A 72089-nucleotide genomic window follows, 5' to 3' on the forward strand; every position below is an offset into this window, starting at 1 on the left:
TTTCTTGGGAAAGCTTTATAGAATGGGCTTACTTTATGAAATGTGGAACTCTTCATATTTTATGTTTTTGTCAGCTTCAGTACATTGTGCATTTTGTATTCATTCCACACAATTTTTTTGGTAAGGTATTCATAATATTTAGTATGATTTCATGCTGATAAATCTGTAAGACTATAATATAAGATATGAAATTTGTATCACTGGAGTCACAGGGAGATGACCAATGTGTGATGCCCAAAGAGTGTTTGAAGGAAGACTGACTCTTTTCCAAATTTGGACAAAGTCTTAAACATAAAAATTCAAGAACCTGTTCCTACCCAAACAAAGATAAATTTACAGAAATTTATGCAACAAAAGAGAAATTACATCCCACACGTAGGAGAAAATACGTTGACAGTGGATTGCTCATTAGCAATCAGGTAGACCAAGCAGAACTGGCCCAAGATATTCTGACAGCTGAAAGTAAAGTTAACCTGGAATGCATATCCAGTAAACATATTATTATAAAATGAAGATTCTATCATGACTTTTTTTCTTTTTCTTTTTTGTTTTTTAGATGGATCTTGCTCTGTCACCCAGGCTTGAGGGCAGTGGTATGACCACAGCTTACTGCAGCCTCTGCCTCCCAGGTTCATGTGATCCTCACACCTCAGCCTCCTGAGTAGCTGGGATTACTGACATGCACTCACACACCTGGCTAATTTTTTGTATTTTTGGCAGAGACAGGGTTCAGTCATGTTGCCCAGGCTGGTCTCAAATTCCTGAGCTCAGAGGATCTGCCTGCCTTGGCCTCCCAAAGTTCTGGAATTACATGCATGAGACACTGTGCCAGCCATGACATTCTTAGAGGGAGGTAAATCAAGATAATTTAATGCTAGCTGATTTACCGTAAAACAAAGGCTAAAAGAACTGCTTGAGCTGGAATAGAAATGATAATGGGAGAAATCTTGGACAATCAGAAAAAAGCAAACAATAGAATGAGTAAAAATATGGGTAAATGCAAAAGACTTTTTCAGTTTTTTAAATTAATTTGATAGGGAAAAAAATTACAAAATTTTTAGATGTGATTTTTGATGCAGGTAGAGAAAATAAAATATATATATTATAAATGCAAGAGTGGAAAGAGATACAAAGGAGTTAAAGCTTCTACATTTTAGTCAAGTTGGTAAAATGTCAGCACCAATAGACTGTAAGTTATGTTAACAGATAGATAATTCACAAAACTATCCAATGAGATACACCAAAAAATGACTGGTTAAAAAATGGAATTCTAAACAATTCTTTTTTTTTTTTTTTTTTTTTTGAGACAGAGTTTCGCTCTTGTTATCCAGGCTGGAGTGCAATGGCGCGATCTTGGCTCACCGCAACCTCTGCCTCCTGGGTTCAGGCAATTCTCCTGCCTCAGCCTCCTGAGTAGCTGGGATTACAGGCACGCACCACCATGCCCAGCTAATTTTTTTGTATTTTTAGTAGAGACGGGGTTTCACCATGTTGACCAAGATGGTCTCGATCTCTTGACCTTGTGATCCACCCGCCTCGGCCTCCCAAAGTGCTGGGATTACAGGCTTGAGCCACCGCACCCGGCCTCTAAACAATTCTTAAGGAACACATCAGAAAACAGGGAAAAAAAAAAAAACAAAGGAAACAAAAAAGAAGACAGAAAGCAGATGACAGTTATAAGAGCTCACATATTAATAATTTCATTAGAGGTAAATTATCTAAAAAGACAGATGTCAGAGTGAAAAATAATGACTCATCCATATGCTACCTATAAGAAACTTGCTGCAGATATTACAAGAGTGGAAGGTTGAAATAGAAGAAGGTTGAAATAGAAGAATGGAAAATATAAACCATGAAAATATTTGTCAAAGCAAAAATGGCTATAATATCAGATACGATAAAATCCACAGAGCAAAGAATATTCTGAGAGACAAACAGAAACACTATATAATGCTAAAGGTGATAATTCAGAAAGAAGACATAGCAACTCTAAATGTGTGTGCACCAAACCACCAAGTTACAAACAAGTAGAGCAAACATGGTCAGAACCAAAAGGAAAAACAGGCAAATACACAGTCTTTGAGAATTCACAAACCATCTCTGAAAAATTTATAAAACAACTGTACAAAAACTCAGCAACATAAGGAAGCCCAACAAAACTACCCACCAAAAAGATCGAATAGACATTTACAGACCACCACACCAGACAGCAGAATACACACTTTTTAATTGTCCATGGAATATTCAACAACATAGATCATATCCCAGACCATAAAAGGAATCTCAACAAATGTGAAAGAATTGAAATCATACAGACTGTGTTCCCTGAAAGCGATGGAGTTGAACCAGATCAATAACATGAAGAAAATCAGTAGAACTCCAAACACATGATAAATTAATAACATACTTTTAAATTACCCATGGATCAAAAAAGATGTCGTAAGGAAAATAAAAAAGGTATTCAATTAAGTGAAAATGAAAATGCAACATATCAAAATACTTGGCACAGAGCTAAAGCAGTGCTGTGAAGAACTATTTATAGTGCAAAATGTATACACTGAAAAAGGTAAAAGATCAAAAACAAATAATCTCAGTTCCCACCCCAAGAATCTAGAAAAGAAGTGCAAAATAACCCAAAGCAAGAAGGAGTTTAAAAAAAAAAATGGCAGAACTCGGTGGATTATGCCTATAATTTCAGGAGTTTTGGAGACCAAGGCCAGCGGATCACCTGAGATCAGGAGATCAATACCAGCTTGACCAATATGGAGAAACTACTTCTCTACTAAAAATACAAAATTAGTTAGGCAACTTCATATGCAACCAAAAGAGAGCCTGCATAACCGAGACAATCCTAAGCAAGAAGAACAAAGCTGGAGGCATCACACTACCTGATTTCAAATTATACTACAAGGCTACAGTAATCAAAACAGCATGGTACTGGTACCAAAATAGAGATATTGACCAATGGAACAGAACAGAGGCCCTGGAGGAAAAGCCACACATCTACAACCATCTGATCGTTGACAAACCTGACAAAAACAGGCAACGGGGAAAGGATTCCCTGTTTAATAAATGGTGTTGAGAAAACTGGATAGCAGTGTGCAAAAAGCAGAAACTGGAATCCTTCCTGATACCTTATGTTAAAATTAACTCCAGATGGATTAAAGATTTAAACTTAAGACCTGACTCCAGAAGAACCATAGAAGAAAACCTAGGCAAAGCCATTTAGGACATAGGCATAGGCAAAGACTTCATGACTAAAACACCAAAAGCATTGGCAACAAAAGCCAAAACAGACAAATGGGACCTAATTAAACTCCAGAACTTCTGTACAGCAAAAGAAGCAATCATTAGAGTCAACTGGCAACCAACAGAATGGGAAAAAATGTTTGCAATCTACCCATCTGTCAAAGGGCTAATATCCAGAATCTACAAAGAACTAAAACAAATTTACAAGAAAAAAAACAAGCAAGTCCATTCAAAAGTGGGCAAAGGACATGAACAGACACTTTTCAAAAGAAGACATATGTGAGGCCAACAAACATATGAAACAGTGCTCATCATTACTGATTATTAGAGAAATCCAATCAAAATCACATTGAGATACCACCTCATGCCAGTTGGAATGGTGATCATTAAAAAATCTGGAGACAACAGATGCTGGAGAGGATGTGGAGAAATAGGAACAATTTTACACTATTGGTGGGAGTGTAGACTAGTTCATTGTGGAAAACAGTGTGGCACATCCTCAAGGACCTAGAAATAGAAATTCCATTTGACCCAGCAATCCCATTACTGGGTATATACCCAAAGGATTACAAATCATTCTATTATAAAGACACATGCACATGTATGTTCATAGCAGCACTGTTTACAGTAGCAAAGACCTGCAACCAACCCAAATGCCCATTGGCGATAGACTGGAGAAGGAAAATGTGACACATATACACCATGGAATACTATATGGCCATAAAAAATGATGAATTTGTGTCCTTTGTGGGGACATGGATGAATCTGGAAACCATAATCATCAGCAAATTTACAGAAGGACATAAAACCAAACAGTGCATGTTCTTACCCACAGGCAGGTGATGGACAATGAGAACATATGGACACAGGCAGGGGAGCATCACATACTGGGGTCTGTTCAGGGGGTCCAAGGGAGGGACAGAGGGAGTAGGTAGGGAGGTCGGGGAGGGAGAACATGGGGAGGAAAGTCAGATGTAGGTGACTGGAGAATTGAGGCAGCAAATCACATTGCCATGTTTGTACCTATCCAACAATCCTGCATGATCTACACATGTACCCCATAACCTAAAGTGCAATAAATAAATAAATAAATAAATAAAAATAAAAAATTAGCCAGATGTGGTGGCACATTCCTGTAATCGCAGCTAGAGGCTGAGGCAGGAAAATCAGTAGAACCGGGGAGGCAAAAGTTGTGGTGAACAGAGATTGCGCCATTGCACTCCAGCCTGGGCAACAACTGCAAAACTCCATTTCAAAAAAAAAAGGAAAGACAGAAAATGAGTGAAAGAAAGAATTTCTCCTTTGAAAAGATTAATAAAACTGACAAATTTCTAGAAAAAATAAAAGGGAAAAAGGGGAAAAACATTAATATTGGAGTTGAAACATGTTATATCACTATAGATCCTTCTATATGAACAATACACCAAAAACACTTAGGTGAAATAAAAAACAAACCCTTAAAAAGTACACATTATTACAACTAATTCGATATGAAATAGATAAATTGAAGAGCTCTATAATTATGAAAGGAATTGAACTTTAAAGACTGCTGAAGGACAAATCTCTAGGCCAAAATAGTTTCACAGGAGTAATATACCAAACATTTCAAGAGAATTAACACCAGTCTGTAAAATTTCCTCCAGAAAATAGAAGAGAAAGGAATACAATCCAATTTACTTTATGAGGCCAGCATTTTCTAAAATCAAAAGCATACAGTAACAGTACAGCAAAAGAAAATTAAAAACCAATATACTTGCATGACTATAGATGCAAAACTCCCTAACAAAATGTTAGCAAATAAACATCAGCCATACTGAAAAAATAAGTAAACTATGCCAAGTGGCATTTATTCTAGGGATGCAAGTCTGGTTTAATGTTTGAAATCAATCAATGTCATTCATCATATTAGCAAGCCAAAGAAGAACCATCACATGATTCTATCAATTGATGTAGAAAAGGTCTTTGATATAATTCAACATTCATTTATGATTTTAAAAACCCTCAAAATAATAGGATAGAGGAGGATCTTCTCAACTTGATAAATAATTTCAACAAAAATGTTGTGAATAAATGGCTAAATGATACTTAATGGTGAAAGACTGAATGCTTTTCCTCTTCTGTTTAGCTAATGAGAATATTCACAAGAATTTCACAGAATTCAAGATCAACCAAAAAATCAATTTTATTTGAATACACAGTAATAAAGAAATCAGAACATATTAAAAATACACCATGAATTATCTTCATTCAAAAAACCCCATAAGTACACAGAACATGTACACAATCCATATGCTGAAATGCTGACAGAGAAATTAAAAATCTCAAGAAATGAAGAGATTTATTGTGTTCATCGACTAGAAAACTAATTACAGTTAAGATGTCAATTCTCCCCAATATGATATCCAAGTTTAACACAATTTCTTGCTAAATTCAAGCAAGATTTGTAATCGTTGTAAGCAAAGTTATTCTAAAATGTATACGAAGAAGCAAGGGAATGAGTGTAAGTAAAACAAACTTTATAGGGAAAAAGAGATGAAGAAATAACTGTAACCAAATTTCAGACTTTTTATAGCTGTGGTAATTAACACTGATTGACACTAGTGTAGGGATAGACATAGATTAATGGACCAGTATAGAGAACCCAGAAATACACCTGTGACAACTCATTTTGACAAAGATGCAAAATAATTCAATGGAGGTAAGATCATCTGGTCTTTCAATGAATGGTTTAGTAAAAGTGGAAATCCACAGGAAAAACACAACCAAGCAAAAACAAAAAAGAAGCAAAAATAAAAATAAAAATGAAGAAGAAGAGGAAGAAGAAGTAAGGAAGAAACTTAAATTCTCACACCTTAAGAAAACATTTAAACCCAATTAAATCATGTCTACATGTAAATGCCCTCTTTTTCTCCCCTCTAAAAAAGACCTGCATCCATTGGCCCTGTTCAGGGAACAGCACCTTCCACACCCCTTGAGGAGATTGGAGGCCGCCCAAGGGACGGTTCTTGGATTAGACCTCCGGTCAGTGAACATCTATGTGTCTGGGTGGCCACGTCCCCTTGACCAATCACCCTGATGGAGGGGTGCCTCCAGGAGGGAAGGAAAGTGGTTGATTATGATTGTCTTCATAATATGCAAGTTCTCACTTCCTGCTTAGAGCCTCAGCCTTCCTGGTCTTTTATTCTGTTTCCCTGGAGTATAACAGGAAGTTGCATGCTGCCTTCTGACTTTTATCCTGTATGGCTCTGGCTTTCTTGCTGTCCAAAGAGACCTGGAGCAGCAGAGTTGCTGAGATGCCATGGAGTGCCAATTTGGTCACTGGCAGTCTGGGCAAGTTGCCCCTTTCTGGGTTTGTGGCAACGGAGGGGCGGCCAAGAGGCACAGACCGAGTCCCCAGGTGGCTGCAGGCAGCTCCAGCTTGGTGCTGAGAATCCACCCTACCATGGTCCTGTGTCTTAGCAACTGTGCCCAGGAAGGGGCCTGCTGCTTGCTGTGCTATTGCTTTTCCTATTTCTGCCCCTTCCCGGCCACTCATCACAAGTGTCAGCTAACAAGCAATTCCTTGTCTTCCCTGCCCCCCTGGGGAAAGAGCTAAGAAACAGTCCAAGTGCACCACAACCTTACTGGCCTGAGGTGGGCAGAAAGGTGTGGAGCAGCCTGGAGTGCAGTGCCCTAAAGGAGGAGCCTGCTAATAATGGGTGCTCTCCCATAGCCGTATGTTGAAGGCTAACTAGAGTTTTACCAGCTGCTCATTTTCAAAAGATAGACACAGCAGCAAAGAATGTTTGTTTTGCCTTTTTACCAAATGCTCAGAAGCACTGTGACTGGGAACCTTCGAAGCAAACCCTGTGCTGCATGTCTGCTCGTCCCCTCAGCCCCTCTGCTTGGGGTGGTAAAAATAAGAAAAAGCCCAGTGTATTTTCATCACCTTACCTAACAGGGTTAGCTCCAGGCATAAGTGGCCTGGAGGATCAGGGGAGTGGCCTTCTCCCAGCCTGTTACTCTCTTGCCTGCTGCCTCCATGCTTATACGTGCACCTTACCACTCAGTCTCTCCCTAGCCTCTTGCTGCCACCTGTGGTCTTTGCTCCTTCCTTCCTCTCAGGCTAAGGGCAGCAACAGGTGGCAGACTGTTAGAAGGGAGGCTGCCTCAGGAGCCCAAAGCAGGTGGGAAGAAACCGGCCCTGCTTTCCTGGGCTCACTGCTAGGGCATTCCAGCTAGAGGCTGATCTAGAAGAATTGCCAGCCACAAAGGACGTTTTTTTTTTAATCGCATTTAAAGTTTTGTTTCTGTGTGTGTGTGTGTGTGTGTGTGTGTGTGTGTGTCTGTGTGTGTGTGTGTATGTGTGTGTGTGTGTGCTTAAGCAAACTCAATGCAGGTTTAATGTCCTGGTAACTTGCAGTCACATTCTAATGAATTTCAAGGGCCAGTATATGGTGAAAATCACTTAACATATCTGTCCCTTGCATGCCTTAGTTTAGCAGCTAGGCTTTATCTTTTGCCATTTCTGTATTTTATGTCCTATGTACCTGTCTCATTACCCCTGTCAACACATACAAAAGATTGCAGACTTAATAGCTTCTCTTCTCATAGAAGGACGCCGGCATTGCATTCAGTTGTCAGGATGTGACCTTGCTACTCTTTTACCACCTTTAAGCAAGGAACAATTTCATACTCTTTTAGACTGTGCTCTTGATCGGCAAGTCGTAGCGGCTGACTTTATTGGTAATATTAGCTTCCATTTCCCAGCCTCTAAGGTCCTGAATGTTTTACAAACTGTGCCTGTTAAATTTGTATCTATGTTGCCTCAGAGCCCTTGTTTCATGCCCCTTCTTTCTTCACAGATGGTTCAAGTGAAACAGCTATAGTGTGGAAAGATGCCATGCAAGACTGGCAGCACAAAATTAAAGAACATCTCAAAACTATGCAACAGGTGGAGTTAGGTGCCCGAATACTGGCCTTAGAAACCTTTCCTCACCAAGACATAAATATGGTGATTCTGCTTATGCTGTGTATCGTATTACTAATTTAGATCTTGCACATGTGAAGGGCAGTACTCGTGAACCCCTACTGACTTTATTTCTCACAGAGCTAGAGCTCCTCTGTGCCTGTCATCACCCTCTTTACGTCACACATGTTTTCTCTCATTCTGGGATACCTGGTCCCTTGTCAGAAGGGAACTCTCAAGCCAGTGCTCTAGTACGACCACAAATGTGGTTTGCAGACTTTTCTACATTTTTGTGAGCTCAAGCTGATTATACCTTTTTTCATAGAATACCTGCATTTTTAAACAACAGTTTCCTTGGACACTCGCTCAAGCTCACATAATTATTAAAACTTGTCCTAATTGCTAATGACATTCTCTCTCCCTTTTTTGTTAGGACTTGGTGCCAACCCATGAGATCTAATAACTAATTGTGTGTGGCAAACTAACATTACTCAGCATCCACCTTTTGGACATTCCGAATTTCTCCATGTTACCGTGGACACATACAGGTCTGATACATGCCACCCCCTGGACTGGAGAAAAAACTAAAGATGCAATTGCTCATTTGTTTAGGCCTTCTACAAGCTATAAAAACTGATAATGGACCTTGCTATCTTAGCACTCGATTTGCATATGCATTACAACTTTGGCACATACAACATAAAACTGGCATCCCCTATAACTTATCTTAAAAAACAAAAAGGGAGGAGTATGGGGTTCTCTCCTGGAGAACAGATAGCAAAGGTTTTATTTACTCTATTTACTCTCAACTTTACTTCTCAATTGGAGAAGATGGCCAGATGGCAACTGATCATAGGATGTTGCCAGCTGAGGTCACGAAAAGAAAGGTGTTAATTCAAGACATTTGTACCGGGAATTGGGAGGGACCTTATGAGGCATTATCATGGAGCTGAGGTGCAGTTTGTGTTTCACAAACTACAGGATTAGAGTGGGTCCCCATAAAGTGAGTGAAGCCATATTATGAGTTGGAGACCACTGAACACTCCCCTCCTGATGATGCAAGACCAGTTGGAGAATCAACCAACAATGAAGGTGATGACTTGGAAGGCACCTGACATTACCCGGGGACAGCTAAAGAAATCGGATCAATAGTCAACTCTCCATCTTGCAGCCGTGGTATCCTCCGAAACGGCAGAGAATCAGTTTCTTATGTATCTGGCAGTAAGTGGGGAAGCTTTCAAGAAAGAAAGACAGACGTGGATGTTGGAGTGACTGGTAATTCTTGTCCTCTGCCAAGTGGGATCAGCTCAAGAACATGTTTCTTGGAGTCATATTCTGAATCTCCTTGTTTTTGATGTTATTACATGGTGGGATGCTGACCTGCCTTTGTGGTCTAATGATACTTCTTGGACAGGAGGTAGATGGATGCCCTTGTCTTACCCCAACTGAACAATTTGAATGGATTAAAGTCAATGACTCCTTGACTTTATTGTCTAGCAATCCCCCTCTGCTTTTTCACAGTAGCACATGATAAATGTATTACTCTTGTTCCTCAGGAGTATCTTTACTATCAGCACAAAGGGATGCCAAGCTCACAGACTTGACCTTTATGTCTGCTGTTACCATTAATCTTACTGAGGTCTCTAATGAAACTATAAAAGTGCCTGATCTTCCTATACGCTATCGAAGAAGGAACTGGCAAAATATGTTTGAGGCCGCCCAGTGGCCGCCATGCAGACAGGCTGTACCAGGTCAAGGATCTCTCTTTGATAATAGCACCTTACTGGATTAAGGTCTCCATAATAATTTTTTTTTTTTTGTGAGATGAAGTCTCACTCTGTCACACAGGCTGGAGTGCAGTGGGGTGATATCTGCTCACTGCAACCTCCGAATTCTGGGTTCAAGTAATTATCATGCCTCAGCCTCCCAAGTAGCTAGAATTACAGGCATCTACCACCAGGCCCCGCTAACATTTTTATTTAGTAGAGACGGGGTTTCACCATGTTGGCCTGGCTGGTCTCAAACTCCTGACCTCAGGTGATCCACCCACATAGGCCTCCCAAAGTGCTGGGATTACAGGCATGAGCCACCGTGCCCAACCCAGTCCCATTGGTAGTCTTGTGTCTGCAAACAGGACTATTGGATTTGGGAATCCTTCAAATAGTTCTATCACTTGGTCAGGGTATGGGCTTTCAGGACCAATGTTACAATTAAAAGGGAAACAAGCTTTAAGCCCTGCTCATTCCCTGATTTGGAGACTAGGACTTCCCTTTTTCAAAGGGTTCTTTCACATGGTGAGTTCATTACTAGTAACAGTGGCAACCACACCATCTCCTTGCACAACAATGTTACTGATACAGTCCCGACTTGTACTACACACCCTTATATACTTCTGTTTGGGCAAGGTGTTCCTAACATAGAGCAAAATAAATCTTTTTATATTATTAATGTCGCTTCCAGTAGTAGGTGTGCTACATACGTGTTTCATCAACATTTTACACAGTTAAATATAACCTATGTCATAATCTTAAAATGGCATGCAGAATGGTGGCTCCCTGTAAGTTTAACCAGAGCTGGGAAGGGGATTCCACCCTGCATTTATTTTGGAAAGCAGTGTCTCATACAGAAAAAAAAAAAAATCTGGGTACTTTAATTGTCTGTTTTGTCTCAGCTATTATTATACTAGCAACTGCTGCTACTGCAGCTGTCTCTCTAACAGAATCTATTCATACAGCCTCAGTGGTGAACCACATGGTATACAATGTAACCCATGAATTTAAAAAATGGGGAAAGATTGATAAGACTATTTTGTCTCAATCTGGAGACACTTGAAGCTGCCATTGAATGGCTGGGGATCAGCAGCAGGCATTCATTACCCATCAAAATTTACATTGTGATTGGCAATATAAATCCATCTGTGTCACAGCTCTGCCATACAATAGCACCCACTACGCTTGGGAAAGAGTGCAGGCACACCTGCAGGATTATAACAAGCACCCGTCTTCTCACATTTCTGCTCTTGAGTGCAAGTTAAAGCAACGACTAACAACTCGGTCGCAGCAATTACAAACAAATACCCGTCAGCAATTACAAGAAGGCTTTCAGTGGTTAAACCCAAACACCTGGTTGTCAGGGTTAAACACACGCATTGGGGTGATGGCCACTATACTTACTCTTTTTTGTGTCTGTTTGCTAGGCATCTGCAGATGGCTCTGTGCTGCCACCCGATGCATCGATGACCAGAGAAGAACAACAGAAGTTACCATGCACTGGATAACCAGGATGCTCCAAGAATTAAAGAAGGGGCAGATGGGGGTGCACAGCAACATATTCAAGCATGTACAGGCATTTGGGGTTGAGGTAAATGGACAAATACTGAGGCTCTCTGTGTGTGTCATTTGTGCAGAGACTCTAACTCCTTGACCCTGAAAACAGGGTAAGGAATTGAATGTGTGACAAGGAGTGTTGAAAACAACCTCCTGTGAATGTGGTCCGAGTGCTTTACAAGGCCATATGTGCCTTATGACAGGACCACAGAGAGCCACCAGGTGGATGTCTTTTGTTTATCTAAATTATAGTTTAAATAAGCTCTCTCAATAAATATTCAGTGGATGAATCTTGGGGCAGCACTCTCTCAGAAGAGTTGCTCCCCGACACACTCAGCTGGAATTGTCTGAGTACTTCAGGCTCACATTCACTGAAGCTATAACCTGCAATAGAGATTGGTGGAGAAGAAATTAGTGGCTGTCAGTTTTCAGGATGATGGTGTGCAGGGAGTAGGGTGGGACTCTGAAGGGCAGCATGAGGGGAGATCTCTGTGAGATGGAATAGCTCTCCACTGGATTGCTTGGTGGTTATATAAATCTGCAAATATGATAAGACACAGGCATAGAACTATGGACACATATCATACCAGAGTCAGTCTCCTGGTTTTGATACTATGCTAGAGCTACTTAAGATATAAGCATTTAGAAAAACTGGGTAGAAAAAGGGACACATATGTTCTCTGTGCTGTATTTCCAATTTTCTGTGAATCTATAAGAATTTCCAAGTAAAAAGTTTTCAAAAAGCTTTTTTTTTTCTGGCAGAAATCCAAAATGCTCCAAAAAGCAAATGTTGGCAAGAATGTAGAACACCAGGGACAATGATGCATTGCTGGTGGGAACGCAAAACAGTACAGCCACTGTGGAAGACACTCGGGCTGCGTCTCACAAAGCTACGCATTCTCTTACCATACAATCCAGCAATGAGACCGCTGAGTATTTATCCAAATGAGTGGAAAACTTATGTCCACACAAATACCTGTACATGGAAGTTTATAGCAGTTTTAATAGTAACTGTCAAAAATTGGAAGCCCCCAAGATGTCCTCAATAGGTCAGTGGATAAAGAAATTGTGATAGATTTATATCCATGGATAATATTTAACAGAAAAGAGAAATAAGCTTTCAAGCTATAAAAACACATGAAGGAAATCTATATGCATATTGCTAAGTAGAAGAAGCCAGTCAGAAAAAGCGCTATACTGTATAATTGCAATTATATGACACTGTGGAAAAGGCAAAAATACAGAGAGTAAATAGAGCAGGACTTCAGGAGGAGGAGGGATGAATGAAGAGGTTGAGCCTCAGGCATAGTTAGGGAAACTACTTTGTATGATGTTTTGTTACTGAAACACCATGGACTTGTCTAGCTCCTGCCCTGGCCACACAGAAAGCCAATCACTGAGATGCCAAGTATCGCCAAGGAAGAAGGGTTTAATCTCTAATCAGCCACTGCATCTGAGTAGATGAGAGATCAGTCTCAAATCCATCTCTCTGACTGATTAAAATCAGGGGTTTATGTAGCAAAGAAGAAATGTTACCATGTATGGAAAAACAAGAGCTCTGAACAATAGGGAAACGATCATAATGCATGATGGGAACTGGCATCTCATGTTCTGGATGAGATGATCTGGTGAGTTCAAGATCTATGATAATTTTTGAGAGACCTGAGTATCCTTTCTTGAGGAAGGAACTCAGTTAGAATAAATGTAAAATTCAAGCTTTGAGAGCAAGAGCAAAAGGGTCAATTTCTACGTTTATCCAAATAACTATCCATGAAATAATTGGGTTGGTTTCATTTTAAAGCTGGATACCTAATATTATGCTTTTCTCAGAACCCATAGAACTGTGTAATAGAGTGAGCCCTAATATAACTAAGAACCTCAGTTAACAGTAAGTATCAGTATTGTTTCATTAATTATAACAAGTGTGATACACTTGTTACAGAATGTTAATAATAGGAGAAACTGAGCAGAGAGCTGTTTTCAGAAAGTAGGTATATAGGAACTCCTTAACTTTCTCTGAAATTTTTTTGTACACTGAAAACTGCTTTAGAAATGGTCTTGTTACTCGGCAGGATATGGATTTACTTTGGCTTTTCATTTGCTACTTACCTGAGTTTTAGTGTATTCTCCATTTTTCATCATTTATTTTATATTAAAATTGGAGTTATGTTAACAAAGACTCTATTTGCAATATTCTCAAGAGTCTGCTTTCTCTAAAGCATGAGTAAATAAACTTCTTACTTATTTGTAAGTCTTACAAGGTTATGCCTTCTTGGTTTGTGCTTGTTTTATTTTGCTTTTCTTAAATTTTTATCACTAGGCCTTAGACATTTTGAGGAAGACAATTCCCCAAGCAATCACGGGCTGAAATGAAGTTATAAAGTTACACTTTTATGCAAACATCTGATTGGCTGCAAAACACAATCAGAGGTTCTTTCAATTTCCCATGTGCCACACAGAAAAGGTGGGGGTTCAAAAAAGGAGTAGTTTATGGTTCTATTGTTACTTAGGAATAAAAAGTTAGGGATTTCCTTTCAATTTCGTTCTATTCAGAAGACAGCCTGAAATAGCCTTAGTTTCCCCGCCTCCAGACCCTATTCTCCTGCCTCATCTGGAAGGCACCTGGCTTTTTCTTACAAAGCTGAACGTAGTCTGCCATAAGATTCAGCAATTATGATCCTATTTGCTTGAATGAGTGGAAAACTTATGTTCACACAAATGAGTATACATGAATGTTTATAGCAGCTTTATTCGTAATTGCCAAAAATTCAAAAAAAAAAACAAGATATCCCTCAGTAAGTGAGTGGATAAATAAATTGTGGTATATCCACATGATGGGTTGCTGTTATTCAACATTAAAAAGAAATAAGCAGTGTTTATAGAGAGAGACAGTACATTCTGAAAGAGGAGACATAGTGGACTGCTTAAAGAAGGAGCCAGCAGCAGCCAGTGCTGAAGGACTCTCTTTATGAGACTCTCAATGATTATTCATGAAGGGGCATGAGGGGGTGTCACTTGCAAGGATGTTCCAGGAGGACTCTCTGCATGTGCAATCTCTGTGGTTATACATGCTGCTACGCATATCGCATGTCTCAGTATTTAAAATCTCCACCTAGAGATGTGTTTTTTACCATTATAATAATAAGCAAAAGGCTATTCTACAGCAAGTTATTGGAGGAGTGCACAATTTCATCAGTGAAGAAAGTCCTTGCCATGGCTGTTTCTGGGTAGGGACTGACAAGTCCTCTCCAGGGCCTGAAGAGCCCAACCACAGGCCAGAGGCAGCCAGTGTAGCCATTGTCCTTTCTGCTATCAGTGGCAGTGACTCCAAGACTTCTTCTCCCAGGGACTCCTATGTCTGCTCATTTCTGGCTATCTTCTTACTCTAACCATCCCAGAGCCTATGTGGTATATTTTACATTCAGACAATTGAGTATGAAGGGATCACATAAATCCTCCAGCTCCCCTCACTGCAAATAACCCACTCAAACACCAGAAAATTCACCCAAGAATCATCATCAAATAACCAGCTAAAACACCAAAAAATTCACCAAAGAAACATCAGAATAGTGTAGTATATTGAGAAAAATTACAATTTGAAGAAACTTGAAACAATAAACACATGGAAACTGTCCTCACAGAATGTTCAGAAAATTTCATAGAGAATGAAAGTTATGCCATATATTCCAGAAGCATTGCATGGTGATAATAAAATGGTGGAAACAAGTTTTGAAAGTGCTCCCTCAAACCTCATTTCTATATGTTTTTGACAAGAGATAACTTTGCTTTGCCATGTACAATCGTAGTACAATTCAAGATGAGATTTGGGTTACAGAATCATTGGGATGTCCCATTTCTTGCCAGAATCCTGTGGCTGGTAATGCTTTTGCCTGAGTTTTGTCTGGGCCAGCTGGGCTCATTCTACCCACTTGCCTGGCAGGCTGTACTTGACTCACACTAGAGGCCTGAATCCCACACCTCCCAAGGGTGAGTCAGGTGGTGAGAGATGTGTGAGCAAGTGAGTGTGGGGTCCAGCCACTGTGCACAGCCAGGCATGAGACAGAGTTGGGCAGTTCTAGGCACCAGCATGAGGGCCAGCTCCCTGTGAGGCTGCAGCTGGCCCAGGCGCACCACAAGCAGCTTCCACAGCTGGCACTGGGGAATGTGGTGCCACCAAGAAGCTTGGAGACCCCAGGAATCACCGGCCCCAAAAAGGGAGTCACAACCCTGGCTCAGTGAGCACCCAGGTATGAGCACTCTGAAGAGCTACAGCTCTTCTCTCCTTCCCTTTGTCCACAACATGGCGAGCAAGGAGCAGGATTCAGCCTTGTTTGTGTTACAGCTCTTTAGCCTCACCATTCAGCAGATCCCTAGTTCTTCTCCTGTGTTCAGAAAGAATGAGGTATGCAGACAAGTGGAGGGTGAGGAAGACAAAGAGGAATTTTTTTTAAGCAATAGAACACATCAGAGACCTGTACTGGGGCACCTCCTCTCCATAGCCAGGTTGTCCCGAAACCTCTTAAGCTCTCAGCAGAGAGGGAAGCTCCTTTCTGCAGCTGATAGTCCTGTCCTCTCCTCAGTTCTCACAGAGAGGAGACCCTGGTGAGGGCAGCCCCACTCTGCAGCTGAGAAGAGACCCTAGGGTAGGCAACTCCTCTCTGCAGCAGGTCATCCCTCATCTCCCTGTCCTCTCTCTCTCTGCTCCCTTTATCCTCTGCACAAGTCTGCCTGAGTTCAGAGCCCTTATCGACCTCAGAGGGAAGGAAATGCGCACAGCCATGGGGCAGGCCCAGAAAAGGCCCAAGGTGCCACTCCTGTCAGCAGGACTGGCAGCCCAGCCCACAGCCTTCAGGCCCCGCTGGCCAAAAGGAGGGGCTTCACCAGTGACCTGCCCTCTTCTGCCCAAGAGGCTGTCTGCCTCCCACTGCCGACCATGGCACCCAGACTGCTCATGCCAAGGGGCACCTGTAGGCCATCAGCAGTTGCCCTCAGCTCATCTTTCCTCTGCTTCCTTGTGCCTGAGGTGGCAGGAGGCTGGTGTGTCAATGCTGCCCTGACTGTCCACACACCCGGCCAGGCTGTGACAGCACCAGGGCTTGGCCCCAGCTCCACTCTGACATCAGAGTGTGTGCATGGGGACTGGGAGCCAGGAGATGCCCCTTAGAGGGAACATCCCCAGGCCTGCGGGAACAGGGGGCCTTGTTGTCCTTGAGGGTATGGGGTGCAGAGAGGCCTGGATCCTGCCGCAAGCAAGGCGGGGCTGCCACCAGATGCATGGAGCCTGCAGGTAGCCCCTATCACACCTTCTTGCAGCCTGGGATGGGCACATCCCCTCGCTGGACCCAGAGTGGCACGTGGGGCAAGGCTGATGTCTCTGCAAGTTCTTCCCCTAGCACTCAGGGGTACCTGGGGCTTCCCCTTGACTGGAACAGGTTGGGGAGGCATGTTCATGTTTATTGCAGCAGAGTGAGAATCCTGCCCCTGAAAACACTAAGGCAGACAAGGAATGAGTGCCTAAAAATACTAAAATACTGGAAAGAACTGTGGGTGAGTGTGGATCATGCAGAATTTTATATGTATAGTTTTACTTGGATGTCCATTCTGAATCTTAGATGTTATGTTTATATTAGCATAAAGCTAATAATTACATAACTGTAGAATTATAAGTTTAGTGTTATATGATTACATCAATTATATAATTCATAATTTTTCCATAGGGTTCTCTTTCTGGAACTTTCTGTAAAGTATTTGTTAGCAAAGGCTTCTTATAACTTTCCTTATGATAAGTAAGAGAAGCATAAGGGTAAAGGGTCATAGCCTATATCAAATGAGGAAATCATAATGGAAACCAGGAATGGGAGATTCCACCATCTTCACATGAAATATTACTTATTTTAAAACAGAGTTGTTCAGTTAACAGCTGACTTTGAGTCCTTGATCGATCTCTCAGACCCCTGAATACTTTGGTTGCACAGTTGTATCACATTGTTAGGGTAAGTGCTATACAAAGACACCTTCAGACTCTCCATTGCACATAAGTGGCTCCTGCAAGTTCTTTTTCTGTGTGTGTTCTGGAGGTGCCTAAATTTGGGGACAGCATCAGGAGACACACTTGCAAAACCTTTTTCCTCAAATGAAATTATTAACTAACTTTCCATTTCCTTTAACTTACTAAAGACATCCCTACCTGGAAACAGGTACAGATTACACTCTCTAATCAACAGTGGTCATTCTGTCATAGCATCAGATACCCGGGGCTGCTGCTCCTTGAGGTATCCACAGACTCACAGCATTTTCCAGTACTGAAAGATCTGAAAGATCACAGGGCCTTCATTTCAACTGTGAGACATGAAGCAATTTTCCCAAATCTACAGCATTAAGATACAGTGCAATCAGGACCAGATTAAAGATCTCTGGATTTACAGCCATGTTCCCTCCATCTCCTTTACTCCTAAACACATTCACTCCTGCAATTACTTCTGTTGTCAAGTGGGAAATGAATACCCTTACAAGGCTCAAACTTGCAAACACATCACTGACCAGCACAGAGCTGGCTCACAATAGGGACCCAATTAAAGTGTTTTACATGAGACTGGATCAAACCTTTCAAGTACTAAATTAAAACAATCCTTTAAAGAAGGAAACTGTTTCAGAAGAGGACCTTCATACTGCATCTCTGACCAGCAGCTGATGACGCTATTGAACTCAGATGCTGATTGGGTCCCCAAAATGAGATTACCCAATCCAGGAACAAAGAAATGAGTACCTTACTCCCTATTTGGGGGATGTGAGTTGAGGGAAGTCATAGGTCTCCCTGAATGAGACTTGCTTGCTTCTCTGGCACCTGGTTCTCTCCTGCTGTCCAGCATGGTGTGTCTGAGTCTCCCTGGAGGTTCCTGCGTGGCAGCGCTGACAGTGATACTGATGGCGCTGAGCTCCCCACTGGTTTTGGCTGGGGACTCCCGACGTAAGTGCACATTGTGGGTACTGAGCTACTATGAGGTGCGTAAAATAGGAAGCTAAATTTGTTACTGTGACCAGACCATGTCCCTGAAGAAATTGCGACCTTTTCTTCAGGGATTGTCCATCTCCATCTTTGTCACAGGGATACCAAATTATTTCCACCACAAAAAGGAGCTTGACTACTTGCCCTCTCCATGAGACTTGTGTAATGGGCCACAATACAGCCCATTTCTTTTCAAATCTCCAACAATAAAATCTTGCATTGCATTTCATCAGCGTCCATAGAAAATTTAGAAATAAGGATGCTAAAATAATTTCCGATACGGCACTTTTGCTTATTACGTTGACTTATGTCAGACAAAAGGAGGGTTTTTTCTCGATATTTTGTGTGACCCAATGGAATTGGAAGAGTCTGTCCTACACGACCCTGTATTATGTTCTTGACAGGCCCTGTGGTATCGGACCCTCTTCCTCATCTGTGAGGATGTACCCAGGGGCCTCCCCATCATCTCCTTTCTTTTCTTTCTGAACTGCAATGTTTATAAAGCCTGTATCCCTGTAGCACATGGAGGTTCTCTGACAAAAGTTATATACTTAGTGCTCTTCCTTTCTTATGGGACAGTAATCCCTGGAACTGAAGCTGAGCTCTTTAGTACTTGGCATCAACCTTCAGATAAAGAGCAACCATGGGATGTTCTTTGGTGCCTACAGAACTTAAGGCATCCTCTGTAGGAAAACCTGGCCTGTTAGTGTTTATTATGAATCTTTTTTAACCTTTCTGTACTAGTTTCTCCTACATCTCCTACATGCTCTAATTAGACTCCACACAAAGACATTCAAGGAATGCAGGATAAATTATATGAAATTCTATTTTTGTAAGTCAAAAATAGTCAGATATCAGACATTTCATAATATTCTAACTATAGGCTCTGTGCGGGGTTACAGAGAGAATGTGCACGTTGTTCCATGGCACAGGGCTGAAGGTCAATGAGCAAGTCCTGGGAACTCATTGTCTTACTCGTGTCTTGTTCTAAATTTCATAGGTTCACCCATCGTGCCCTCAGCTTTCCTTAATTATCCATGTCTGCTTACCTCTTCCTCCAGTTTCTCTCTATTTTTCCTCAGATATATTGTCATAATTCCCAGAAATCCCTAAAGCTTGCACAAACCCTTAGCATTATGAGATCCATTGAAAGAGATTTTTTTTTTCTTTTCTGATTCAGGGCCTGGCTGTGTCACCCAGGCTATAGTGCAGTTGTGCTATCTAGGCTCACTGCAATTCTGCCTCCCATGCTCAAGTGATCCTGCCTCCTCAGCCTCCAGAGTAGCAGAGACTACAGGTAGGCAACCATCTGCAGCTAATTTTTGTAATCTTGGTAGAGAGGAGATTTTCTATGTTGCCCAGGCTGATCTTAAACTCCTGGACTCAGATGATCCTCCTGGTTTGGCCTCCCAATGTGCTAGGATTATAGGTGTGAAACACTGCACCCAGGCAAAATGAGATGAACCTTAATTTTTAAGAAAGTTTTTTTCTTAAGTCAGCCTTTCTGTATCTATAAATTCTTCTTTTAACTAGAAGGAGGAGAAAGAAGAAGTTTGCCTGTGTTTCTCATTGGGAGAAGAAGAGGAAAAGTTTGACATCAAAATGAAAGAGTGCTGGAGCTTCAGTCCCTTCTTGCTTTCCAGGACCCCCTCAGTGATCAGTTCCAGGCCCTGGTTTATTCATGTAAACCACATTTATTTTTCTCAGCAGCAACTGTTTACTGGTCTATATTCTAGGTTCAAGTCATTCTGTCAGATTAAGACAGAGAGGGCCCCTACTCTCAGGGAAGTTACACAACAGTGGAGAGATAGACAATACCTCAATAAGCATTTAACAAAGAAGAAAATGTTAGAGAGTATGCCCGGTGCAGTGGTTCACTCCTGTAATCCTAGCACTTCCAGAGGCCGAAGTGGGTGAATTTCAATGTCAAGAGATCCAGACCATCATGGTTAACAAGATAAAATCCCATCACTACTAAAAAATACAGAAATTATCTGGGCAAAGTGGCATATGCCTGTAGTTCCAGCTACTTGGGAGGCTGAGGCAGGAGAATCGCTTGAACCAAGGAGGCAGAGATTTCATTGAGCCGAGAGCACACCACTGTACCTCAGCCTGGTAACAGAGTGAGATTTCATCCCTCAAAAAAAAGGAAAATGTTAGAGAGTCATAGTGCACTGAAGAAAAGATATCAGATTTGTAAAAAGAGAGAAATGGTTCACCCAACTTTAGTTCATATGTTTAGGGCGCTCTACCTGAGAAAGTGACATTTAGCTGAGACAACAAAATAAGTAGACACAGGGAGAAGATCTGAGGGACAAAATGATCTAAGGGACAAAAGTTCCAGGGAGACAGCATTGGGGGATAAGCCCTGGTGTGGGAAGTTATCTGCAGGGACAGGAGGCTAGAGGGACTGACGCATAGCAAGCAGGGAAATGGAGAGGCAGAAGATGAGGCAGGGCACAGAGAGGGAGTCAGGAGCCTCATCATGTCAGGCCCTGATGTCCATGGTAAGAAATTGGAATTTTATTTTATTTTATTTATTTTTCTTTATTTTACATACCTATTTATTTTTTGAGATAGAGTTTTATTCTTGTTGCCAAGGCTGGACTGCAATGGCACAGTCTCAGCTTACTGCAGCCTCCACCTCCTGGGTTCAAGTTATCTGCAGCAACTGTTTACTGGTCTACATTCTAGGTTCAAATCATTCTATCAAATTAAGACAGAGTCTTAGACTGACTGCCTCAGTCTCCCAAGTAGCTGGGATAACAGGCACCCATCATGATTCCCGACTAATTTTTTTTTTTTTAATTATTAGTAGAGACAGGGTTTCACCATGTTGGCCAGGCTGATATTGAACTCTTAACCGCAGGTAACCTGCCTAGCTCAGCCTCCCTAAGTGCTGGGATTACAGGCGTGAGCCACTGCGCCAGGCCTGAATTTTATTTAAATAGATACGGGAAGCTACTGAATGTTTACAAGGAGAGTCCATTTATATTCAATTTATATTCAATTATATTGAATATAAATAGTCCATATATATTCAATTTTTAAAATGAACTCTAGCTATTATGTGGAAATTGGATTGATTGTTGGGGTTCACAAGTGGTCAGGAAGAGTATTTAGGAACACAGGAGGGACTCCTCAGAGAGAACAGGCTCATGGCTTCGTGGACTGCATTAGGATAAAAACGGTGAAAAAGATAAAGTGGACAGACTTGGCATGCATTTTTGCTTAGCTTACTGTAAAGGTGGCAAAAAAAAATCAAGCTTATTTCTAAGGATTTTGTTTTGACAAGAAAGTGGATGGTAGTGGTGTTTATTGAGATGGGGAAAACTGTGGGAGGAAATGGTTTGAAGTGTGCGATTTGAGGTAAGAGTTTTGCCTAAGTTTGAGATAATTTATCAACATTTATGGGGAGCAATCAGAAGATCAATGGCATTTAAGAGACTCATGGTGAGGCCAGAGCTGTAGGTATTTACGTTGGCGGCATCAATACGTGCACTGTGTTAAGTTCCAGGGAGTGGAAGAGGTTATGTAGGAGATACATTGTGTGAAGAAAAAAAACGAGGGCAGAGGCCAGGAAAAGGACTAAAAAACGCTCAGGGGTGTTGGAGAAAAACCAAGAGAACAGAATGCCTGTAAGTCAAGAAAAAATAGACTTTTTTTTCAAGGACAGGGGAGAGGCCAATTGTGGTGAGAACCACTAGAGGAGGGTGAGGTGAGAATGTGACAGAGAAGCAAGTGCTGGGTTCGCTGGAGTTGATATTTGCAGTCAGTGGAGGATCCAGGGTGGAAAATGGATTGGACCACTTGAAAAGAGAGTAGAAGTGAGGGTGAGGTTAAGGTTGACTCTTCTGAGTAGTGAGAGCTTCAGGAAAGGACGGTGCTGAGTTCAGGGAGCCAGCTGGATCTAAAGGAAAGGCTAAAGGGGCTGAAGAGAAGCAGGAGGACCTGTGAACCAGAGATGCTCAGTCCTCAGTGGCAAGGAAATGCTAGAGGGCCCCATGTGCCCTGGTGACTGCTCATGCACAAGGTCGCATACCCATATTTCACACAGCCCATATTTACTAGTGGCTTAGAATATACCAGTTATTACTCTAGGTCATGAGAATGGAGTAATGATAAAAATGAATCTGGTCTCCATCAATATATGCCATGTAACATTTTGCAGTGACTGTGTACCAGGCCTATGAATTTCAGTATGCAATTTCAATATTGATCCTGTTGTATCTGTGGTGTTTAAAAACATATACATCTCTGGAATCTAAAATTGAGAGGGCATAAGTAAAACCCTGTATTACAAATCCAGTGCTAGAGAACATCAGATTGCAGTTTAAATCTGAGCATGTAGAAAGTAAAGTCCCTTGCTTGTATGTCAGCAGATGCTTTTTGTGTGAAGTTTGTTTAGATATACTGCTTTATTAGACATAAACCCGTGTTTCTGCCCTGTGTTTTCAGAATGACATTTCTTTATGATACTAATAAAAGAGCAGAAGAGAACTGCAAAATCATGCTGAAGATACCAATTGCTTTAGAATCAAGAAAAGAAAACCTAATGTCAGCTGAAGCTATAGAGGTCAAAAATATATAAATTGTAATATATTGGAGTGTTTCTTTTTTTATTACATTTTAGGTTTTGGGGTACATGTGAAGAATATGCAAGATTGTTGCATAGGTACACACATGGCAGTGTGGTTTTCTGCCTTCTGTCACCTCTCCTGTATCTGTCATTTCTCCCCATGCTATCTCTTCCCACCTTCCCACCCCCGTCCCTCCCCCATTTCCCCCAAACAGACCCCAGTGTGTGGTGCTCCCCTCCCTGTGTCCATGTGTTCTCATTGATCAACACCCGCCTATGAGTGAGAACATGCGGTGTTTGATTTTCTGCTCTTGTGTCAGTTTGCTGAGAATGATTCTTATGTGATTAGTGCTAAGAAGAGTCATTAGCTAATTTTACACTTAACAATAATCCTGTGAAGATTTGCTATTACTCAATGTATTTGATAGATTACAGAAAAGATTATGGTTGGTAAAAATGGACCCAAGTAGAAGAGGTCATGTTTCCACTGATTTTCTGATTCTATATCAGAATCTTTCTGTCAATCTAGTAGTAACTACATTGTGTCTGAATTATTGACAACATTTCTAATATTCATATATACCATGTTGTTTCTTGGAATGGGAGCAGAAATCCAAGGGCTGCTAGTTACAATGTAAAGGGGAAACTTTCATTGATTTTGCATTTGTCATTTTAAAAGTTGTATATGTCTACCATGGGCACATCATGAAGAACACAGAGAAGTAATATAATCACTCTTTCTGAGATTTGACTAGAAAGTTGGACTAGGTTTGCCCACCATAAATACAGGTTCCTAGATAAATCTACATTTCAGATGCACAACCATAATATATAGGAAATCCAAATTTACCTGGGCGTCCTCTGGTTTTATTTGCCCAATCTGTCAACTCTAAGTGGGACACATGAGCAGGGGTTACAGGACTAACCATGCAAGCCACAGTGACAGTGACTTCACACTGTTTAAATTTTCTGTCTGTAAAGAAAGTGCTTAGATAATTTAAGAATAAAAAGATACACATTGATCCAGGGTGCACTCCTCTCTGCCATTGTTTCCAAAGGGCAAAGGAAGCTTTGTGAAGGTCTTACTCAAAGTCTGGGGACCTGCTTATTTTCTGCAAATTGTCTGTATGAGAATGTCATTTTCTTGGTTTCTCCCTTTTTGAGGGTACTTGACTACAAAACGACAGTTCTATCTCTGGCAAAAACTGGTAATTTGATGCCTGCTGGTATTGTGGCGAATGGGAGACTGAAAGGAATGCATTAGTTGGGACATTAAATGGGAATAAAATAGCTGTGGTTGTGATTCATTACTACAGATAATTAGTGGACCAGTGGCAGAGAAATTAAGAAAGAAGATAATATGAAAGATAAATGATATGATTTAGTAATTGATTAGTAAGGCCAAAAAAAAAGTCAGTAAATCTTGGTTCTCAACAAGTTTATTTTCTGGAAAGAGAGCAGTATATTGGGACCCGAATTCTATAAAACATTCATTTTAAGTAGGACCAAGATTTTCAACAGATATTTTTCAATGTAATTCTCAGCTGCTCCATAACTAATAGTGGCTTGTTCAACACAGATTTTTTCAGATGGTTCACACCTGTGGTTCTTACCCCGGGATAGTTCACCACCTCTCCCTTCCCTCCCATCACCCTTAGGGAATGTGTGGCAATATTTGGAACAATTTTTGGTTGTCACAAAAGGGGTTTCTTCTGATACTTAATGAGCAGAAGCCAGGGACACTGCTAGAGAACCTGTAATGTTGAGAAAAACCTCCATAACCAACAAATAATTATCGGGTCAAAAATGTCAATAGTGCTGAGGCTGAGAGGACTGATTCACACTGTGCTCTTCCTGAAAATTCTAGACTCATATCATTTATACACTCACCGCCCATTACCGATTTTTGTGGTTTATTTTTGCTTGTTTCATTATGAAAAACCAGACAGTTGCATAAATTCAACCACTTTCTTGTTGAATCCATTTGTTCAATGCAAGTTCAGTACCTTCATATTTATTTTTTTTGCCTTATGCAGTATTTTTCACCATTTTCATGAGTTGTTGGTCGTCACTCTACTAACTTCCAACAACTTGCCCTTCTAAGTCACAAATAGTGATGCTGCTGCAATTATTTTTCACTAACATGCCTCAGCTTTCTGTAGTGATTCTATATTTGATGTTATTCACAATGTAAAATGCTTCTATCCATTAATTTCACTCTTAACCACAGGATTATTTTAAAGTAATTTTTGTCAATTTCACACTTCAAAGAAAAGCGAAAAACATCAAAAATATATGTATGTGTATATTTACAGACATATGTAGTATGTATATTTATATGTATTGAAACTACAGAAGCACATGTCACCAATAAGAGCTCTGAGACCACTTTGACCCCTTACTATTATCACATGAGATTTGCCAAGTGAGTTTTGGGAACAAATTTCTTTTAATTGAACTTCTGAGCTTTGTGGATTTGGAAATGCAAAGGAAGGTTTGTGGACATTTACGGGGATCATGGTTTTATTCTCCTTGAAACTCTTCCATACTTTCCCATTGTCTTTAGTATAAGTCCAAAATCCTAACACCATGCACGATGCTTTCAAATACCTGACTTCTTATGATTTCTCCAGTCGAATCTTTAACCCTCCTTCCCCTCAGCCTCTCTGCTTTAGTCAACTTTGTTCAAGTCTCTTGAAGTTCATCAATTGAAGCTTTTGTACGTGGTATTTCCTACACCTCCCGTTTTGTCCAAATAGACACACAGGCTCACCTCTGCCTCCCACGTCACTCCTGCTTAACCTGTGAAGTCACCTCTGAGCAGTCACTCTTCAGAGGGGCCTTCTCTGGCACCCTGATGTACCAGATCATCCTATTATTCTCTGCTCTAGATCCACACTTCTGACATGTCCCATTCCTGTGTAAGCTCCTGTGTGTTGGGTTTTGGTCATCACTTTCAGTGCTCTTTAAGCTCCCCCAGTGGAGTGGAGAGGTCTGTTTCCCTTGTTTGGATTCCTAGAGGCAGCGCAGGCCTGGCACAAGGTGGTCACTAAGGAAGTGCTCACAGGATGAACGCGGTGGGTCTGTTGAAGGAACGGGTGAAGCCTGTGGGATGAGAGAAGGGGCGGAGTGTCTGTTTGGGGCGGAGGCTCCCAGGGGGAGGCGGCACGGGCTGCGGGGCGGGGCGGATCCTCCTCCAGCTCCTGCTCGGAGGTCTGCAGAACAGGCTGGAGGCAGGCGGGGCCCAAAAGCCTGGGGACCAGCGGGGATTTTCTGTCTGGTCCCCCAGCCCCCGTCCGCTTCGGGAAGACGGAGGATGAGCCCCTGGGCTGCGGGGCCAGGGTTGCAGGCGGGGCCGGTCAGGGTTCCCAGAGCCCGCACCCCGCCCAGGGAGCCCCAATGGCGGCGTCGCTGTCGGTGTCTTTCCCCGAGGCCGCCCCCGTGACCGGATCGTTCGTGTCCCCACAGCTCGTTTCTTGGAGCAGGCTAAGTCTGAGTGTCATCACCTGAACGGGACGCAGCGGGTGCGGCTCCTGGACAGATACTTCTATAACCAGGAGGAGTATGTGCGCTTCGACAGCGACGTGGGGGAGTTCCGCGCGGTGACGGAGCTGGGGCGGCCTAGCGCGGAGTACTGGAACCGCCAGGAGGACTTCATGGAGCGGAAGCGGGCCGAGGTGGACACCGTGTGCAGGCACAACTACCAGATTTTAGAGAGGTTCCTGGTGCCGCGGAGAGGTGAGCGCGCGGGGCGGGGCCTCCCTGTGAGCTGTCAGTCAGAGAGAGAGACAGAGAGACGGGGAGAGACAGAGAGAGAGAGACTGAGACCCACAGAGACTGAGAGAGACTGAACCAGAGACCTAGAGAGAGAGACCTAGAGAGACTGAGAGAGACTCAGAGAGACTGAGAGACTGAGAGAGAGACCGAGAGAGAGACATGGAGAGACGGAGAGAGAGACAGAGAGACTGAGACCCTGAGAAGCTGAGAGAGACTGAGAACGACTGAGAGACCGAGAAAGAGACTGACAGAGACTCAGAGAGACGACTGAGAGAGACCGAGACTGAGAGAGAGACTGAGAGATTGAGAGAAAGACTCAGAGAGACTCAGAGAGAGACTGAGAGACAGAGAGAGACAGAGAGAGACTGAGATTGAGAGAGACTGAGAGAGAATCAGAGAGAATCAAACAGAGACTGAGAGAAATGAGCGAGAGACGAGCGAGAGAGACTCAGAGAGACAAAGAGAGACTGACAGAGACTGAGAGAGACTCAGACACAGAGAGCGAGCGGGCGCCGTATGTGAGCCCTTAGAGTCCTCTCCATCCTGAGCAGGGAGCTCCGAGGACACAGGTGTGTGTGTAGAGTGTGGATTTGTGTGTGAGGCTGTTGTGGGAGGGGAGGCAGGAGGGGGCTTCTTCCTGTCCTGGAGGCCTCTGTGGGGAGGCGACATGGGAGGTGGCTGCAGGGGCTGGAGAGGGAGGAGACCTGGATTGTCCTGGGTCCTCAGAGATGCAGGAAGGGAAATGTGAGGTGTGTGTGGCTGGGTGAGGGTTTAGGGGAGGAGAGCTGAGGGTGTGGGAGGTTTGGGCTAGTGTGAGGAGGTCAGTTCCAGACTGTCCCTGCACACACCCTTCATGCAGCCTCTGAAATCAGAGTGTGCGGTGTTTGTTTGCAAAAGCATCAGATTAATTTCTAGGGAAACTGAGGAGACCTCTGAGGCACCTCTGAAACTTTCTTAGGTCGAAACTTTTTACTATTTTTTGTTTCCTTAGTGTGTATATTTTTACATAGTTGAAATGACTGTGAAATTATCTTGTTGAATAAAGTTTTAATACATTTTTACTGGCCAGGCGCAGTGGGTCAGCCTGTAATCCCAGCACTTTGGGAGGCCGAGGCTGGTAGACCACGAGCTCAAGATCGAGACCATCTCGACCAACATGGTGAAACCTCGTCTCTGCTAAAAATACAAAAATTAGCTGGGCATAGTGGCGTGCCTTTAGTCCCTGCTACCCAGGAGACTGAGGCAGGAGAAGTGCTTGAACCCAGAAGTTGGAGGTTGCAGTGAGCCAAGATTGCACCACTGCACTCCATCCTAAGCGACAGAGTAGAAATAAAAAAAGAAAAAAACATTGTTACTATTTTATTATAATGTTAATACTTTTCTAGTAATTTATTATTATTATTATTATTATTATTATTATTATTATTATTTGAAATGGAGTCTCACTCTGTCACCAGGCAGGAGTGCAGTGGCACAATGTTGGGTCACTGCAGCCTCCACCTCCCAGGTTCAGGCGATTCTCCTGCCTCAGCCTCATGAATAGCTGGCACTACAGGCATGCGCCACCACGCCCAGCTAGATTAATATTTTTACTAGAGACAGGGTTTCACCATGTTGGCCAGGCTGTTCTCAAACTCCTGACCTCCTGATCTGCCCGCCTTGGTCTCCTAAAGTGCTGGGATTACAGGTGTGAGCCACTGTGCCCAGCTTGTTCTAATAGTTGTGACACAACTTACCTCCCTTTCCCTTTGGTGACCTTTATTTTAACACTCACCAAAACTGAAAATGTATGTTTCTGGTTAATTTTAATTTATATTTTTGTAATTTGTAATTCTTTTAAATTATTTTTACCTGTTCATTGCCCAGTTACAATGACTACTCTGAGAATTCCCTCTTGTATTTGGGAGGTAATGGACAATCATCTATTGTCTGTTATCTCCAGGGTTGAGTATTTTTCTCAGTGAGTTTCTGGGTTCTTTGTACTGTAAGACTAGTAACACTTTATTGACATTTGATTCAGCATTTTCTCCATTTTGTGGTTTGAATGTTGATTTTGAAAATTGTTTTCCACGTTAAGAATTTGAACATTTTTATTTAATAAAACATATTGCAAAATTTGTATTAATGATTCACAATCCATCTTAAATCTACCTTTTTGTGGTATTGTTGTCTGCAGGTTTCTGCTTCCTTCTTAAAAAAAAAAATATTGTATTTATTGAGAGTCTGCTAGTGTCAGAGATTCTCCTAGGCATAAGCACCACAACTAATGAGTCCCAGACCCTGCCTTGACCTAAACGTCATTCTGGAAAGAAAAATCACTTTACAATGACAGGTCTAATAATAGTTAGGCTTGTTTTGCACGGGAGATGCATTGATCAGCTAAATGTAAATGTAAGAGCTTTCAAAACTAAAATGATTTTCCTTCATCCTTCTCTCTGCTTTAGGACTCATGGTTTTCCAGGAACTTAAAAATGTGGAGAATCATTTCTGTCTGTCTCACCTTCCCAGGGGCAGAACCATTTCTGCGATATTCTAAGGTGTGAGTGCATGGCGGTAGCATTCTTAAACATTCATCCTTGGTTTCCTCATGTGCCTTACTCTGTCCCTTTATCTACCAACATTGCTTCAAATCATATTTTTCTCTCCAGGTGTACAAGGCTGATAAATACATGCAAAGTGGAGCACCCAAGTGTGGTGAGCCTTCTCACAGTGGAATGACGTGACAACCTTTCTGACCTAAAAATTGACTGCTATCTTCAGTCATTGTTTTATATGTTGATATGCATTAATACCATAAAACCCCAAGAAGTGAATTAGTATAATTATCCTCCATTATAGGTAATGAAGTTGAGACACAGAAGAATTGAAAATCTCTTCCAGGATCAACCAGTAAAAGGCGGACCTTGGATTTGAACCAGGCAGCCTGGCTTCTAAATCAATTTTCATTAATACACTCTGTACTTTCAAAGATGTATAAACACTTTGATAACGCATGCAATTTCAAAATATGAAGAAACAAACACTGTTTTTCTCAACATCTCTCAAATCTAATGGATCCCCACTATAAAGATGAAATTCCAGGCTGCTGACACTGTGAGGCCACATGGCTGCTGTGCTGGAGGCCTGGTCAAGGCCAGAGCCTGGGTTTACAGAGAAGCAGCAAACAGCCAGACAAGGAGACTCGCTCTGTCCTCCTGACTCATTCCCTCTCCCTTTTGTTCTCCTAGTCCAGCCTAAGGTGACCGTGTATCCTGCAAAGACCCAGCCCCTGCAGCACCACAGCCTCCTGGTCTGCTCTGTGAGTGGGTTCTATCCAGGCAGCATTGAAGTCAGGTGGTTCCGGAACGGCCAGGAAGAGAAGGCTGGGGTGGTGTCCACAGGCCCGATCCAGAATGGAGACTGGACCTTCCAGACCCTGGTGATGCTGGAAACAGTTCCTCAGAGTGGAGAGGTTTACACCTGCCAAGTGGAGCACCCAAGCGTGACGAGCCCGCTCACAGTGCAATGGAGTGAGCAGCTTTCTGACTTCATGAATTTCTCACCCACCAAGAAGGGGACTTGCTAATCCCTGAGTGTCAGGTTTCTCATCTCCCACATCAGATTTTCATTTGCTCCATGTTCCAATCTCCATCAGCCGAGGTCACTGGGGGGAACCCTGTAATAGTTTCTAGAAACACCTGCACCCCATGGGAAGCAGTCATGCCTGCCAGGCAGGAGAGGCTGTCCCTCTTTTGAACCTCCCCATGATGTCACAGACAGGGTCATCTTCTGGGTTCCAGGCCCCTCCCCTGAGACTCTGTTTCTGGTGCTGTTGCTGTGAGTTGTTTGCTGTGATCTGAGAAGAGCGAACTGTAGGGGCCTTCCTGACATGAGGGGAGTCCACTCTCAGCTCTGCCTTTATGAGCTCTGTCACTCTAGAGAAAATACTTAACCTCACTGAGTCTCAGGCTTTCTGTTGATCAGGTGGTGAAGTCAGGCCTTACACCAAAGCTGTACTATTTAAATGAGTGTGATGCCTGAACCTTCTAAGTTTTCAGTGTGATTTGAAAACATTTTTTTCCTCCAGAAATGGCCAGTTATTTTAGTTATTGCAGGGCAGCCATCTTCCCCATTTTCAAAGCTCTGAATCTCAGGGTCTCAATTCAAGAGGTTCAATTTGGGATAAAAATCACTAAACCTGGCTTCCTCTCTCAGGAGCACAGTCTGAATCTGCACAGAGAAAGATGCTGAGTGGAGTCGGGGGCTTTGTGCTGGGCCTGCTCTTCCTTGGCGCAGGGCTGTTCATCCACTTCAGGAATCAGAAAGGTGAGGAGCCTTTGGCAGCTGGCTCTCTCCATAGGCTTTTCTCAAGGAGGAAATATGGCTTTGCTGAAGTCAACCCTCAGTACATCAGTGGCCCTGAATAAGTCTTTCTTTCCCCAAATGACCTCCAATGCCCTGCTAATCCAGAAATCATCAGGGCATGGTTACTATGTGAAAGCATAATAGCTAGTGGCCTGCAGAGTTATGAGGAAGATGAACAAGTAGGGGTTTTTGGTTTGAGATCCTGGAATAATTTAAAGAAGAGCCACTAAGTCTATTGCAAGTACACTGGATCCTATGACAGACACTTCACACTTCGAGGGTCCCATGGTCTTTTTCTGCTCCTCTCTGCTCTGGTTGGTGTGGGTTGTAGTGGTAGAGAAATCTCAGGTGGGAGATGTGGGGCTGGGACATTGTGTTGGTGGACAGAGTTGCTTCCATATCTTTTAAGTGTAAATGTTTTCCTCTTTTTCCCAGGACATTCTGGACTTCAGCCAACAGGTAATACTTTTTATCCTTTTTTAGAAACAGATTTGGTTTCCCTAGAATGATGGTACAGGTGATAAGATACGAGACACAAAGCATAGAAAAGACTTTGGATCCAAATTTCTGACCAGGCAATTTACACCAAAACTCCTCCTCTCTGCTTAGCAAAGGCCTGTGTTCTGCTGGAGTATTCGCTCAGGGAGACTTAGGAAATTGTTTTTCTTATTCCTGCAGTGCTCTCATCTGAGCACTTGAAAGAGGAGAAAAGAAGCTATTAGTAGAGCCCAGTTTGAAAACAACATTTTCCTCTGTCTCTGCAGGACTCCTGAGCTGAAGGGAAGATGACCACATTCAAGGAAGAACCTTCTGCCCCAGCTTTGCAGGATGAAAAGCTTTCCTACTTGGCTCTTATTCTTCTACAAGAGAGAGCTTTCTCAGGACCTGGTTGCTACTGGTTCAGCAACTCTGCAGAAATGTCCTCCCTTGTTTCTTCCTCAGCCCCTGCCCTTGGCCTAAAGTCCCAGCATTGACGGCATTTCCTCATCTTCAACTTTTATGCTCCCCTTTACCTAACCCTTCATGCCTCCCATGCATCTGTACTCATCCTGTGCCACAAACACTCAAACATGGAGTTAAAGATTGTGCGGTCTATTTGGCTCCAAGGAAAAAAAATACATAAAGAAAAGGAAAGGCCGGGCTCAGTGATTCAGGCCTGTAATCTCAGTGCTTTGGGAGACCGAGGCGGGCAGAAATTGAGATCAGAATATTGAGACCATCTTGGCCAATATATTGAAACACTGTCTCTACTAAAAATACAAAATTTAGCTGAGCATGGTGATGCGATCCTGTAATCTCCACTACCCAGAAGGCTAAGGCAGGAGAATTGCTTGAACCAGGGAGTCAAGACATTGCACTGTGCCAACATGGCCCAGTGGCACTCAAGCCTGGTGACAAAGCCAGACTCGATCTCAAAAAATAAAAAAAGAAAGAATAAAGAAAAAGAGGAGATTATTTCCAAGTAGAATAATGGTTTTCATCTATATGTCAAGTATGTGAGGTGATGTGTATGTTAAATAGCTTGATTTAGACATTGCATACTATAAGCATATATCAAAACTTCATGCTGTACAACATGTAGATACTATACAGTTTTTACCTGTCAATTAAAAAAGTAAACCCAGCTTTTAAAAAGGCAATGCATGAAAACTGAGAACAAACTATAACAACTGAAACAAACTTGGCAACATGAGACGAGAAACCAGCCAGCAAGTCCATCAGAACTCTTTCTTAGCCACATCCACAATATGGTGTATCTATAACTGTAAATTAGTACATAGTTTTTCATTCCAGAGCCTTTAATAATATCGTATTCTCAAAGGACTTGTACAGATTTCAGAGAAAGACAAATTTAGAAGATGGAGGGTTATTCATTGTATTGTGAAAATCAGTTTCAAATGTGTCCAATCTAAAAGTACGTAATCAATTCAAAAGTTTATTTCAAAGTAATAATCATTTGAGCATAATTTCTCTACTGTCAGAGACAACTCTTACTTTATTTTCAATCAAACTTAATGTTTCTTTGGTCCACATAAATCACCAAGACCTAATGCTATTATCATCAGTATTTTATGCTTATTTTATTTTTAGTTATATGTTACTTGTACATACACAGCAATACAAGTACATATAAATTCTATAGGAATGTATTAAGCTGATAATTATGTCTGTTCTGTTTGATCCCACAGTTGCAACCAATAGGCCTTGTTCCCTAAGTTGAGGAAATGATTTGTCTCATTTTATATGAGACTTGTGGTGTGGAATTATAAGGTAGAACTGAAATGTGTGGGATGAGTATTTCAATGAAGATGGGTTCTGCTGCTAATAGCAGGAAATCCAATCTAGCGGGTTTTATTTTTCTTTAACCCATTATCTCACATAACTGATAGAGCTAAGGCTGCTCAACTCAGCAGGTCGATGGCATCACCAGTGATCCTGGAACTTCATAGCTCATCTCTCTATAAGACACAGCACCTCAGCTTCCTCAGATGGCAGGAGGACCCCTGCAGCACATTTAGGTTTCTTATTCTTTCCCAGCAACTCCCAAAGCCAGGAAAAGGATAATACCTTTTCCTTTGTGCCTTTATAAGGAGCAACTAAACTGTCTCCGGCGTGTTTCCTGTACCCACTTTCTCACACATTGGAATGACCATGGGATCACATAGGCTCAGGTAAGCCAGGACTCAACCTTTGTAGAGTGGGCCTGATGCACAGCAAAGAAAAGGAGCAAAATCGTATATTTAAAAAAAATAAAGAAATGGTGGATGGAGTAGAAGAGATTGATTTCAGGTTAGGGAAATGATAGATTGTGGTACTATCAGGTTGTTAGTATTTGTAGTTAAATTCTACATGAAGGCCTAGAGACTCCTGATAGGCATCCTCAATACAGGGTTTAGGGTGTATATATATACATATATAGAGAGAGTATTAAATTTCAGCCATCAACTCAACTTACAATAAAATTTTTAAAAAAGCGGAAATGATTGTTTTTAGAACTCAATTAAGTATGTTGACATGTTATTTTATGAGGTAAATACATTTTCCAGGAAAATTTTTGAAAAAAAGAAATGACTAGCTCTATAAAGTCTAAAACATACTATATATTTTCTAAAATATACTACACATTTTGAAAAACAAATACATGTTACTGATATTTATTAAATTAAATATACTAATTAGGACCGGGGATCTGGATCCAAGATGGCCATTTAGGAACAGCTTGGGATTGCAGCTCCTAGTGAAAGTGTGGAGGGTGAGTGGACACGGCATTTCCAGCGGGATTTTTATTGCCCACGACCAGGAGATTCCCAGGAGGAGGAGCCCCACGGGTCGCCAGTGCCACTGTTTTGGCCGGCAGCCGTTTCATTCCCTGTGGCTGTTTTGGCCCATGTGGCTGCTTTGCAGTGCCCCAGCATGGCAGTTCTCTGTACAAAATACACTGGTCCACGTGCCCTTTTGGCTGGCAATTGGAGCCCTGGGAAGGCGCAGTCACCCATTCATCTGACTAAAAGGGGGTCTGAGGCAGGGAGCCAGGCTAGGAGATTCCCTTGCAAAAACAAACAAACAAAAGGCCCCACGAATCTCAGTGCCCCTGTTTCAGCCAGCGCAGGGAGTTGCCGGAGGGGAAATCACATAGACCCTGACGCCTTTTCAACAGGCGACTGAAACATCTGGGAGAGAGTTGACCATTCAACTAAAAAACAACAGGCTCTGAGGCAGGGAGCCAGGTGATCAGGTTCAGCTGATCCCATCCCCACAGAAGAACAGCAATCGGAAACTCTTTGGATTGAGAGTTTCACAGCAAGCACAGCTGAACCTGGGATGGTCCAGCTCTGTGGGGGAGAGGTGTCAGCCATTGCCTAGGCAGCCCACTGTTGCCAAGGCAACCTGCCATTACAGTGAGAGTACGCCATTACAAAGGCAGGCCACCAATGCTGAGACAGTTTATATGGGTGTATATCCATATAAACAGGACTGCAGGGAAGTTTACAAGACAGCTGAGCGGAGCCCACAGCAGCTCAGCAAAGCCTCTGCAGGCAGACAGTGACTAGGCTGCCTTATTGCTGCACAGGGCAGCCCTGAAAAAAAGGCAACAGCACAATGGCAACTCATAAATAAAGCCCTAACTCCCTGGGACAGAGCACCTGGGGAAAAAAGGGTGTTTATTAGTTCTGCTGCAGCAGACCTAAACGTAAATGCCCAGCAGCCTGAATGAAAAATGGAGCTCACAGCTCAGCATTTGAGCTCATGTAAAGAACAGACTGTCTCCTCAAGCAGCCCCCTGACCCCCGTATATCCAAAGAGTCACCTCACAAATGAGAGATCAGACTGACATTTAGTGGGTATCATTTTGGGACAAAGATAGCAGAAAAAGAAACTGGTAGCAACCATTACTGTTCTGCAGCTGCTGCAGGTGATCCCCAGGCAAGCAGGGCCTGGAGTGGGCCTCAGCAGTCCTACAGCAGAGGGGCCAGATTGTTAGAAGGAAAACTCAGAAACAGAAATAACTTCATTATCAACAAATTGGACGTCCACTCAGAGACCCAATCTGAAAGTCAACAACTACAAAGATGATAGGTGGATAAATCCACAAAGATGGGAAGAAACCAGCACAAAAAGGATGAAAACACCCAAAGCCAGAACATCTCCTCTCCTACAAGGGTTCACAACTCCTAACCAACAAGGGAACAAGACTGGATGGAGGATGAGTGTGATGAAATGACAGAATCAGACTTTGGAAGGTGGGAAATAAGGAACTTCCATGAGCTAAAAGAACATCTTCTAACCCAATGTGAAGAAACTAAGAACGTTGAAAAAAGATTTGATGAAATGCTAACAAGAATGGACAACTTAGGAATATAAGGGAATTGATGGAGCTGAAAAACACAACACAAAAACTTCGTGAAGCATGCACAAGTTTCAACAGCCAAATTGACCAAGCAGAAGAAACTATATCAGAGGTCAAAGATCAATTCAATGAAATAAAACAAGAAGGCAAGAATAGAGAAAAAAGGGCAAAAAGGAATGAACAAAATCTTCAAGAAATGTGGGACTATGTGAAAAGACCTAATCTATGTTTGATAGGTGTACCTGAATGTGATGAAGAGAATGAATCCAAGCTGGAAAATACTCTTCAGGATATTATCCAGGAAAACTTCCCCAACCTGGCGTGGCAGGCCAATATTCAAGTCCAGGAAATATAGAGAACACCACAAAGATATTCCTCAAGAAGAGCAACCCCAAGGCACATAATCATCAGATTCACCAGTGTTGAAATGAAGGAGAAAATGCTAAGGGCAGCCAGAGAGAAAGGTCGGGTTACCCACAAAGGGAAGCCCATCAGACTCACAGCAGAACTCTCAGCAGACACTCTACAAGCCAGAAGAGAGTGGGGGCCAATATTCAACATCCTTAAAGAAAAGAACTTTCAACCCAGAATCTCCTATCCAGCCAAACTAAGCTTCATAAGTGAAGGAAAAATAAAATCCTTTGCGAACAAGCAAGCACTTAGAGATTTCATCACCACCAGGCCTGCTTTACAGAAGCTCCTGAAAGGGGCTCTATGCATAGAAAGGAACAACCAGTACAAGCCACTCCAAAAATAAACCAAATGGTAAAGAGCATCAACACAATGAATAATCTGTATCAACTAATGGGCAAAACAGCCAGCTAGCATCAAAAAGACAGTATCAAATTCACACATAACAATATTAACCCTAAATGTAAATGGACTAAATGCCCCAATCAAAAAACACAGACTGGCACATTGGATAAAAAGCCAAAACCCATCAGTGTGCTGTATCCATCTTACATGCAAGGATACAAAAAGGCTCAAAGTAAAAGGATGGAGGAAGAGTTACCAAGCAAATGGAGAGCAAAAAAAAGCAGGAGTTGCAATTCTCGTCTCTGATAAAATAGACTTTAAAGCAACAAAGATTAAAAGAGGCAAAGAAGGACACTACATAATGGTAAAAGAACCAATGCAACAGGAAGAGCTAACAATCCTAAATATGTACGCACCCAATACAGGAGCACACAGATACATAAGGCAAGTTCTTAATGACTTACAAAGAGACTTAGACTCCCACACAATAATAGTGGGAGACATTAACACACCATTGTCAATTTTAGACAAATCAACCAGACAGAAAGTTAACAAGGATATACAGGACTTGAACTCAGATCTGGACCAAGTGGACCTAGTTGACATCTATACAACCCTCCACCCCAAATCCACAGAATATACATTCTTCTCAGCACCACATCACACCTACCTTAAAATCAACCACATAATTGGAAGTAAATCACTCCTCAGCAAATGCAAAAGAACAGAAATCATAACAGTCTCTCAGACCACAGTGCAATCAAGTTAGAACTCAGAATTCAGAAACTAACCCAGAACTGCACAGCCTCATGGAAACTGAACAACTTGCTCTTGAATGTTGACTGGATAAAAAATGAAATGAAGGCAGAAATAAAGATGTTCTTTGAAACCAATGTGAATGAAGACACAACATACCAGAATCTCTGGGACACATTTAAAGCAGTCTCTAGAGGAAAATATATAGCAATGAGTGCCCACATGAGAAGAAAGGAGAGATCTAAAATTGACACCCTAACAGCAAAATTGAAAGAGCTAGAGGAGCAAGATCAAAAAAACTCAAAACCTAGCAGAAGACAGAAAATAACTAAGATCAGAGCAGAACTGAAGGAAATAGAGACACAAAAACTCTTCAAAAAATCAATAAATCCAGGAGCTGGTTTTTTGAAAAGATCAACAAAATAGACAGACCACTAGCCAGATTAATAAAAAAGAAAAGAGAGAATAACCAAACTGATGCAATAAAGAATGATAAATGGGATATCACCACAGATTCCACAGAAATTCAAACCATCATCAGAGATTATTACAAACAACTCTATGCACATAAACTAGTAAACCTGGAAGAAATGGATACATACCTGAACACTTTCCTCCACCGAAGCCTAAACCAGGAAGAAGTAGAAACCCTGAATAGACAAATAACAAGGTCTAGAAGTTGAGGCAGCAATTAAGAGCCTACCACCCAAAAAAAAAGCCCAGGTCCAGATGGGTTCACAGCCGAATCCTACCAGACATACAAAGAGGAGCTGGTACCATTTCTTCTGAAACTATTCCAAATAATCCAAAAAGAGGGAACCCTTCACAAATCATTTTATGAGACCAACATCATCCTGATACCAAAACCCAGGAGACTCAACAACAACAACAAAAAACCCTTCAGGCCAATATCCATGATGAACATAGATGCAAAAGTCTTCAATAAAATACTGGCAAGCCAATTGCAACAGCACATCAAAAAGCTTATCCACCATGATCAAGTAGGATTCATCCCAGGGGTGCAAGGCTGGTTCAACATATGCAAGTCCATAAATGTAATTCACCACATAAACAGAACCAAAGACAAAAACCACATGATTATCTCAACTGATTCAGAGAAGGCCTTTGCCAAAATTCAACATCCCTTTATGCTAAAAACCCTCAATAAACTAGGCATTGTTAGTACGTATCTCAAAATAATAAAAGCTGTTTATGACAAATCAACAGCCAATATCATAAAGAATGGCCAAAAACTGGAAGCATTCCCTTTGAAATCTGGCACTAGAGAAGGATGCCCTGTCTCACCACTCCTATTCAGTATAGTACTGGAAGTTCTAGCCAGAGCAATCAGGCAAGAAAAAGAAATAATGGGTATTCAAATAGGAAAGGAGGAAGTCAAATTGTCTCTATTTCCAGATGATATGATTGTATATCTAGAAGATCCCATTGTCTCAGCCCAAAGTCTCCTGAAACTGATAAGCAACTTCAGCAAAGTCTCAGGATACAAAATCAATGTGCAAAAATCACAAGCATTCGTATACATCAATAACAGACTTAAAGAGAGCCAAATCAAGAATGAACTGCCATTCACAATTGCTACAAAGAGAATAAAATACCTAGGAATACAGCTAACAAGGAACATAAAGGACCTCTTCAAGCAGAACTACAAGCCACTGCTCAACGAAATAAGAGAGGACACAAACAGATGGAGAAACATTCCATGTTCATGGTTAGGAAGAATCAATATCTTGAAAATGGCAATACTGCCCAAAGTAATTTACACATTCAATGCTATCCCCATCAAACTACCAATGACCTTCTTCACATAACTGGAAAAAAAAACACCTTAAACTTCATATGGAACCAAAAGAGAGCCTGCATAGCCAAGTCAATTCTAAGCAAAAAGAACAAAGCAGGGGGCATCACACTACCGGACTTCAAACTATACTACAAGGCTAGAGTAATCAAAACAGCATGGTACTGGTACCAAAACAGAGATATAGACCAATGGAACAGAACAGAGGCCCCAGAGGAAACACAACATATCTACAACCATCTGATCTTTGACAAACCTGACAAAAACAAGCAATGGGGAAAGGATTTCCTGTTTAATAAATGGTGTTGGGAAAACTGGCTAGCTATGTGCAGAAAGCAGAAACTGGACCCCTTCGTGACACCTTACACCAAAATTAACTCCAGATGGATTAAATACTTAAACATAAGACCTAACACCATAAAAACCCTAGAAGAAAACCTAGGCAAAACCATTCAGGACATAGGTGTAGGCAAGGACTTCATGACCAAAACACCAAAAGCATTGGCAACAAAAGCCAAAATAGACAAATGGGACCTAATCAAACTCCACAGCTTCTGCACAGCAAAAGAAAGAGTCATTAGAGTGAATTGGCAACCAACAGAATGGGTAAACATTTTTGCAGTTTACCCATCTGACAAAGGGCTGATATCCAGAATTTACAAAGAACTAAAACAGATTTACTAACAAACAGATAAACAAATAAACAAACAAGATAAAACAGATAAGCCCATTTAAAAGTGGGCAAAGGATATGAACAGACACTTTACAAAAGAAAGCATACACGAGGCCAACAAACATATGAAAAAATGCTCATCATCACTGGTCATTAGAGAAATGAAAATCAAAACTACGTTGAGATACCATCTCACGTCAGTTAGAATGGGGATCATTAAAAATTTTGGAGCCAACAGATGCTGTAAAGGATGTGGAGAAATAGGAACACTTTTACACTGTTGGTGGGAGTGTAAATTAGTTCAATCATTGTGGAAGACAGTATGACAATTCCTCAAGGACCGAGAAATAAAAATTCCATTTGACCCAGCAATCCCATTACTGGGTATATATCGAAAGGATTATGAATCGTTCTACTATAAGGACACATGCACACGAATGTTCATTGCAGCACAGTTTACAATAGCAAAGACCTGGAACCAACCCAAATGCCCATTGATGATAGAGTGGACAGGGAAAATGTGGTACATATACACCATGGAATATTATGCAGCCATCAAAAACGATGAGTTCCTGTCCTTTGTAGGGACATGGATGAACCCGGAAGACATCATTCTCAGCAAACTGACACAAGAGCAGAAAATCAAACACCGTATATTCTCACTCATAGGTGGGTGTTGAACAATGAGAACACATGGACACAGGGAGGGGAGCACTACACACTGGGGTCCGTGGGGGGGAAATGGGGGAGGGGCGGGGGGAGGTGGGAAGAGATAGCATGGGGAGAAATGACAGATTCAGGTGAGGAGACGGAAGGCAGCAAACCACACTGCCAAGTGTGTACCTATGCAACAACCTTGCATGTTCATCACATGTACCCCAAAACCTAAAATGCAATTAAAAAAAAAAAGAAGAAGGTTGAACTAGAAGAATGAAAAAAATAAACCATGAAAATATTTGTCAAAGCAGAAACGACTATAATATCAGATATTATAAAATCAACAGAGTAAAGAATATTCTGAGAGACAAGCAGAAACACCACATAACGCTAAAGGTGTTAATTCAGAAAAAAGACACAGCAACTCTAAATGTGTGTTCACCAAACAACTGAGTTATGAAAAAGTAGAGCAAACATGGACAGAACCAAAAGAAAAAATAAACCAATACGCAGTTAATCTTTGAGAATTCACAAACCCATCTCTGAAAAATTTATAAAACAACTGTACAAAAACTCAGCAACATAATGAAGCCCAACAAAACCATCCACCAAAAAGATCGAATAGACATTTACAGAGCACCACACCAAACAGGAGAATACACACTTTTTAACTGTCCATGGAATATTTACCAACATAGATCATATCCCAGACCATAAAAGGAATCTCAACAAATGTGAAAGAATTGAAATCATACAGACTGTGTTCCCTGAAAGCAATGGAGTTGAACCAGATCAATAACATGAAGAAAATCAGTAGAACTTCAAACACATGATAAATTAATAACATTCTTAAATTACCCATGGATCAAAAAAGATGTCTTAAGGAAAATAAAAAAGGTATTCAACGAAGTGAAAATGAAAATGCAACATATCAAAATATTTGGCACACAGTTAAAGCAGTGCTGTGAAGAGCTATTTACCATGCAAAATGTATACATTGAAAAGGACAAAAGACCAAAAGCAAGTGATCTCACTTCCAACCCCAAGAATCTAGAAAAGAAGTCAAAAATAACCCAAAGCAAGAAGACGTTTCTTAAAAAACGAATATAAGGGCAGAACTCTGTGGATCATGCCTATAATTCCAGGAGTTTTGGAGACCAAGGCCAGTGGATCACCTGAGATCGGGAGATCGACACCAGATTGATCAATATGGGGAAACTGCTTCTCTACTAAAAATACAAAATTAGTTAGGCAACTTTATATGGAACCAAAAGACAGCCTGCATAGCTGAGACAATCCTAAGCAAGAAGAACAAAGCCAGAGGCATCAAGCTACTTGATTTCAAATTATACTAAAAGGCTACAGTAATCAAAACAGTATGGTACTGGTACCAAAATAGAGATATTGACCAATGGAACAGAACAGAGGCCCTGGAGGAAAAGCCACACAACTACAATGATCTAATCTTTGACAACCCTGACAAAAACAAGCAATGGGGAATTGATTCCCTGTTTAATAAATGGTGTTAGGAAAACCGGATAGCAGTGTGCAAAAAGCAGATACTGGAATCCTTCCTAACACCTTACACTAAAATTAATACCAGATGGATTAAAGACTTAAACATAAGACCTAACACCATGAAAACCCTAGAAGAAAACCTAGGCAAAACCATTCAGGACATAGGCATAGGCAAGGACTTCATGACTAAAACACCAAAAGCACTGGCAACAAAAGCCAAAATAGACCAATGGGACCTAATTAAACTCCAGAGCTTCTGTACAGCAAAAGAAGCAATTATTAGAGTCAATTGGCAACCAACAGAATGGATAAAAATGTTTGCAATCTACCCATCTGTCAAAGGGCTAATATCCAGAATCTACACAGAACTTAAACAGATTTACAAGAAAAAAACAAACAAGCCCATTCAAAAGTGGGTGAAGGATATGAACAGGCACTTTTCAAAAAAAGACATATATGAGGCCAACAAACATATGAAAAAGTGCTCATCATCACTGATTATTAGAGAAATGCAAATCAAAACCACATTGAGATACCACCTCATGCTAGTTAGAATGGTGATCATTAAAAAATCCGGAGACAACAGATGCTGGAGAGGATGTGGAGAAATAGAAACAATTTTACACTGTTGGTGGGAATGTAAATTAGTTCAACCATTGTGGAAGACAGTGTGGTGCTTCCTCAAGGACCTAGAAATAGAAATTCCATTTGACTCAGCAATCCCATTACTGGGTATATACCCAAAGGATTACAAATCATTCTATTATAAAGACACATGCACATGCATGTTCATAGCAGCACTGTTTACAATAGCAAAGACCTTGAAACAACCAAAATGCCCATCGGCGATAGACTGGACAAGGAAAATGTGGCACATATACACCATGGAATACTATGCAGCCATAAAAAATGATGAATTTGAGTTTTTTGTGGGGACATGGATGAATCTGGAAACCATAATCATCAGCAAATTTACAGGACAGAAAATCAAACATTGCATGTTCTTACTCACAGGCAGGTGATGGACAATGAGAACACATGGACACAGGCAGGGGAGCATCACACACTGGGGTCTGTTGAGGAGGTCCAAGGGAGGGACAGAGGTGGAGGTGAGGAGGTCGGAGAGGGATAACATGGGGAGAAAAGCCAGATGTAGGTGACTGGAAAATTGAGGCAGCAAATCACATTGCCATGTTTGTACCTATGCAACAATCCTGCATGATCTGCACTTCTACCCCATAACTTAAGTACAATAAAAATAAATAAATAAATAATTAGCCTGGTGTGGTGGCACATTCCTGTAATTGCAGGTAGAGGCTAAGGCAGGAAAATCAGTAGAACTGGGGAGGCAAAAGTTGTGGCGAACAGAGATTGCACCATTGCACTCCAGCCTGGGCAACAAGAGCAACACTCCATTTCAGAAGCAAAGGAAGAAACACAGAAAGAAAGAAAATGAGTGAAAGAAAAACTTTCTCTTTTCAAAAGATTAATAGAACTGACAAATCTCTAGTACTAAATAAAAGGGAAAAAGGGGAAAGAAACATTAATATTGGAGTTGAAACATGTTATATCACTACATATCCTTCTATATCAATAATACACCAAAAACAGTTAGGTGAAATGGAAAAAAAAATCCTTAAAAAGTACTCACTATTACAACTAATTCGATATAAAATAGATAAATTGAAAAGCTCTATCGTTATGAAAGGAACTGAACTTTAAAGACTGCTGAAGGACAAATCTCCAGGCCAGAATAGTTTCACAGGAGAAATATACCAAATATTTCAATAGAATTAACATGTCTGCAAAATTTCCTCCAGAAAACAGAAGAGAAAGGAATACATTCCAATTTACTTTTATGAGGCCAGCATTTTCTAAAATCAAAAGCATACAAAGCAGTACAGCAAAGAAAATTATAAACCAATATACCTGTATGACTATGGATGCAAAACTCCCTAACAAAATGTTAGCAAGTAAAAACCAGCCAATATGAAAAAATAAGTAAACGATACCAAGTAGCATTTACCCTAGGGTTGCAAGTCTGGTTTAATGTTTGAAATCAATCAATGTCATTCATCATACTAGCAAGCCAAAGAAGAAACATCATATGATTCTATCAAGTTACGTAGAAAAGGCTTTTGACATAATTCAACATTCATTTATAATTTTTAGAAACCCTCAAAATAATGGGATAGGGGAGGACCTTCTCAATTTGATAAATAACTTCAACAAAAATGTTGTGGGTAAATGATACTTACTGGTGAAAGACTGAAAACTTTTCCTCCTCTGTTCAGCTAATGAGAAAATTCACAAAGATCACAGAATTCAAGATAAACAAAAAAATCAATTTTATTTGAATATACAGTAATAAAGAAATCAAAACATATTAAAATACAACAAGAATCATCTTGACTCAGAAAACCTCATAAGTACAGAACATGTACACAATCCATATGCTGAAATGCTGACAGAAATAAAAAATCTCAAGAAATGAAGAGATTTATTGTGTTCATCAACTAGAAAACTAAATACAGTAAAGATGTCAATTCTCCCCAATTTGATATGCAAGTTTAACACAATTTCTCTCTAAATTCCAGCAAGATTTGTAATCGTTGTAGGCAAAGTTATTCTAAAATGTATATGAAGAAGCAAGTGAATGAATGTAGGTAAAACAAACTTCATAGGGAAAAAGAGATGAAGAAGTAACTGTAACCAAATTTCAGAACTTTTATAGCTGTGGTAATTAACACTGATTGACACTAGTGCAGGGATAGAAATAGATTAATGGACCAGTATAGAGAATCCAGAAATACACCTGTGACAACTCATGTTGACAAATATGCAAAATAATTCAACGGAGGTAAGATAATCTGGTCTTTTCAAACAATGGTTTAGGAGAAAGTGGAAATCCGTAGGCAAACACAACGAAGCAAAAACAAAAAAGAAGCAAAAAAAAAAAAAAAAAAGAAGAAGAAGAGGAAGAAAAAGAAGGAGGAGGAGGAATGAAACTTAACAAATTCTCACACCTTATGAAAACATTTACACCCAATTAAATCATGTGTACATGTAAAATGTTTAGTAGAAAACATATGAGAAAATCCGCCCTGCATGGTGGCTCACAGTTGTAATCCCAGCAATTGGGGAGGCCGAGGCAGGTGAATCACCTGTAGTCAGGAGTTTGAGACCAGCCTGACCAACATGAAAAAACCCCATCTCTACTAAAAAATACAAAAAAATTAGCTGGACGTGGTGGCATATGCCTGTAATCCCAGGTACTCGGGAGGCTGAGACAGGAGAATCACTTCAACCCAAGAAGCAGAGGTTGTGGTGAGTTAAGATCTCACCATGACACTGTAGCCTGGATGACAAGAACAAAACTCCATCTCAAAGAAAAAAAAGAAGTAGAAATATGAGAAAATTGTCAGGAGCAAGGGTCTGGTGTCTGAGTTCTGAGTTCTTAGACATGACACCAAGACCACTATGTGTAAAATACAAGAACAACAACAAAAATCAATGAACAGGGCTTTATGAAAATTTAAAACTGTTGTTCTGTAAGGGATCCTGCTAAGAAATGAAAAGCAAGCTAGAGATAATATTTAAAACCACATATATTACCAAGAATACTCATCCACAATGCACACTCAACTATAAAAGCTCTACTACAAAATCTATAATAGAGTGCAGGCTATAAAATTTAATTACAAAGTGAGCAAAAGACATGAAGAGATATTTTATCAAAGAGGATATGTATACATGGCAAATAAGCCACAATGAACAGCAAGTCACCAGCCATCAGGGAAACACAAATTAAGAACTTGATATAACAGCGCTACACACTTCTTAATATAGCTAATTTTTTTTAAAAAACCGACAATGGTAAATACTGGCAAGAACGCAGAAAAACTGGAATTCTCATGCACTGATGGTGAGTAAGAATGCAAAATGTCACAGTTCTTCTAGAAAATAGTTGGGCAGTGTTTTGAAGTACTAGACATGTATTTGCCATATGAGCCAGGAATTACATTCTGGGACATTTATATCAGATAAATAAAACCACATGTTCACACAAAAATCTTACAAAACTGTTCATCACAGCTTTATTGGTAATAGTACCAAATTTAGAAGCAGCCAAAATGTTCCTCAACAGGCAAATAGGTAAACTGCAGTGCCTCCATCTAATGGATTGTTCCTTAGCAATAAAAAAGAGCAAATTGTTGATACATGCAATAATGTGGATGGATCTCAAGGACATTATGCTGAGTAGAAAATGCCAGTCACAAAACTCATATACTGTGTGATTCTATTTATGTCATATTTTCAAAATGACACTATTGTAGAGTGTGGGGTGTGCAGGGCAACATTCAAAGTTATGTACAGGCATTTGAGGTCGAGCCATGGACAAATACTGAGACACTGTGTGTATGTCGTTTATGCAGAGACTTCAGCTCTGTGACCCTGAAAACAGGGCAAGGAAAAGACTGTGTGACAAGGAGCCCTGAAAACAGCCTCCTGAGAATGTGGTCCCAGTGCTTTACAAGGCCATGTGTGCCTCATGACCAGACTGTAAAGAGCCACCTGGTGGATGTCTTCTGTTTATCTGAATTGTAGTTTAACAAGCTCTCTCAATAAATATCCAGTGGCGGGATCTTGGGGAGGCCCTCTCTCAGAAGGGTTGCTCCCCACCTCTCCCAGTTAGAATTATCTGAAGTTTCTCCTCAACGTTCACTGCAAGCTCTAAGCTGCAAGTGGTGACCCCAGCATGATCACCTTGAAGTTAGAGTGGACTAGGTCGACTCATCAATCTTCAGGGAATCCAGTAAGAGACAGTCCCGACTCGCTATCAGGAGGACGGGACATGTATGTTAGGGGTTGGGTCATTACGAGTCAGGAAATGACCCAGGAGCAAAAAGCATTTTTCAAAACGGTGCAAGAATTACTTAATGCTATCCAGTGCACTGTAGAGTCTGAAGCTTTGCATAAGCTTATGTTTTTAATTCAGCAGGTATGCCCTTGGTTCCCTGATCAAGAAAGGAGTTATGGGAGCAGATGGGTCACTTCCTGAAAAGAGAATTTGAGCAGGGCCATTTTACTAATGTGGCTGTTTTGACCACCCGGGCTCTTGTATGCTCTACATTGTACCCTCTTTATATACCAGATCACCCATTATCTCCACCCAAAGGGAATTCAGAAGAATTAAAGGGAAAGGAAACACAGGAACCAGAACAGCAGGGAGGGCTCCTCTCCCCTCCTCACTTATTTCTGTGGGGCATAAGGAAGAGGATTTTCTTAGTGATGATGAGGACAGACCAGAGCCTTTTCCTCCCCCAATGGAAAAGCCATTGCCCTGTTTTCCACCCCTCTTAAAAATACCTGCATCCATTGGCCCCATTCAGGTGACACCACCCACCATTTTGCTTGAGGAGCCTAGGGGCCGCCCAAGGGACAGTTCTTGGATAAGACCATATGACCAGGTGGCTACGCCTCCTCGACCAACCTCCCTGCTGGAGGGGTGTCTCCAGGAGGGAAAGAGAGTGGTTGATTATGTCTTCCTAATATGCAAGTTCTTCCTACTTCCAGCCTCAGCCTTCTTGGCCTTGTCTTTTTTCTGTTTCCCTGGAGTATAATGGGAAGTTATGTGCTGCCTCCTGGGTTTTATCCTATATGGCTCTGGCTGTCTTGCTGCCCACAGAGGCCTGGAGAGTTGCTGAGATGCCATGGCACTGGCAGTCTGGGCAAGTTGAAGAAGGGACTGGCGATATAAGTTTGAGGCATGCAGACAGGCTGTGCCAGGTCAAGCATCTCTGTTTGATAATAGCACCTTACTTGATTAAGGTCCTCTTAATAGTCTTTTTTTTTTTTTTTTTTTTTTTTAGATGAAGTCTCACTCTGTCACCCAGGCTGGAGTGAAGTGTGGTGGTATCTGCTCACTGCTCTCAATTCTGGGTTCAAGTGATTATCATGCCTCAGCCTCCCAAGTAGCTAGGATTATAGGTGCCTATCACCACGCCCAGCTAATTTTTGTATTTAGTAGAGGAGGATTTCACCATATTGGCCAGGCTGGTCTCAAACTCCTGACCTCAGGTGATACACCCATGTCAGCCTCCCAAAGTGCAGGGATTAGAGGCCTGAGCCACTGCACCCAGCCTGGTCTCCATGGTAGTCTTGTGCCTGCAAACCAGACTATTAGATTTGGGAGTCCTTCAAATAGTTCTATCACTTGGTCAGGGTATGGGCTTTCAGGACCAATGTTACAACTAAAAGGGAAACAAGCTTTAAGCCCTGCTCATTCCCAAATTTGGAGACTAGGACTTCCCTTTTTCAAAGGGTTCTTTCACAAGGTGAGTTCATTACTAGTAACAGTGGCAACTACACCCTCTCCTTGCACAACAATGTAACTGATACAGTCCTGACTTGTACTATACACCCCTATATACTTCTGTTTGGGCAACGTGTTCCTAACGTAGAGCAAAATAAATCTTTTTGTATTATTAATGTCTCTTCCAGTAGTTGGTGTACTATATGCTTGTTTCATCAACACTTTACACAGTTAAATATAACCTATGTCATAACCTTAAAAAGGCATGCAGAATGGTGGCTTTCTGTAAATTTATCCGGACCTGGGAAGGGGATTCCACCTTGCATATTTTTTGGAAAGCACTGTCTCATACCGAGAAAAAAAGATTTCTGGCTACTTTAATTGTCTTTTTTTGTCTCAGTTATTATTATACTAGCAACTACTGCTACTGCAGCTGTCTCTCTAACAGAATCTATTCATACAGCCTCAGTGGTGAACCACACGGTATACAATGTAACTCATAAATTTAAAAACAGGTTAAGATTGATAAGACTATTTTGTCTCACCTGGAGGCTCTGCAAGCTGCCGTTGAATGGCTGGGGATCCGCAGCAGGCATTCATTACCCATCAAAATTTACATTGTATTTGGCAACATAATTCCATCTGTGTCACAGCTATGCCGTTAATAGCACCCAATATGCTGGGTAGAGAGTGAAGGCACACCTGCAAGATTATAGCAAGCACCTGTCTTCTCACATTTCTACGCTTGAGTGCAAATTAAAGCAACAACTTGAAGAATGGTCGCAGCAATTACAAACAAATACCATTCGGCAATTACAAGAAGGCTTTCAGTGGTTAAACCCAAATACTTGGTTTATTAGGTTAAATATACTCATTGGGGTGACGGCCGCTATACTTATTCCTTTTTGTGTCTGTTTGCTAGGCATCTGAAGATGGCTCTGTGCTGCCACCCGATGCATATATGACCAGAGAAGAACAACAGAAGTTACCTTGCACTGGATAACCAGGATGCTCCAAGAATTAAAGAAGGGGCAGATGGCGGTGCACGGCAACATATTCAAACATGAACAGGCATTTGAGGTAGAGGCATGGACAAATACTGAGGCTCACTGTGTGTGCTGTTTGTGCAGAGACTCTAACACCTTGACCCTGAAAACAGGGTAAGGAATTGAATGTGTGACAAGGAGTGCTGAAAACAGCCTCCTGAGAATGTGGTCTGAGCGCTTTATAAGGTCCTATGTGCCTCAGGACTGGACCACAGAGAGCCACCAGGTGGATGTCCTTTGTCTGAATTGTAGTTTAAATAAGCTCTCTCAATAAATATTCAGTGGATGAGTCTTAGGACAGCACTCTCTCAGAAGAGTTGCTCCCTGACCCACTTAGCTGGAATTGTCTGAGTACATCATTCTCACATTCACTGAAGCTGTAACCTGCAATAGAGATTGCTGGAAAATAAATTAGTGGTTGTCCAAAAACAGAACCAAAGGCAAAAACCACGTGATTATCTCAATTGATGCAGAGAAGGCCTTTGACAAAATTCAACAGCCCTTTTTGTTAAAAACTCTCAGTAAACTAGGTATTGATGGAACGTATCTCAAAACAATAAAAGCTATTTACGACAAAGCAACAGCCAATATCATACTGAATGGGCAAAAACTGGAAGCATTCCCTTTGAAATCTGGCACTAGACAAGGATGCCCTCTCTCACCACTCCTATTCAATATAGTACTGGAAGTTCTAGCCAGAGCAATCAGGCAAGAAAAAAAAATAAAGGGTATTCAAATTGGAAAGGAGGAAATCAAATTGTCTCTATTTGCAGATGACATGATTGTATATCTAGAAGACCCCATCATCTCAGCCCAAAACCTCCTGAAACTGATAAACAACTTCAGCAAAGTCTCAGGATACAAAATCATCTTGCAAAAATCACAAGCATTCCTATACACCAGTAACAGACGTAAAGAGAGCCAAATCAAGAACGAACTGCCATTCGCAATTGCTACAAAGACAATAAAATACCTAGGAATACGACTAACAAGGAACATAAAGGTCCTCTTTAAGGAGAACTACAAGCCACTGCTCAACAAAATAAGAGAGGACACAAACAGATGGAGAAACATTCCATGTTCATGGTTAGAAAGAATCAACATCGTGAAAATGGCCATACTGCCCAAACTAATTTACAAATTCAATGCTATTCCCATCAAGCTACCAATGACCTTCTTCACAGAACTGGAAAAAAAACCTTAAACTTCATATGGAACCAAAAGAGAGCCCACATAGCCGAGTCAATTCTAAGCAAAAAGAACAAAGCAGGAGGCATCACACTACCAGACTTCAAACTATACTACAAGGCTACAGTAATCAAAACAGCATGGTACTGGTACCAAAAAAGAGATATAGACCAATGGAACAGAACAGAGGCCTCAGAGGAAATACAGCATACCCACAACCATCTGATCTTTGACAAACCTGACAAAAACAAGCAATGGGGAAAGGATTCCCTGTTTAATAAATGGTGTTGGGAAAACTGGCTAGCCATGTGCAGAAAGCAGAAACAGGACCCCTTCCTGACACCTTACACCAAAATTAACTCCAGATGGATTAAAGACTTAAACATCAGACCTAACACCATAAAAACCCTAGAAGAAAATCTAGGCAAAACCATTCAGGACATAGGCATAGGCAAGGACTTCATGACCAAAACGCCAAAAGCAATGGAAACAAAAGCCAAAATAGACAAATGGAACCTAATCAAACTCCACAGCTTCTACACGGCAAAAGAAACAGTCAGTAGGGTGAATTGGCAACCAACAGAATGGGAAACAATTTATGCAGTCTACCCATCTGACAAGGGGCTGATATCCAGAATTTACAAAGAACTAAAACAGATCTACAAGATAAAACCAACAAGCCTATTCAAAAATGGGCGAAGGATATGAACAGATACTTTACAAAAGAAGACATACAGGAGGCCAACAAACATATGAAAAAATGCTCATCATCACTGGTCATCAGAGAAATGCAAATCAAAACCACATTGAGATACCATCTCACACCAGTTAGAATGGCAATCATTAAAATACTCTGGAGACAACAGATGCTGGAGAGGATGTGGAGAAATAGGAACACTTTTACACTGTTGGTGGGAATGTAAATTAATTCAACCATTGTGGAAGACAGTGTGGCGATTCCTCAAGGACCTAAAAATAGAAATCCCATTTGACCCAGCAATCCCATTACTGGTTATATATCCAAAGGATTATAAATCATTCTACTATAAGGTCACATGCACACGAATGTTCATTGCAGCACTGTTTACAATAGCAAAGACCTGGAACCAACCCAAATGCCCAACGATGATAGACTGGACAGGGAAAATGTGGTACATATACACCATGGAATATTACGCAGCCATAAAAAACGATGAGTTCGTGTCCTTTATAGGGACATGGATGAACCTGGAGTCCATCATTCTCATCAAACTGACACAAGAACAGAAAAGCAAACACCACATGTTCTCACTCATAGGCGGGTGTTGAACAATGAGAACACATGGACACAGGAAGGGGAGCACTACACACTGGGGTCCGTTGGGGGGAAATGGGAGAGGGACGAGGGGTGGGGAGGTGGGAAGAGATAGCATGGGGAGAAATGACAGATACAAGCGAGGGAACAGAAGGCAGAAAACCACACTGCCATGTGTGTACCTATGCAACAATCTTGCATGTTCTTCACATGTACCCCAAAACCTAAAATGCAATAAAAAAATAAATAAATAAAATAAAATAAAATAAAGAAAAAAACATAAAAATCCATTCAAAAGTGGGTGAAAGATACAAACAGACATTTTTTTAAAAAAGACATTTATGAGGCCAACACACATGAAAAGTGCTCATCATCACTGGTCATTAGAGAAATGCAAATCAAAACTACATTGAGATACCATCTCATGCCAGTTAGAATGGCGATCATTAAAAAATCAGGAGACAACAGATGCTGGAGAGGATGTCGAGAAATAGGAACACTTTTACACTGTTGGTGGGAATGTAAATTAGTTCAACCATTGTGGAAGACAGTGTGGCGATTCCTTAAGGACGTAGAAATAGAAATTCCATTTGATCCAGCAATCCCATTAATGGGTATATATCCAAAGGATTATAAATCATTCCACTATAAGGACACATGCACACGAATGTTCATTGCAGCACTGTTCACAATAGCAAAGACCTGGAACCAACCCAAATGCCCATCGATGATAGACTGGACAGGGAAAATGTGGTACATATACACCATGGAATAGCAGCCATCAAAAACGATGAGTTCGTGTCCTTTGTAGGGACATGGATGAACCTGGAAACCGTCATTCTCAGCAAACTGATGCAAGAGCAGAAAACCAAACACTGCATGTTCTCACTCATAGGCAGGTGTCGAACAATGAGAATACATGGACACAGGGAGGGGAGCGTTACACCCTGTGGTCTGTTGTGGGGACTAAGGGAGGGCAAGCAGGAGGTGGGGATGTTGGAGAGGAATAACATGGTAAGAAATGCCAGATATGGGTGACAGAGGAAATGGAGGCAGCAAACGACCTTGACATGTATGTACCTCTACAACAGTCCTGCATAATCTGCACATGTATCCCAGAACCTAAAGTACAATAGAAAATAATTAATTAAAAAATAAAAATTGAAAAAGAAAGAAATTTAAAAAAAGAACTCCAACAATAAGATCTAACAGACATTTACAGACCACCACACCAAACAGCAGAATACACATTATTTAACTGTCCGTAGGATACTTACCACCATAGATCATATCCTGGACCATAAAAGGAACCTCAACAAATGTGAAAGAATTGAAATCATACAGACTGTGCTCTCTGGAAGCGACAGAGTTGAACCAAAAATCAATAATATGAAGAAAATCGGTACAGCTCCAAACATGTGGTAACTTGATAATATACTTTTAAATTACCCATGGATTAAAAAGATGTCTTAAAGAAAATTTAAAAATTTATCCTTCAGCTCCCTTGACTGCAAATAACCAGCTCAAACAAAATAGGATAGTATATTCAGAAAAGTCACTCTTTGAAGAAACCTGAAGCAACAGGTACACAGAAAATGATCCCACAGAATGTTTAGAATATTCCACCCACAATAGAGAAAGAATCCTATGTGGTATATTCCAGAAGCATTGCATGGTGATAATAACATGATGGGAACAAGTTTTGAAAGTGCTTCCTTTAACCCTATTTCAGTATGTTATTGATAAAGAATTACTTTTCTTTGCCACCTGTAATAGTTAGTTCTTACATTGCCGTAAGAAATTACCCAGGAGTGGGTAATTTATGCAGGAAAAAGGTTTAGACTCACAGTTCTGTATGGATGGGAAGGCCTCAGGAAACTTACAACAATGGCAGAAGGGGAAGAGGCTCATCTTATATGGCAGCAGGTGAGAGAGAATGCACCATAGGAGGAACTGTCAAACACTTATAAGACCATCAGCTCTCGTGAGTACTCACAAACACCATGGGGGAAACTACATTCGTGATTGAATAACCTCCGACCAGTTCCCACCGTGGACATGTGGACATTATGGGGATTACAATTCAGGATGAGATTTGGGTGGGGAAATGGCGTCAGCCTAACCATATCACTGTTATGGCATCACTGGGATGTGGCTTTTCTTGTCACAGATTTGTGGCTGTTAATGCCTTTCCCTGACGTTTGCTCCAACCAGCTGGGCTCATTCCACCCACTTCACCTGGCAGGTTGTACTTGGCTCATGCTAGAGGCCTAGATCCCACACCTCCCAAGGGAGAGTCAGGTGGTGAGAGATGTGTGAGCAAGTGAGTGTGGGATCCAGCCACTGCACACAGCCAGGCATGAGACAGGGTCTGGCAGTTCTGGCACCAGCATGAATGCCACCTCCCTGTGAGGCTGCAGCTGGATGAGGTGCACTGCAAGCAGCTTCCACAGCTGGCACTGGGGAATGTGGTGGCACCAAGAAGCCTGGAGACCCCAGGAAGCACAGGTCTCAAAAAGGCAGTCACAGCCCTGACTCAGTGAGCACCCAGGTTTGAGCTCCCTGAAGAGCTACAGCTCTTCTCTCCTTCTCTTTGCCCACAACATGGCCAGCAAGGGGCAGGATTCAGCCTTGTTTGTGTTACAGCTCTTTTAGCCTCACCATTCAGTAGATCCCTGGTTCTTGTCTTGCGTTCAGAAAGAATGAGGGATGCAGACATGTGGAGGGTGAGGGGGACAAAGAGGAATCTTTTTAAGCAATAGAACAGATCAGAGACCTGCATTGGGCAGCTCCTCTCCATAGCTAGGTTGTCCTGAAACCTCTTCAGCTCTCAGCAGAGAGGGATGCCCCTTTCTGCAGCTGATAGTCCTGTCCTCTCCTCAGTTCTCACAGAGAGGAGACCCTGGTGAGGGCAGCTCCACTCTGCAGCTGAGAAGAGATGCTGGGGAAGGCAACTCCTCTCTGCAGCAGGTCATCCCTCATCTTCCTGTCCTCTCTCTCGGCTCTCTTTATCCTCTCCACAAGTCTGCCTGAGCACAGGGCTTTTATGGTCCTCAGAGGGAAGGAAATACGCATGGCCATGGGGCAGGTCCAGAAAAGGCACAAGTTCCCAATCCTGTCAGCAGGACTGGCAGCCTGGTCCACAGCCTACAGGCATCTGCTGGCCAAAAGGAGGGGCCTCATGAGTGACCTGCCTCCTTCTGCCCAAGAGGCTGTCTGCCTCCCACCACTGACCATGGCACCCAGACTGCTCATGCCAAGGGACACCTGTAGGTCATCACCCATTGCCCTCAGCTCATCTTCCCTCTGCTTCCTTGTGCCTGAGGTGGCAGGAGGCTGGTGTGAGTGTCCACACACAAGGACAGGCTGTGACAGCAACAGGTCTTGGCCCCAACTCCACTCTGACATCAGAGTGTCTGCATGGGGACTGGGAGCCAGGAGAGGCCAGTCAGAGGGACAGATCCCCAGGCCTGCAGTGACAGGGGGCCTTCTTGGCCTTGAGGGCATGGAGTGCAGAGAGGCCTGAATCCTGCTACAGGGAGGGCGGGACTCCTACCAGATCCATGGAGACTGCAGGTAGCCCCTGTCACACCTTCTTGCAGCCTGGGGTGGGCAGCTCCCCTTGCTGGGCCCAGACCGGCATCTGGGGAGAGGCTGATGTGTCTGCAAGTTTTTCCCCTTGCACTCAAGGGTAACCGGGGCTTCCCCTTGACTGGAACGGGTTGGGGAGGCACCTTGGGGAAGAGATCACTGCCCTGGCCTGGCCGTGGGGAGCATCAGGCTCAGAGTCCTCATGCAAAGACAACCCTGGGTGGCCTCAAGCAGAGTCTCCTCCTCAGACATAGGAACTGGGCTTCCTTGGCAGGATGGAACAGTGGCCTTGCTGCTGGCTGGGACCCCAAAGCCGGGCCACTTTCAATTCCTACCTGCGGCCCCTGAATCAGGTCCCAGCTCCATGCCCTCCCCACAGCTTCAGGGTGAGAGCAGCAAGGCAGGAATGGTGGAGGCTTTGGGCCTCGGGGAGAGTCCCCCCTGCTGCTCAAGGGTTGGCGCAGCCCAGTCTGCTTCCTCAGGGAGTCAAGGCCCTGGGGACATGGGTCACAGGGGTCCCACCATGGCCACTGGTCCCGCAGGCACTCCTGCCACTACTACTTGCAACTTCGTGCTGCAACCAACCACTCTGGACAGCCGCCACTGCCGTCATCACCACCCTTTGACCCTTTTATCCTAAAAGACTATGGTGAACCTCAGCCGGCTTTCCTAGATTACCATCATCACAATTAGTTTCTTTTTTAAAAATTTGTTTCTTCTCTTCTTTTTCTTTTCTTTCCTTTTATATCTTTCTTTGACTTTTTTTTTTTTTTTTTTTTTTTTTGCAGAATCTCCGTCATTCAGGCTAGGATGAAGCGGCATGATCTTGGGTCACTGCAGCCTGGCACTTCCACGTTCAAGCAATCTTTCCCCCTTCCAAGTAACAGGAACTAAATTAGTTTCTAAGTAAATTATCATTTTCATTTCACCAAATGCAATGTGATATTCTGGTTGCATTGCACAACTTTCAATAGTATTGAATTATTATTGGGGTAGAGACATTGTTTGTTTTCAAATCCAGAAACTTTACTGACTTTTACCCAGGAAATTTTAAACTTTTGTTTTTGTTTTTGTTTGTTTTGTTTTGTTTTGTTTGTTTTGTTTTGAGGCAGAGTTTTGCTCATGTTGCCCAGGCTGGGGTACAATGCTGAGATCTCATCTTGCCACAATCTCTGTCTCCCAGGTTCAAGTGATTCTCCTGCCTCAGCATCCCAAGTAGCTGGGATTACAGGTGAGTACCACCAGGCTCAGATAATTTTGTATTTTTAGTAGAGGTGGGGTTTCTCCATGTTAGTCAGGCTGGTCTCGAACTTCTGACCTCAAGTGATCCGCCCAACGCTGCCTCACAAACTTCTGGGATTACACACATTAGCCACTGTACTTGGCTGAAATTTTGAACATTCTGGATTAACAGAATTGTGTTTTTTCCAAAGTAAATGAGGCACTGTTCTTCTTCAATTTTGCAATGATCAAATTGACTGCTTTATGATGAGAAATCTTAAGTAATAATTCTGAGCAATAGTTTATATTTAGAAATTTTGAGGTCACTGTTACCTTTAATAAGAAGGAGACTTCTCCGGAGCTAAGGGTGTCATCATATAAGATAAATGCAAATGTTGTCATTTCCAGAGGAGGGAAAGGATGGTGATGAGGGGAATCTTTTCAAGGAACTAGAATTGTCACACAATATCTTTCTCAAATTGTTTAATGCCACCTTTCATTAAAAGAAGTAGTCTTACTGCTATGCACATCCATAAATTATACAAATATACATTATTTTAACCCAGGGGACATTACCTTCAGAAATAGAATGTGTAGGAGCATGGGATAGTGGCTGACCTTGAGGGGTATATCATTTGGTTCAATCTATAGTGTACCATTTATTAGCTTTGTATTTTTGCAAAAGTTGTTTTATGTCCACTATTTTATTCTCTCCACATGTAAGCATGGAAAGGATATTTATTTTACTGAGTTGAGGTGAGAATTAAATAAAAATATGAAGTATAGAAGCCCTTAGTACAATTCTGAGTACAATGAAAAATGCTCCTGTTTATTGCACCATGGTGAGAATCCTGCCCCTGGAAACACTAAGGCACATAAGCAGTGAGTACCTATCAGAGCTGTGGGAGAGTGTGGATTAAGGCAGAGCTCTATATGCACAGTTGTACTTGGAAGTCCATTCTGAATTGTAGGTGTCACATTTATATTACCATAAAACTAATAATTACATAAATGTAGAATTATATGTTTTTAATTATATGATTATATCAGTGATGTAATTCATAGTTTTTCCTTACGGTTCTCTTTCCTGAACATTCTGTGAAGTATTGGATAGCAAAGTCTTCTTATAACTTCCCTTATGATAAACAAGAGAAGCGTAAGGGTAAAGGGTCATAGCCTATATCAAATGAGGAAGCCATAATGGAAAGCAGGAATGGGAGATTCAACAATCTTCACATGAAATATTACTTTTTTAAAAACAGAGTTGTGTCAACAGCTGACCTTCAGTCCTTGATCCATCTCTCAGACCCCTGAATGCTTTGGTTGCACTGTTGACCTTATTACATTGTTAGGGTAAGCTCTACACAAAAGCACCTTCAGACCCTCCATTGCACAAGGTGCCCCTGCAAGCCCCTTGCCTGTGTGTGTTCTGGAGGTGCCACTAAACTTGGGAGTAGCATTAGGAGACACACTTGATAAAACCCTTTTACTCAGATTATATTATTAACAAACTTTGAGTTTCCTTCAACTTATTGAAGACATCCCTACCCGGGAATAGGTACAGGTTAACTCTCTAGTCAACTGCTGTCATTGTGTCATATCATCAGATACCCAGGGCTGCTGATCCTTGAGTTGTCCACAGAATCACAGCGTTTTCTAGTATTGAAAGACATGAATCACGGTGCCTTCATTTCAACTGTGAGGCATGAAGTAATTTCCCAAATCTACAACCTTAAGATGTGGTGCAATAAGAACCAGATTAAAGTTCTCTTGATTTACAACCATGTTCACTCCATCACTTTTATTCCTAAAACACTCACACACTCACTCCTGGAAGCAGTTCTCTTGTAGCATGAGAAATGAATGCCCTTACAAGGCTCAAACTTGTGAACACACTTACCAGCACAGAGCTGGTTTACAATAGGGTCCCAATTAAAGTGTTTCACATATAACTGGATCAAACCTTTCAAGTACTAAATTAAAATAATCCTCTAGAGAAGGAAATTCTGGTTGAGAAGAAGACCTTCATACAGAATCTCTGAGTAGCAACTGATGATGCTGCTTAACTCAGATGCTGATTGGTTCTCCAACATGAGATTACCCAATCCAGGAACAAGGAAATCAGTAGCGGCCTCACTGTAACTTGAAATGTGGATAGAGGAGGGTCATATTTCTTCCCGAGTGAGACTTCCCTGGTGCTCTGACACCTGATCCTGTCCTGTTCTCCAGCATAGCTTGTCTGAGGCTCCCTGGAGGCTCCTGCATGGCAGCGCTGACGGTGACACTGATGGTGATGAGCTCCCCACTGGCTTTGGCTGGGGACACCCGACGTAAGTGTACATTGTGGGTGCTGAGGTACTATGGGGTGGGGAAAATAGGGATTTTTGTTAACATTGTACCCAGGCCATGTCCATTAACAATTTGTGATGTTTTCTTCAGAGATTCCCCATCTTTATCATTGGATCCCAAATTATTTCTACCACCAAAGGAGCTTGGCTACTTGCCCTCTCCATGGGAGTTGCGTAAGGGGCCATGATACAGGCCATTTCTTCTCAAATTTCCACCAAGAAAAGCTTTGGTGGAAATTTGGTAGAAAAAAACATTTCTTCGGGGTCTTTAGAGGATTTAGAAATAAAGATGCTAAAATAAATTCTCCGTACAGCACTGCCCTTTATCATGTTGACTTATGTCACACAAAAGGAGGGTTTCTTTTGAAAATTTTGTGGGAGTCAAGGAAATTCAAGTGGTCTGTCCTAGATGATTCTGTGTTACATCCTCCACAAGACCTTTGGTGTTGACCCCTCTTCCTCATATGTGAGGATGTACCCGGGGGTCTCCCCAGTATCTCCTTTCTTTTCTTTCTGAACTCCAATGTTTATAAATCCTGTATCCCTGGAGTGTATGTAGGTTCTCTGACAAAAGTGATACTTAGCGCACTTACTTTCTTATGGGGAAACATCCCTGGGGCTGAAGCTGACATCTTCAATAGTTGGAGTCACCCTGCATATAAAGAGCATTTATGAGGTATTCTTTGATGCCTAAAGAACTTAAGGCATCCTCTGAAAACCTGACCCAGGTTAGTTTTTTATGAATCTTTTTTAAACTTTCTGTACTAGTTTCTCTTCCATCTCCTACATGCTCTTAACTAGGCATGGCAAGAAGAGACTCAACTAATTAGGAAAAATTATATGAAATTCTATTTTTGTAAGTCAAAAATGGTCAAATATCAGAAATTTCATGTGTGGGGTTATAGAGAGAATGTGGACATTGTTCACATCTCTTAGGACTGAAAGTCAATGAGCAAGTCCTGGGAACTCATTGTCTTACTGGGGTCTTGCCCTAAATTTCATAGGTACACCCTTCATGCCCTCAGTTTTCATAATTAGTCATGTCTGCTTACCTCCTCCTCTAGTTTCTCTCTATTTTTTCCCAAGATATGTTGCCAGCATTTTCATAACTCTCTTAAGGTTACACAGACCCTTAGCATTATGAGATCCATTGAAATATATATATATATATATATATATATATATATATATATATATATATATATTTGAGACAGGTCCTGGCTCTGTCACCCAGGCTGTAGTGTACGTGTGTGATCTAGACTCACTGCATCCTCTTCCTTTAAGGCTCAAGCTATTCTCTCTCCTCAGCCTCCACAGTAGCAAAGACTACAGGCAGGCAACCACGCCCAGCTCATTTTTGTAATTTTGGTAAACACGAAATTTTGCCATGTTGCCCAGGCAGGCCTTAAGCTCCTGGACTCAAGCAATCGTCCTGCATTGGACTCCCAATGTGCTAGAATTATAGGTGTGGGCTGCCTAGCCCAAGCAAAAAGAGATGAATCTTAATCACAAAAGTTTAGACTGGGCACAATGGCTCACATCTGTAATCCCAGCGCTTTGGGAAGCTGAGGCTGGCAGATCATGAGGTCAAGAGATCAAGATAATCATGGCTAGCATGGTGAAACCCCATTTCTACTAAAATCACAAAAATTAGCTGGACATGGTGACCTGTGCCTGTAATCCCAGCTATTCAGGAGACTGAGGCAGGAGAATCACTTGAACCCAGGAGATGGACCTTGCAGTGAGCCAAGATTGTGCCACTGCACTACAGCCTGGCAACAGAGTCAAATGCCATCTCAAAAGAAAAAAAAATTCTTTTTTCTTGAATCACTGTTTCTCTATCTGTGAATTCTTCTACCAAATAGAAAGAGGAGAAAGAAGAAGTTTGCCTGTATTTCTCACAGGGAAGAGAAGGGTTAGAGTGTGACATTAAAATGAAAGAGTGCTGGAGCTTCAGCCCCTTCTTGCTCTCCAGGATCCCCACAGTGATCAGTTCCCAGAACCCTGGTTTATTCATGTAAATCACACTTATTTTTCTCAGTGGCAACTATTTACTAAGCTCCTCTCTAGTTTCAGATCATTCTATTTGATTAAGACAGAGAGAGTCCCTACTCTCAAGGAAGTTACACAACAGTACAGGAGACAGACAGACAATAATAACCCACTAAGCATTTAACAAAGAAGAAACTGTTAGAGAAAAGACATCACATTTGTGAAAAAGAGATAACTGGGGCCGGGCGCGGTAGCTCAAGCCTGTAATCTCAGCACTTTGGGAGGCCGAGGTGAGTGGATCACAAGGTCAAGAGATCGAGACCATCCTGGTCAACATGGCGAAACCCCGTCTCTACTAAAAATACAAAAAATTGGCTGGGCATGGTGGCGCATGCCTGTAATCCCAGCTACTCAGGAGGCTGAGGCAGGAGAATTGCCCGAACCCAGGAGGCGGAGGTTGCGGTGAGCCGAGATCGCGCCATTGCACTCCAGCCTGGGTAACAAGAGTGAAACCCCGTCTCAAAAAAAAAAAAAAAAAAAAAAAAAAAAGAGATAATTGGATTCACCCAACGTTAGTTCATATGTTTAGGGAGCTCTACCTGAGCTCATTTTCATTTTCATTCATTTTGCATTTTATCATTTTAGTTCTATATGTCTATCACAGCATGTGTTGAAGAACACAAGGAAGTATTAAATCACTCCTTCTGAGGTTTCACTAGCAAGTTGGGCTAGGGTTGCCACATAAAACACAGGTTCTTAGTTGAATCTGAATTTCAGATACACAACCATAATTTTTTGGCAATCATGATTTCACTAAGCATCCTCTGGTTTTATTTGCCAAATCTATCAAAACTAAGAGGGACATATGAGCATGGATTACAGGGCTAACCATGTAAGACACAGTGACAGCGCCTTCACACATTTATTTGTTAAGTTTATCTCTGTAAAGAAAGTGCTTAGATAATTTAAGAATAAAAACATACACATTGTTTGATCCAGAGTGCACTCCTCTCTGCCAGATATCTAAAGGCCAAAGGGAGTTTTGTGAAGAGGGTCTTACTCAAAGTCTGGGGACCTGCTCATTTTTTTGTAAACTGTCTGTATGAGAATGTCATTTTCTTGGTTTCTCCCTTTCTGAGGGGACTTGACTACAAAAGGAGAGTTCTACATCCAGACAAGGCTGGTAATTTCAATCCTACTAATGTTGTTTGGAGTGGCAGGCTGAAATAAATTAGTTAGTTGGGAAATTAAACAAGAATAAAATAGCTGTGCTTGTGATTCATTACTACAGATAATTAGTGGACCAGTGACAGAGAAACTAAGAAAGAAGATGATATGAAAGATAAATGATAAGATTTCATTACTGATTGGTAAGGCAAGGAAATCAATAAATCTTGGTTCTCAACAAGTTCATTTTTGGGAGAGATAGTACTGTAATGCGTTCAGAATTTTATAAACCATTCATTTTATGTAGGACCAAGATTTTCAATGGTTATTTTTCAGTGTAATTCTCAGCTGCTCCATGACTAATAGTGGCTTATTCAACACAGATGTTTTCAGACGGTCACACCCATGATTCCTACCCAGGCATAGTTTGCCCCCCTCCAATCCCTCCCATCACCCTTGGGGAATGTGTGGCAATGTTTGGAACAATTTTTGGTGTCAGAACAGGGGTTTCGTCTGATATTTAATGAGTAGAAGTCAGGGGCACTGCTATAGAACCGGCTGTGTTCACAGCAGCCTCCGTCACCAGCAAAGAATCATCTGTTCCAAAATGTCAACAGTTCTGAGGCTGAGCGCACTGGTTCACACTGTGCTCTTCCTGAAAATCCTAGACTCACATCTTCTATACACTCACCGCCCCATTCAGTTCTTTATGGTTTATTTTTGCTTGTTTCACTATAAAAAAAACTAGACAGTTGCATAAATTCAACCAGTTTCCTGTTGAATCGGTTTATCAGGGCAAGTTCAATACCTTCATATTTATTTTTCCCCTTATGCAGTATTTTTCACCATTTTCATTAGTTGTTGGGCATCACTGTCTCTATTAACTTTTCACAACTTGCCCCCTTCTAAGTCACAAACAGCGATGCTGCTGCAATTAGTTTTCACTACGATGCCTCAGATTTCCGTAGTGATTCCACATTTGATATTATTCACAGTGTAAGGCTCCTTGTTGGCACAAGGTCGTCACTAAGGAAGTGCTCACAGGGTGAACGCGGTGAGGGCTGTTGAAGGAACGGGCGAAGCCTGCGGGATGAGGGAAGGGGCGGAGAGTGTGTCTGGGCGGAGGCTCCCAGGGGGCGGCGGCGCGGGCTGCGGGGCGGGGCGGATCCTCCTCCAGCTCCTGCTCGGAGGTCTCCGGAACAGGCTGGAGGCAGGAGGGGCCCAAAGACTTGGGATCAGAGGAGATTTTCCCTCCCGGTTCCCCAGCCCCCGTCCGCCTCAGGAAGACGGAGGATGAGCCCCTGGGCTGCCGGGCCGGGGTTGCGGGTGGGGCCGGTCAGGGTTCCCAGAGCCCGCACCCCGCCCAGGGAGCCCCGATGGCGGCGTCGCTGTCGGTGTCTGTCCCGGAGGCCGCCGCTGTGACCGGATCCTCCGTGTCCCCACAGCTCGTTTCTTGAAGCAGGTTAAGCATGAGTGTCATCACTTCAAAGGGATGGAGCGGTTCCTGTTCAGACACATCTATAACCAGGAGGAGTATGTGCGCTTCGACAGCGACGTGGGGGAGTTCCGGGCGGTGACGGAGCTGGGGCGGCCTGACGCGGAGTCCTGGAACAGCCAGGAGGACATCCTGGAGCAGATGCGGGCCGAGGTGGACAAGTGCAGATTCAACTACGGAGTTTTAGAGAGGTTCCTGGTGCCGCAGAGAGGTGAGCGCGCGGGGCGGGGCCTCCCTGTGAGCTGTCAGTCAGAGAGAGACAGAGACTGAGAGAGACAGAGAGAGACTCAGGGAGAGACTGAGCGAGACCGAGAGAGACCAAGACAGAGACTGACAGAGACTGAGAGACACTGAGAGACTGAGACTCAGAGAGACTCAGAGAGAAACAGAGAGAGAGAGAGAGCGGGCGCCATCTGTGAGCACATAGAGTCCTCTCCATCCTGAGCAGGGAGCTCCGAGGGCACAGGTGTGTGTGTAGAGTGTGGATTTGTGTGTGAGGCTGTTGTGGGAGGGGAGGCAGGAGGGGGCTTCTTCCTGTCCTGGAGGCCTCTGTGGGGAGGTGACATGGGAGGTGGCTGCAGGGGCTGGAGAGGGAGGAGACCTGGATTGTCCTGGGTCCTTAGAGATGCAGGAAGGGAAATGTGAGGTGTGTGTGGCTGGGTGAGGGTTCAGGGGAGGAGAGCTGAGGGTGTGGGAGGTTTGGGGTAGTGTGAGAAGGCCAGTTCCAGACTGTCCCTGCACACACCCTTCATGCAGCCTCTGAAATCAAAGTGTGCGGTGTTTGTTTGCAAAAGCATCAGATCAATTTCTAGAGAAACTGAGGAGACCACTGAGGCACCTCTGAAACTTTCTTAGGTCTAAATTTTTTACTATTTTTTGTTTCCTTAGTGTGTATATTTTTACATAGTTGAAATGACTGTGAAACTATCTTGTTGAATAAAGTTTTAACACATTTTTACTGGCTGGGCACGGTGGGTCAGCCTGTAATCCCAGCAGTTTGCGAGGCTGAGGCTCATGGATCACAAGCTAAAAAGATCGAGACCATCCTGGCCAACACAGTGAAACCCCGTCTCTACTAAAAATACAAAAATTAGCTGGGCGTAGTGGCGTGCCTTTAGTCCCTGCTACTCGGGAGACTAAGGCAGGAGAAGCGCTTGAACCCAGGAGTCGGAGACTGAGGTTAGCCAAGATTGCACCACTGCACTCCAGCCTCAGCGACAGAGTGGAAAAAAAAAAAAAAGAAAAAAACATTGTTACTGTTTTATTCTAATGCTAATACTTTTCTAGTAATTACATTTTTTTTTTTTTTTTAATGGAGTCTCTGTCACCAGGCAGGAGTGCAGTGGCACAATCTTGGGTCACTGCAACCTCCGCCTCCCAGGTTCAAGGGATTCTCCTGCCTCAGTCTCACGAGTAGCTGGCACTACAGACGCGCGCCACCACGCCCAGCTAGATTAATATTTTTACGAGAGACAGGGTTTCACCATGTTGGCCAAGGGTTCTCAAATTCCTGACCTCCTGATCTGCTGGCCTCGGTCTCCTAAAGTGCTGGGATTACAGGTGTGAGCCACCGCTCCAGCCTTATTCTAATAGCTGTGACACAACTTACCTCCCTTTCCCTTTGGTGACCTTTATTTTGACACTCACCAAAACTGAAAACTATGTTTCCGGTTAATTTTTAATTTATATATTTGTAATTTGTAATTCTTTTGAATTATTTTGACCTATTCATTGCTGGATTATAGTGATTGCTCTAAGAATTCCCTGTTGTATTTGGGAGGTAATGGACAATGATCTGTTATCTGTTATCTCCAGGGCTTAGTATTTTTCTTAGCGATTGTCTGGGTTCTTTGTAATGTAAGACTAGTAACACTTTAATGATATTTGATTCAGCATTTTCTCCATTTTGTGGTTTGTATGTTGATTTTCAAAATTGTTTTCCATCTTAAGAATTTGAACATTTTTATTTAATAAAACATATTGCAAAATTTGTATTAATGATTCACAATCCATCTTAAATCTACCTTTTTGTAGTATTGTTATCTCCAGGTTTATGCTTCTTTCTTAAAAAATAAAAATATTTATTGAGAGTCTGCTAGTGTCAGGATTTTCCTAGGCACAGGCACCCCAACTAATGAGTCCCAGACCCTGCCTTGACCCAAATGTCATTCTGGAAAGAAAAATCACTTTACAATGACAGGTCTCTAATAGTTATGCTTGTTTTGCACGGGAGATGCATTGATCAGCTACATGTAAATGTAAGAGCTTTCAAACCTAAAACGACTTTCCTTCATCCGTCTCACTGCTTTAGGACTCATGCTTTTCTAGGAACTTAAAGATTTGGAGAATCATTTTTGTCTGTCTCACCTTTCCAGGTGCCCAACCATTTCTGTGGTGTTCTAAGGTGTGAGTGCATGGCGGAAGGATTTCTAAACATTCATCCTCGGTTTCCTCATGTACCTTACTCTGTCCCTTTATATACCAACATTGCTTTAAATCATATTTTTTTCTCCAGGTATACAAGGCTGATAAACAGGTGCCAAGTGAAGCACCCAAGTGTGGTGAGCCCTCTCACAGTGGAATGGAGTGAGAACCTTTCTGACCTCATAATTGAAGGCTGTCTTTAGACATTGTTTTATACACTGATGTGCATTAACCCCATAAAACCCCAAGAGATGAATTACTATAATTATTCTCCATTATAGGTGAGAAAGTTGAGACACAGAAGAATTGAAAAACTCTTCCAGAATCAACCAGTAAAAGGCCTTGGATTTGGACCAGGCAACCTGGCTCGGAACTGAGCTTTAATTAATACCATCAGTATTTTGAAAGATGTGTAAACACTTTGACAATGCATGCCAATTTAAGCTATGAAGAACCAAACACCATTTTTCACAACATCTCTCAAATCTAATGAGTCCCCACTATAAAGATTAAATTCCGGGCTGATGTCACTGTGAGGCCACGTGGCTGCTGTGCTGGAGGCCTGGTCAAGGCCAGAGCCTGGGTTTACAGAGAAGCAACAAACAGCCAAACAAGGAGACTCGCTCTGTCCTCCTGACTCAGTCCCTCTCCCTTTTGTTCTCCTAGTCCAACCTAAGGTGACTGTGTATCCTGCAAAGACCCAGCCCCTGCAGCACCACAACCTCCTGGTCTGCTCTGTGAGTGGGTTCTATCCAGGCAGCATTGAAGTCAGGTGGTTCCGGAACGACCAGGAAGAGAAGGCTGGGGTGGTGTCCACAGGCCTGATCCAGAATGGAGACTGGACCTTCCAGACCCTGGTGATGCTGGAAACAGTTCCTCAGAGTGGAGAGGTTTACACCTGCCAAGTGGAGCACCCAAGCGTGATGAGCCCTATCACAGTGCAATGGAGTGAGCAGCTTTCTGACTTCATGAATTTCTCACCCTCCGAGAAGGGGACCTGCTAATCCCTGAGTGTCAGGATTCTCTTCTTCCACATCAGATTTTCATTTGCTCCATGTTCCAATCTCCATCAGCACAGGTCACTGGGAGGAGCCCTGTAATAGTTTCTAGAAACACCTGCACCCCATGGGAAGCAGTCATGCCTGCCAGGCAGGAGAGGCTGTTCCTTTTTTAAACCTCCGCATGATGTCACAGACAGGGTCACCTTCTCTGAGTTCCAGGCCCTGCGCCGAGACTGTGCTTCTGGTGCTGTTGCTGTGAGTTGTTTGCTGTGATCTGAGAAGAGCGAACTGTAGGGGCCTTCTTGACATGAGGGGAGTCCAACCTCAGCTCTGCCTTTATGAGCTCTGTCACTCTAGAGAAAATACTTAACCTCACTGAGTCTCAGGCTTTCTGTTGATCAGGTGGTGAAGTCAGGCCTTACATCAAAGCTGTTATATTTGAATGGGTTTGATGCCTGAACCTTCTAACTGTTCAGTGTGATTTGAAAACACTTTTTTCTCCAGAAATGGCCAGTTATTTTAGTTCTTACAGGGCAGCCTTCTTCCCCATGTTCAAAGCTCTGAATCTCAGGATCTCAATTCAAGAGGTTCAATTTGGGGTAAAAATCACTAAACCTGGCTTCCTCTCTCAGGAGCACAGTCTGAATCTGCACAGAGAAAGATGCTGAGTGGAGTCGGGGGCTTTGTGCTGGGCCTGCTCTTCCTTGGGGCAGGGCTGTTCATCTACTTCAGGAATCAGAAAGGTGAGGAGTCTTTGGTAGCTGGCTCTCTCCATAGGCTTTTCTGGAGGAGAAAATATGGATTTGCTCAGGATAGTTCTCAGCATATATGGACCTGGACAAGTCTTTCTTTCCCCAAATGACCTTCAATGTCCTGCAAATCCAGAAATCATCAGGACGTGGTCACTATGTGAAAGCATAATAGCTAGTGGCCTGCAGAGTTATGAGGAAGATTAACAAGCAGGGGTCCTTGGTTTGAGATCCTGGAGTAAATTAAAGAAGAGTCACTACATCTAATGCAATTACACTGGATCCTGTGACAGATACTTCATGCTTTGAGGGTCACTTGGTCTGTTTCTGCTCCTCTCTACCCTGGTTGCTGTAGGTTGTGGTGTTAGATAAATCTCAAGTGGAAGATCTAGGGCTGGGACATTGTGTTGGAGGACACTATTTGCTTCTACATCTTTTAAGTGTTTATGTTTTTCTCTTTTTCCCAGGACATTCTGGACTTCAGCCAACAGGTAATACCTTTTATCCTCTTTTAGAAACAGTTTCCCTAGAATGGTGGTAGAGGTGATAAGGAAAAGATTTTGGATCCAAATTTCTGATCATACAATTTACACCAAAACTCCTCCTCTTCACTTAGAAAAGGCCTGTGCTCTGCAGGCATTGGCTCAGGAAGACTTAGGAACTTGTTTTTCTTCCTGTAGTGCTCTCATCTGAGTCCTCGAAAGAGGGGAAAAGAAGCTGTTTGTAGAGCCAAGTCTGAACACAACACTTTCCTCTGTCTCTGCAGGACTCCTGAGCTGAAGGGAAGATGACCACATTCCAGGAAGAACCTTCTGCCCCAGCTTTGCAGGATGAAAAGCTTTCCTGCTTGGCTCTTATTCTTCCACAAGAGAGAGCTTTCTCAGGACCTGGTTGCTGCTGGTTCAGCAACTCTGCAGAAATGTCCTCCCTTGTGGCTTCCTCAGCTCCTGCCCTTGGCCTGAAGTCCAAGCATTGATGGCATTTCCTCATCTTCAACTTTTATGTTACACTTTACCTGACCCTTCATGCCTGCCATGCATCTGTACTCACTCTGTGCCACAAACACACTACATTATTAAATATTTCTCAAACATGGAGTTAAAAATTGTGTGGTCTATTTGGCTCCAAGTAAAAAAATATATATAAAGAAGAGGAAAGGCCGAGCTCGGTGACTCAGACCTGTAATCTCAGTGCTTTGGGAGGCTGATGCGGGTAGAAATTGAGATCAGAATATTGAGACCATCTTGGCCAATATGTTGAAACCCTGTCTCTACTAAAAATACAAAAATAGCTGGGTATGGTGGCACATCCCTGTAATCCCAGCTACTCAGAATGCTAAGGCAGGAGAATTACTTCAACCAGGGAGTCAGACTTTGCACTGTGCCAAGATGGCCCAGCTATACTCAAGCCTGGTGACAAAGTGAGACTCAGTCTCAAAAAATAAAAAAAGAAAGAATAAAGAAAAAGAGAAGATTATTTCCTAGTAGAATAATGGTTTTCATGTATATGTTATAAGTATGTGAGGTGATGTGTTTGTTAAATAGCTTGATTTAGACATTGCATACTATAAGCATATATCAAAACTTCATGCTGTACAACATGAAGATACTATCCAGCTTTTACCTGTCAATTAAAAGAGTAAACTCAACGTTTAAAAAGGCAATACTTGAAAACTGAGAACAAACTATAATAACTGAAATGAACGTGGCAAACATGAGATGAGAAACCAGCCAGCAAGTCCATCAGAACTTTTTCTTAACTGTGTCCACCATATTGTGTATTTATAAGTTAGCACATTTTCATTTCAGAGCCTTCAATATATAATCTTCTCAAAGGACTTGTACAGATTTCAGAGAAAGACAAATTTAGAAGATGGAAGGTTATTCATTGTGTTCTGAAAATCAGTTTCAAATGTGTCCAATCTAAAAGTACATAATCCATTCAAAAGATTATTTCAAAATAATAATGATTAGAGCATAATTTCTCTACTGTCAGAGACAATTGTTACTTTATTTTCAATCAAGCTTAATGTTTTTTTCTGCACATAAATTACCAAGACCTAATGCTATTATCACCAGTATTTTATGCATATTTTATTTTTAGTTATATGTTACTTGTACATACACAGCAATACAAGTACATATAAATTCTATAGGAATATATTAAGCTGATAATTATGTCTGTTCTGTTTGATCCCAGAGTTGCAACCAATAGACCTTGTTCCCTAAGTTGAGGATATGATTTGTCTCATTTTACATGAGACTTGTGGTGTGGAATTATAAGGTAGAACTAAAATGTGTGGGATGAATATTTCAACGAAGATGCGTTCTGCTGCTAATAGCAGGAAATCCGATCTTGCGGGTTTTATTTTTCTTTAACCCATTATCTCACGTAGCTGATAGAGCTAAGGTTGCTCAACTCAGCAGGTCGATGGCATCACCAGTGATCCTGGAACTTCATAGCTCATCTCTCTATAACACACAGCATGTCAGCTTTCCTCAGATGGCAGGAGGACCCCTGCAGCACATTTAGGTTTCTTATTCTTTCGTAGCAACTCCCAAAGGCAGGAAAAGGATACTACTTTTTCCTTTGTGCCTTTATAAGGAGCAACTAAACTGTCTCCGGAGTGTTCCCTGTACCCACTTTCTCACACATTGGAATGACCGTGGGATCACACGGGCTCAGACAAGCCAGATTCAACCTTTGTAGAGTTGGCCTGATGCACAGAAAAGAAAAGGAGCAAAATCACAAATTTTTAAAAAATAAATAAATGGTGGATGGAGTAGGAGAGATTGATTTCAGGGTAGGAAAATGATAGATCGTGGTACTATCAGGTTTTTAGTATCTGTAGTTACATTTTACATGAAGGCCTAGAAACTCCTGACAGGCATCCTCAATTCAGGGTTTTGGGTGCATATATATACATATACGAGAGAGTATTAAATTTCAGTCATTAACTCAACTTACAATAAAATAAAAAAGCAAGCAGAAAGGATTGTTTTTAGAACTCAATTAAGTATGCTGACATGTTATTTTATGAGGTAAATACATTTTCCAGAAAAATTTTTGAAAAAAAGAAATGACTAGCTCTATAAAGTCTAAAATATACTATATATTTTCTAAAATATGCTATGAATTTTTAAGAACAAATGCACTGTTACTGATATTTATTAAATTAAATGTACTAGTAAAACAGAGTCTAGAATTAGAAACAGAAGGGGTTGAGATTCAGTTTCAGGTTTTGGTAACTTGTATTCCAAGCTCATTTCTTTCACTAAATGGATGCTGAAAAAATAACAATTGAAACATAAATAGAAGACATAAAATTACAAAGACAGATGTTATTTCTATCATCGTCATCATCACTGTATCTGAAGGGAAACAGATTTTCTTAACCCTTATGTGTTGCTGATGGGAGTGTGTGATTTTACAAACACCTGGACATTTGGCAATTTCTTAAAAAGTTAATTGTATGTGGCTGAGCATGGTGGCTCATGCCTGTAGTCTCAGCACTTTGGGAGGCCAAGGCAGGTAGAACAGGAGGTCAGGATATCGAGACCATCCTTACCAACATGATGAAACCCCGTCTTTACTAAAAACACAAAAATTATCAGGGCATGGTGAATGCATCTGTGGTCACAGCTATTCAGGAGGCTGAGGCAGAAGAATCACTTGAACCCAAGAGGGGTGAGGGTTGCAGTGAGTGAAGATGGTGCCGCTGCACTCCATCCTGGTGACAGAGGGAGACTCCCTCTCAAAAAAAAAAAATGCCTAAAATATATTTGCCATATGACCCAGCAATTTCACTCCTTGGAGTCTACCTAAGAGATATAAAAACATATTTCCTCATAAAGACGTGTTCAAGTGTTCAGAATAGCCTTCGCCATAGTTGGCCCAAACTGAGATCAATCCAAATATCCTTCAGTTAGTAAATGAAGAAACAAAATGATACTACATCCATACAAGCCAATATCATTCAATAAGAAGGAACAAAAACAGACTT

The 72089-nt window shown here is 41.9% G+C and overlaps 2 protein-coding genes across 4 annotated transcripts; both read left to right on the forward strand.

Moving 5' to 3' along the window:
- Window positions 1–18320: 18320 nt before the first annotated feature.
- LOC101041326 (HLA class II histocompatibility antigen, DRB1 beta chain-like) lies at window positions 18321–32315 on the forward strand. Of its 2 annotated transcripts, XM_074398216.1 has the most exons (7): window positions 18321–18490; window positions 19710–19826; window positions 26577–26846; window positions 30113–30394; window positions 31080–31190; window positions 31665–31688; window positions 31994–32315. In XM_074398216.1, exons 1-7 carry the CDS (start codon window positions 18391–18393, stop codon window positions 32005–32007), a joined length of 918 nt encoding a protein of 305 aa, XP_074254317.1. In that variant the 5' UTR covers window positions 18321–18390; the 3' UTR covers window positions 32008–32315. The 2 variants fall into 2 exon arrangements, with proteins under 2 accessions (XP_074254317.1, XP_039323593.2); XM_039467659.2 differs by lacking the exon at window positions 19710–19826.
- A 26716-nt stretch (window positions 32316–59031) lies between these two features.
- On the forward strand, window positions 59032–69191 carry LOC141584346 (HLA class II histocompatibility antigen, DRB1 beta chain-like). Of its 2 annotated transcripts, none has more exons than XM_074398217.1 (6): window positions 59032–59240; window positions 63863–64123; window positions 67003–67284; window positions 67970–68080; window positions 68554–68577; window positions 68853–69191. In XM_074398217.1, the coding sequence occupies exons 1-6, from the start codon at window positions 59174–59176 to the stop codon at window positions 68864–68866; spliced, it is 759 nt and encodes a 252-aa protein (XP_074254318.1). In that variant the 5' UTR covers window positions 59032–59173; the 3' UTR covers window positions 68867–69191. The 2 variants fall into 2 exon arrangements, with proteins under 2 accessions (XP_074254318.1, XP_074254319.1); XM_074398218.1 differs by having other exon boundaries at window positions 63908–64123.
- Window positions 69192–72089: the final 2898 nt, after the last annotated feature.

The sequence above is a fragment of the Saimiri boliviensis genome, chromosome 4 (assembly GCF_048565385.1).
Source record: "Saimiri boliviensis isolate mSaiBol1 chromosome 4, mSaiBol1.pri, whole genome shotgun sequence".
In the NCBI taxonomy this organism is placed as follows: domain Eukaryota; kingdom Metazoa; phylum Chordata; class Mammalia; order Primates; family Cebidae; genus Saimiri; species Saimiri boliviensis.

Bases quoted from the DNA above. Each gene is read 5' to 3' on its own strand.
- LOC101041326 (XM_074398216.1), top strand. From the start codon at position 18,391: ATGGTGTGTCTGAGTCTCCCTGGAGGTTCCTGCGTGGCAGCGCTGACA. The intron at 19,827-26,576 runs GTAGGCAACCAT...GTGTCCCCACAG, and splicing joins CAGAGTAGCAGAGACTACAG to CTCGTTTCTTGGAGCAGGCT. The intron at 31,191-31,664 runs GTGAGGAGCCTT...TCTTTTTCCCAG, and splicing joins CCACTTCAGGAATCAGAAAG to GACATTCTGGACTTCAGCCA.
- LOC141584346 (XM_074398217.1), top strand. From the start codon at position 59,174: ATGGCAGCGCTGACGGTGACACTGATGGTGATGAGCTCCCCACTGGCT. The intron at 59,241-63,862 runs GTAAGTGTACAT...GTGTCCCCACAG, and splicing joins TTTGGCTGGGGACACCCGAC to CTCGTTTCTTGAAGCAGGTT. The intron at 67,285-67,969 runs GTGAGCAGCTTT...TTCCTCTCTCAG, and splicing joins CCCTATCACAGTGCAATGGA to GAGCACAGTCTGAATCTGCA.